Genomic DNA, 72,089 nt, shown 5'->3' with positions numbered 1-72,089 from the left:
CCCACTGCTGCACTAACAGTAGGCTACAAGCCCAGCTCTGTGTCATCTCTATAGAATGGCAGAGAACTTCCAAGGTAGGCCTTTTCAGCCACAATTTGAAATAAAAGAAAGTGTGCAATGAACCATCCTTATCAGCTTCTTCTAAGACGGCGGTTATATCAGTATATATATTATACCTTCCAACATGACCATCTCCAGGAGGGACACAATGCTCTTGTCCTGGGCTTCCCTGGTAAGAGGTGGGGCTGCAGTACAGTCCAAAATTCAAATAGGGGAGCCACACCAACTGCTGCCAAACATCACTGGCTGGGACACACTGGCAGTTGGTGTGACTCTCCTATTTGAATTTTGGACTGTACTGCAGCCCCAACTCTGTAGCTGCCACCAATCATAAATTACCAGGGAAGTCCAGGACCAGAGCATTGTGTCCCTTCCGGAGAGGGTCATGTTGGGAGGTATGTATATATGCATGAGAAAGGGCACACAGCTGGCAGAAACATCGCTGTATGCTGTGCATTATATGGATTTTTAATAAACATTCTGGTGTTTGAATCTAATTAGGGTTGCCTCTTTCTCTGCGTATATATATATATATATATATATATATACATACATATATGGATGGGATGTAGTTATATTGCCAGCATAATGCCGATGCCAATATCCCGAAGGAAATCAGGATACTAGCATTGGCATCCCGAATCGTCCACACTCGGGTAAGTATACTAGTTTCCCCAGAGATGGAGGGGGTTAGGTTTAGGCATCCCCGGGAGGGAAGATTAGGGTTAGGCACCACCCTGTGAGAGTTAGGGTTAGGCTACGGGGACGGGAGAGTTAGGGTTAGGCACCACTGGGGAGAGATTAGGGTTAGGTGCCCCACCAGGAGGGTCAGGTTTAGGGTGCGGGAAGGGGGGTTTAGGGTCATGTACCACCAGGGGGAGGTTAGGGTTAGGCACCACTCGGGAGTTTTAGGGTTAGGCACCACCAAGGGAGGGTTAAGGTTAGGGGTGGACAGGGGAGGGTTAGCCTACTTACGAGCCCCAGTCGAGATGTTAAACCATCGGGCTTCCGGCATCGGTATGAGAACCGACAGCTATCACACTCCTACTTCAGCTCTCTGCCAACACGGATTCAGAGATTTGGGCATCATTACTAACTTGCATCACTGAGGTCTTCGGTTGGATTCCCACTATGGCCCTAACTGTGTGGTTTGTATATTCTCCCTGTGCTTGCATCTGTTTCCTCTGGGTACTCCTATTTAATCCAACAATGCAAATATATATTAGTAGATTAATTGGCTTTCGCCAAAAAATTAACACTAGTGTATATGTGTGCGTGTATATGTGGTAAGGAATATAGATATTAAGATCTACCTAGAGCAGGGATTGATGTGAATGGTCAAGTATTCTCTATAAATCGCTGCAGTATATGTGTGCGCTATATAATTAACTGCTAATAAATAAATAAGTCAAATGCTTTTTCCATCATCTCCTACTTGCTTCTGCACAGACTGACTGTCTGCTCCAAAGCCTCATGGGAGTTGTAGCATCAACAAACAGGTTACCATGGCAACCACAGCTTTGATCAGTGACCCCTCATGGAATGCGGGGTATTACAAGAGTACACCATCACAACAAAGAAAGGCCACCCAGTAACAACTTTAGATGCAGCACCACCAACTGGCCACCCAGAATAGCTTCTTAAGTCATACTTAGCCTGGCTGTAAGTTTTTATTAATCTCAACTCGTCTTTCTCAATAGTGGAGGCTAAATCCATTAAACTCAGTTTTATGTTCTGTTTAACCATGTAATCTGTGTAAGAATTTGAAGTAATGCGCTATGTATGGGTATGACAGAAGTCACAGAACCCAAGCATTAAGGAAATGCTTAATTCTCAAAAATTCTCCGATTTTTTTTTAAATCCATTAATGATTTAAAATATTACTTTAGCATGCACATCTACTAAGACTAAGTGGCCCAGCGAAGTGTTAAGCTAAAGGCAGGTATCCACTACCCGATTAAAAAGAGCGATTGAATGATAATGACATCGTTACTGTTCAATTGCTCGTTAATCGGCCATAAATCAGGCATGCAAATGTCGGAAACGACCAGCGACGCGCGTTTCCGACATCAATCATCGCCCGAACATGCTGGCCAATCTGCCAATAACACAGATTGACCATTTTCAGGGATGATGGAGGATGCCTACATTGAACGACTGATCGTTCAGTGTAGGCACTGCAGGGGATGGGGAATAATGGTACGATTACGATGTCGTAATCGTACTGTCTTCCTTGGGTTGGGTAGTGGTTGTGCGGCATAACTCTTATTAAGGGGCAGAACTGTGCATCACCGGGCAAAATTTGGGTAACGGCTCAACGATGCTGGATCACCCTCACTCCCCCAGCTCAGTTCTGAAATGTGCTGCCCTCATATACTCTAGGCCCATAGGCCTCTTTTCCACTTTTCAGGGCAGAAGTGAGGGGCTTAGAGGAGAGAGACCCTGCATTCCCAAGTTCCCATCACCTCCAGCAGCCAAACCCTATGCATCCGTTGTAGTTCCCCCACTGCTATTACCCCTACAATATTGTTTTATTAAATTGTGATTATAACTTTTTTTTTTTATTACTGCATTAAGAAATAAAACTTATTCCTTTGACCATGGTTCTAATTGTTATAACTAGCCTGCTAAGGGACTTAAAGAACATTTTCCAGTGATCTTATGATGATGGTAACAATTTAAAATGATTTTTGTTAAGGTTTCTAAATATCTAAACAAAAATTATCTATTTTGAAACTTTTTTTTCTTTTTTTTGTTAAAGAAAGAAGTAGAAATGTGGATTCCACTCTGTATGCAGTAGCCAGCTAAGAAACTGGCCCAGTTAAGCAGTAAGTTAACATTTATTGCTCTTTGTCTGTATCGTACGGGCAACCGAGTATCACACAGCTGCCTTGGCAAGATGTTTTTATGATAAATTGCATTGATGAGAATATTTTTATTTCTGCAATTGCCATGAAAAGACTTCCTTAGCACCAGCTTTTTCATAAATAGGCCTGTAAGTCTCTTACACAGACATTGCTGAGACAAGAAGCAAATGAACAGATGCTCAAAGTCCAATAAACACCAAACAAAATAAACTTTTTAAAAAGTGTAAAATTAACTTCAAAAACTATTTTAATAAAAATAAATTCTGTAACATTTCAAGTAGATAGCATACTTTTTTTTTTTTACTAAAAAATTATTTTGTTAATGATTTCAATCCTGACAGCTGATGCTACTGGGGAATGTGAAAAGTCACTTCAGTAGGACTCAGAACTTGACACGATAATCTGTTCATTTTCACCACCCAGCTATGTCAAAATTGCAGCCACTTCAAAGCAGATATGTGATCGCCTTGGGCTCATTTTTAATTAAAAATTAAAAAGCACATATGAAGAAGCATCAATTTGTAGCTGCATTTTGCAGGAGTAATTTTTCACCCCCAGGTGCATAGGCCATTACATTGTGACGATTTCTCTGCAGAATCAAGACACCTTCATGTGTTAATCAGCTGTGCATGAGTGCCTGCTGCCTACACACATACAACATAACATGCATGTAATTGTAAACAAATTCATGTTGCTCAGTGTGTCAAAAGAAAATATCCAAATATATCTTCCAGTGGCATCGTACACTGAAAAAATTATTTGTTTCCAAATGTCTCGCTGATTAAGTGTAAAACAAGGGTATTCCCATGATTGAGGATTGTTCTTTCAGAATTAGCTTTCTATTAAATTAGGAATGTATAATTTGTATGCAATCCCTGTAAATTAGGTATATTCTTTTCCCCCTTCTCTTCCTCAGAATTTATCCTTGGGGATCCCTCCTACCTATCGGTGAACACCACCATTAATACATTGCAACCACACTCTGGAAGCTGTAGAGTTGGGTAAAATTGTGTAAAAGTGGTTTGATGAACTGGCTATAGATTAATGGTATTCAATTAGCCACGATAATTTTTCGGCCTTTGAGCAATTCAATTAGATCCCATTTTATTCGCCAAAAAAAGATCAGTTTTTGGGCGAATATACAAAGCATCTGTGATAAGGTCACAGACCTTTGTGTTTTCACGGCCGCGATTGCTAAAAAGCCAGCAGTCATTTAAGGTTTTTGTAAATGGCCGCAGCTAATTGAATTCCCCAATAATACCCCTTTTACATCAGAGCTAAAACCCGGGTTATTGCAGGGTTAACCCGGGTAGTTACTTGGTGTAAAAGGGGACAGGGTTGGATTTCCAGGTCGAGTGACCCAGCAATCCAACTCAACCTTGCAGTGTAAACGGCACGATCCGGGTCACGATGACGTGGAGCGCACGATTGGCCGGCTTCAGTGGCGCTTGGAGATGATGTCATCTCCAAGCATCCACTTCCACGCCAGAAGAACAGCGCCAACTCGGAACTTTCCTGGGTTGGGGCCGGCTAAATTTCGGGTCTGATCCGGTTTGAAACCCTGTCCCAACCTCCGGAATTTAGGTACAAAAGCAGTATGTGTCTCTGCAGGTGGATGCCCATATAAATACACTTGGTTTGATACCCAGCATCATCATTAGTGAACACTTGCACCAGCACTACCCTACAGTAGGTGCAAAGATCCGTATGAAAACTGTGCGTAGCCCACAATTGTCTTCAACATGCCCTCAATAAACTTTGCATACTTTAGAATGCTCTGTTATAACCCAGTTATGCCCCTTCAGTCACAAGTGGAGTTGTGTCTGAATTGCATACGACCCTGCATTGCCCGTATTATGCATATTCTTTCCCACAGGAGCATGCACGGTATGAAAACGCATCTGGCAAACCGACTTGCATCAGATTCATAAAGTTTAAAACAATGGACTCAAAAAATAGAACTACAATAGAGCAAGGTGAGCAGGTTTGACTATGTTCATGTTGGTTCCATTATGTTGCAGCTTGTTTGAGCTTAGTGACTGAATTGTAATTTTTAAGCTGCATACAAACACAATGATTTTGTTACCAAAGATTTTATGAACGATTTTATGAACGATTATCTGTCAGATTATCTGTCAGATTTTTTAAAGTGTAATGAATGATTTTTTGACCTACAAATGATTTTTGTAACTTCCCTTAATGAAAATCATTCAGTTGGTCAGTCAGAATGAACCTCAAACAACAAACTACAAACGGGAAGGCGCATGAACGATAATCGTTCATCGTTATAACTCAGAAACTGAACGATTTTTTCAATGATTGAACGATAACGACGTCGTTATAGTTAAAACGTTCAAAAAATCGTTACGTGTGTATGCATCTTTAGCGTTTTCCATGCAAATTCAAAGTTAAACTCTTACCATAGCAAGATTCACTGATGTGAAATAAGGTAGAGACTATAAAATGTAGCAATTTTGGCTGTAGCATGCAGAAATATCAACTTTAATTTATTAGAACAGTGGTACTCAAGTTTTCTCAACAGGTCATGTTTTGAGAATTTTCGTCTGTGGAAGGAGGTTGGATAATTACTTACCTATCAAAGTAGATCAACTCACCTGTGCATGCATGTTTAACCACTTAGGGCCATATTCAATAAGTTTCGCGTATGCGATAAAGTTTCGCCTGCCGGACTTTTGCCTACATTGCGTATTTTAGCAGCGGAAACTTATCATGAGCGTACCCGCGATTCGCCCTATTCAATTCCAAAAGACGTGAAAATGGAGACACGCGGAGTCAGAACAGGCAAAAAGTGGTGTCAGACTCGGGGAAATCAGCCTGAACCCCCAAAAAAGATGCTGAAATATAGGGGATCAATGTAGTAGTGCCCGATTAGCCCTAATTAAACTGTTAGGTGTACTTAAGTTGGTATAATTGACTCTAATTAGCGACTTTGCACAAGTGGTGACGAATAGCATTAAGCAGTTTTTTTTTGAGAAAATAAGTAGTCCTGTCAAATTTGGGGTACTTGAAATTGGGTGCTAGCATATTTAAAAATCGCTAAAGTGAAGTTATAAAAAACTTAAAAACTGCACTTTAAGCAAACACTTGCAATTAAAAAACACCTCACCCACTTGCAGACCCCCAAAAAGTCTATTTCGCTACTTTTTATGCTTGTACCCCCACTTTGTACTTTTTTGCTCCCAAATTCAAACTACTTTTTAGGGGTGTTCCTTACTTTTTTTTTAGGGATTTTTTGACGCAGTTATCCTTTGGGCGACTTTTCCAAGGGTTCTGAGTGGTTTCCCCACCTTTGAAACCCCTAAAAAAAATTTTTTTTCCTTTTCTCCTGCTATTCAGAGGCAAATCTTTTCGCATATTGCATTGCGTTTCCACGTACTCGAAAAGCGGATGGAATTGAATACGGAGATAAGTTTCCGCCTGGCGAAAAGTGGCAATCAGTGATACTTTTTCGTGGATCTCAGCTTTTCGCTTCTAATTGAATACAGGCCTTACTTGGCTAATATTTTTCCCGAAAATGTCCCCAAATTAGTCTTTCTTTTTTCTCTAATCAAATTATGTAAATAAGAGCTATTTCGCCACTTGCCTGATGCGACCACACCAGGCTGAGCTTTCTCTGACATGGTCGCAATTGATGCGACCAGTCATAAACAGTGGCAGACCTAGACTTTACTTTTAGGGGGGGCGGTTTAAAAATTAACACTGACTCTAAAAGGAGAGGTCATAATCATGGGAGACTTTAATTTACCTGAAGTAAACTGCTGCTGCAAGTTCCTCCAGGGTGCATCTCTCAAACAATTGGTGAGGGAGCCCACTCACAAAAATGCTATTCTGGACTTGATACTCACAAATTGTGACAGAATATCGGAAGTAAATGTGGGTGAGAACCTACGATCCAGTGATCACCAAGCAGTATGGTTTAGTATAAAGACAGGGTCCAATTTTGGCCGTACAAAAACAAAAGTGTTAGATTTTAGGAAGGCTGTCTTTGCAGAGATGGAGAGATGTGTTAAGATGCCTATCCACTAGAAGACAAAAGACTGCACGATTACGACATTGTAATCGTGCAGTCGTTTGTCAGTCTGTGATGTGCCTACACTGAACAAGCAATCGTTCATTGTAGGCACAATCAATCATCTGCAAACATGCTGAACCTGACGTTATCGACTCGTCAGGTTGACCAGCATGTTTGCACGATGATAGATGTCTAAAAGACCAATTTTTTAAACAATCTGCAAACGATTTCAAACGATTATCGAACGATATCGGTATCGTTATCATCGTTATCGTTCAATCACTCATTTTAATCATCTAGTTGATAGGCACCTATACTGAGTCAGTGGCAGATTGGAGGAACTTGGAAGGAGTGCAGGAGAAGTGTGAAAAAAAAAAAAATGCAATACTAAAGGCTACAGACCTTTGTATTAAAAAAAAGATTATGAAAAGCACCAGGAAAAGGAAGCCAGTGTGGTTTATAAAAGATCAACTAGTGTGAAAACTAAAAATGGCTTTTAGAAAATATAAGCAGACTCAAAATAATAATGACAAAGAGATGTATCTTACCAGAAGGAAGGAGGCGAAGAAGGTGATTAGGCGTGCAAATGCAGAAGCTGAGGAGAAAATGGCCCAGTTAGTAGATAAAGGGAGCAAAACTTTTTTTAAGTATATAAGTGAAAGGAGGAAGTCACATGGAGGAATAAGAAGACTTAAGACAGAGAGTGAGTGCATGATCGAGGGAGACAAAGAAATAGCAGATCATCTAAATAATTAATACAATTGGAAACTCACCACTGCTCAAAAAACAGACAGCTTACTTCAAAATGAACCTGAATGTCACCCCACACCCTAATATATAGAATACAAAAAAGTAAAATATGGTTCCTGGAGGTGAGCGCTGGGAATTTTCGACCAATTGGTCCTCTCCGTTTCCTTTTTTTCTTGGATAACCCCTCAAGACGGTGGTTTCGAGAGGAAACAAAAAAAAGGAAAATAATGTGTAGAATCCTTTTTAAAAAATCTAAATAATTATTTTTGTTCAGTATTCACTATAGAAAAGGAGGGGAAGGGGCCACATTTAAGTTGCAGAGGCATTCATAAAAATGAGGTACATGAAATTTCATTTACAGAGGAGAGGGTCCTAACAGAACTCTCAAAACTGAAGGTGGATAAATCAATGAGGCCGGATGGAATACATCCAAGGATTCTAAAGAGCTTAAAGGGTCTTGGTAACACCATTAACAGAATTATTCAACCAGTCGCTAGTATCAGGAGTGATGCCAGAGGACTGGAAAAGAGAAATGTAATACCACTGTACAAAAGTGGCAGCAAAGAAGAAGCAAGTAACTACAGACCTGTAAGCCTTACATCAGTAGTGGGAAAAATAATGGAAACCCTATTAAAAGAAAGAGTGGTGGAATATCTCAAATCCAACAATTTACAGGATCCCAAACAGCATTGATTTACTCAGGGGAGATCATGCCAAACAAATCTTATTGGCTTTGGGTGACAAAAGTAATAGATCAAGGGGGGGGGGCATAGTTGCAGCTTATCTAGACTTTACTAAGGCTTTCGACAGGGTCCCGCATCGCAGAATGATAAACAAAGTAGAAAGCTTGGGATTGGATTCTGTGACTGTTGAATGGATAAGATTTTGGTTGCAGGATAGGAAACAGAGAGTTGTAGTAAATGGAGTGTATTCACAGGAAGGAAAGGTTACCAGTGGAGTACCCCATGGATCTGTGCTTGGGACAGTGCTTTTTAAGATCTATGCTGGTGATATTGCAAATGGTATTGAAGGGAAACTATGCCTTTTTGCAGATGACACAAAAGTATGTAACAGGGTAGACACACCAAATGACTGATGATCTGGGCAGACTAGAGGAATGGGCAAGAACATGGCAACTACAGTTTAATGTAAAAAAATGCTAAATCATGCACTTGGGTCTCAATAACCCAAAGGCTAAATATAGTTTCAAGGACACTATGGCCCTCATTCAGAGCCACTCGCTAGCGGCAGTACGCTCGTTCCGAGCGATGTTCGCACATCTGCGCATGCGTACGGTTTTTAGTACGCATGCGCGAACCGGTCAGTGCGGCCGAAAATCATTTGTACGCAATATAGCGAATGCCTGCTATTTTGAGTGACAGAAGGAGGCGTATGTGGGTGGTAACAGGGGAAGGTGCTTGAAAACGGGGAGTGGAAATCCGATCGCAGGCGTGCTTAAAGGTCAAAACGGGCGTTTTATGGGTGTGCATAATTAATACAGCAGCGTCAATGACCACGTCACTTGGTTTTTTTTAACTCAGAACTGCTCGCAAAATAGCGGTTGAAAAAACCAACCACAAGAATAGCGAGCAGTTCTTATCCTGTTCGATGTACTCGATTAATCTAATAAATAGCGGACATGACGTATGGTGCGAGCGGCCAGGGGGCGTTTTTATCAAATAAACGAGCGTATGTTTTGCTCGCTCGTTCAGACTTAGAGGTGTGAACAGACTGCAATGTGCGAACGGATCATTTGCATAGCCACCCCTTGTTTTTGAACGAACGAACGCAAATAGCGAACGGCTCTGAATGAGGGCCTATAATGGAAAATACAGAGGAGGAAAGGGATCCAGCAGTCAGCATTTCAGATGACTTGAAGGCAGGCAAGCAATGCACCAAAGCATTGAGGAAGGCAAGTCAGATGCTTGGTTGCATAGGGAGAGGAATCAGTAGCAGGAAAAAAGAAGTGATAATGCCACTGTATAGGTCCTTGGTACGGCCTCATCTAGAATACTGTGTTCAGTTCTGGAGGCCATATCTCCAGAAGGATATAGACACATTAGAGATGGTACAAACAGTGGCAGAACTCCCAGAGACAATGGAGTCATTTGCCGCCGGACGCCAGCCCTGAAGGGGGCACCTTGGTCCATTGTCACCCGGAGCTGCATGGAGATGGAGCACCGCTGACTGGCGGGCCACCTCCAGTGGAGTAACTACCGAGGGTGCAGGGGGTGTGCACCCTCCATTTCCCGGGCGCCCGCTGAGTGTGTTACCAGCGGGCACCCGGCTCCTTCACTCCCCCCAGCGGTAGCCGGAGGATGGAGCTCACTCCTGAGCTCCAGCATCTGGGTCCCGCAGTGCACTATGGGAGTGACATTATGACGTCACTCCCATAGTTCCGAGGAGCGGGCGCCAGGGACGGACGGCAGCAGGCACTGGAGCGGGGTTTAAGGTAAGTATTTTTATTTTTTTTGTATGTGTGTGTGCGTGTGTGCGGGGGGGGGGGGCACTACAGGGGGCATTACAGGGGCTTTCTACTGGGGGCACTGCAGGGGGCTTATTACAGGGGGCTTACTACTGGGGGCATTACAGGGGGCTTACTAATGGGGGCACTACAGGGGGCTTACTACTGGGGACTTATTACAGGGGGCGTACTACTGGGGGTACTGCAGGGGGCTTACTACTGGGGGCTTACTACTGGGGGCACTACAGGGGGCTTACTACTGGGCTGGGGGCATTACAGAGGGCTTACTACTGGAGGCACTACAGGGGGCTTACTACTGGGGGCACTAAAGGGGGCTTACTACTGAGGGCACTACAGGGGGCATTACAGGGGCCTTACTACTGAGGGCACTACAGGGGGCATTACAGGGGCCTTACTACTGGGGGCATCATATGGGGCACTACAGCAGCATTACTACTGGGGGCATCATATGGGGGCACTACAGGGGCCTTACTATTGGGGGCACTACAGGGGCCTTACTATTGGGAGCACTGCATAGGGGGACCACTACTGGAGGTACTGCATAGGGGGACCACTACTGGAGGCACTGCATAGGGGGACCATTACTGGGGGGGCACTACATAGGCAGGCACTGCTTAGGGGTCCACTACTGGGTGCATTGTATATAAGGAACTGCATAGGGGGGTGGCGGCAGCTGGGGCTGGCATAGGTGCTGGGGGGGTGGTATGTTGTAATTTTGGGAGGTGGGGAGGGAAACATTTATCTTGCCTCTGGGCATCTGGGATGAAGTTATGCCACTGGGTACAAAGAAGAGCAACTAAAATGGTACATGGCCTATAGCCCAGAATTTACCCAGAAAGACTAAAAGAGTTTAATATGTATAGTTTGGAACAGAGAAGGGAAAGGGGGGACAGAAACTTTCAAATACATGAAGGGTTTTTTAACAAGGTACAGGAGGGAAGGATTCTTCAAAGGAAGAAATGCACAAGAATACGAGGACATGCACTGAAACTGGAGGGAGGTAGGCTCAGAGGAAATTTGAGGAAAAATTACTTCACAGAAAGGGTAGTGGATAAGTGGAATAGCCTCCCATCAGAGGTGGGTGAAGCTAAGATGATAAATAAGCTTGGGATAGGCAGAAGAATATCCTTAAGAATATCCTTAAGAGAGACGTAAGGAGCAAATAGGGTTGCCAAAAGGATAAATGAAAAGGGGCAGACTAGATGGGCCCAGTGGTCCTTATCTGCCGTCAAATTCTGTGTTTCTATGACTCCTCCCCTCTCTATTTATTACACCTCCCACTTACAGTTCGGCTCCTCCCGTTTTCAACAAATATTGAAAAAATGAAATAAACTGAATATTGATTAACAGGAAATAGATCATAATAAATAACAATTAGCCTACCTTTTACAACACAAACTAGATGGCCCTTTGTGCCTGGAGGGACCTGGTAATATGTTCCAGAGACAGAAATCCAGACCTCCCCACATACAAGATGCACCAGACCCCAACCCCCATAATATTATGCTCCACTCACAGTCTGCAAAAGGGACAATCAGGACCCACGAAAGTCTGCACTGCAACCCAGCCACCGCACCCAGAGCTGCTCCACTGCTGCTGAAAATAGTGCTTAGAGGGACCTAATAATATGTTCCAGAGACAGAGAGTCAGACATCTCCACATACAATGTGTACTAGACTCCCCAATAATAATAATATGCTCCACAGAGGCTCCCCACAGCCCCACTTGTGCACCAGACCCGCCAATAGTATATGCTCCGCAAAGCAGGTTCCCCCAGCCCCACGTGCACCAGACCCCCCCACAATAATAATATGCTCCACAGAGCAGGCTACCCCCAGCACCACATGTGCACCAGACCCCCCCCCCGAACCCCCCATAATAATAATATGCTCCACAAGCAGGCTCCGTATGTGCACCAGCCCCCCCACAATAACAATATGCTCCACTTCACAAGCAGGCTCCTCCCCGCCTCACATGTGCACCCGACCCCTAATGATATGCTCATTGCATAATGACTCACAGCAAAAGAAACATGACAGGCAGGACAGGAGAAGATTCTGCAATTATCCGCCTTCCAGTCCATCACTTCCCAGTTTGCTCCGCTGCTCAAGATGGTGCTGCGGGGGGGGGGGTATGGGGCACCGCAGAAGTGACCGTACTACTACTAACTCAGCGGGCCCACTGCCACCCAGGACCAGCCCGATTTGAATGTGACAGTCACGTGGACATCGCGTTGGTGCTGTGCCCTGGGCCTACGTGGCTGCACTGCTGATGCTAAGCCTCTAGTGAGTCACTGTCAATAAGTAGGCGGGGTTTTCAGGAACTGGGGCATGTGCGGGGGGCGATCGCCCTCATCGCTCCCCCCCCTAGATCCGCCATTGATCAGAAATGCTTGCTGGGCAGCTGCTAGAACATAATCTTCCAGCAGCCGCCAATATTAGAGGGACCTACCGGCCTCTCTGCATTCTTGATTTCTTGTATCCTCCCCAGTGTCTGCAATACAGCCCAATCAGCAGTGAAATGTAAATCAAGCAGCTGTCAGCTCTCCAGTGTATACCCGGCAGCTGCAGAGAGGAGTAGCAGCCACCGGGAAATTTAAAGTTGCAAACCTGCGATGTTGCATTTATAAATATTTCAATATATAGCAAAATCAATGTTTGAAATATATGATGTAATGTGTTTCCAAGAAAAAAAATATTTATTTTTATAAAATAGTGTTGGATATATTTTAAATAGATGTTCTTGACCTAATTCAATCATAAAAACACAATTTCTGAACAGTTTTTGGAAAAAAATAATAGCCAGTTTAGTGGTTAAACCTGATTCAGTATAAGTGTATTAACAAATATGCAGATTTGTCAATAAATTCATACTAAATAAGGGTTAAATAGTTCTTATTTACATTCATCTGACTCACATTATTTGATCATTTGAAAAAAAATCAACAATTGTAGGGACATTTTTGGAACAAATAATTTTAATACAGTAAATAAAAACTTTACGGAGATATATATACTCATAAATCAGATGCGACCATGTCAGGCAAAGCCCAGCTTGGTGTGATCACATGAGATGTAATCATGCAAGGCAAGTGGTTAAAGAAATCAACCATTCAAGACTTTTTGGGGGTGTTTGAGGACTGGAGTTGAGAATCACTGTATTATAACATAATTTATTGTGACTGTGAACTTGGAACTCTAACTTTGAATTCCAACTTTGAATTTGAGCTAGCAGTTTGGCAGTTATATACTACATGCCATAGGGGTTGAATCTAAAACCATTTTTGATATGTTCAATCATAATTTGAATTGACTCTCAGCAGGGACGGACTGGGGACTGCCCTGCGCGCGCGGACTGGTAGTCCTCCTGAGCACGCGCCCGCAAAAGGGGCATGGCCTCGCCTTACGGGGGATGCCACGAGGCATGGGGGCCTAGCCTCAAGGCATGCCCCCTTCTTTCAGTATCCCTAGCCAAGCAGAACACAGGGAGGCGGAGCTGCACGGCCAGGGTTTGACGCCGGACCGGCCCATCTGACCATCGGCCCTTCTGGCATTTGCCAGAAGTGCCAGATTGGTCAGTCCGGCCCTGACTCTCACTAAATCTCAGTAGACATGTTAGCCCTGACAGCGAGAAATACAGTATATACTGTAGGACAGGGGTCTTCAAACTTGACCCTCCAGATGCTGTGGAACTACACATCCCAGCATGCACTGCATAGTTTTAGCATGCTGTTATATCAAAAAGGTGGCAGTGCATGCTGGGATGTGTAGTTCCACAGCAGCTGGAGGGCCAAGTTTGAAGACCCCTGCTGTAGGAGATTTAGGGGGCTGTGAATTAAAATTCACAAATATGGGCATAAAGTAAAGAACTGTATTTTCAGCAGAATGTACTGTAACAAGGTCATAACAGCACAGAAGAGATTGTCCTGGCAAAGCAGTTCATTTTCACAATTGCCTTATCAAACAAGTCTCTGAAGTGAAGACACATCCTGAGGCAAGTAATAAGTTGGTCGTATCTCATCTTTTGGGGAAGTTATTGTGAACAGTGGGAAGAAAGTACTGGGAACAGGAGTAGCAGGGAAGATGGGCAGTCAGCTGAGGGAGGACGGAGTTGGGAGAGAGAAGACCTATCAGACTGAACAAGGGTTAAACACTGATGCAGAGCTTAGGCTTGTAGGTTGGAATAAAACTCCCTGTGATTACACTTTTGTGCCTATTGTGGCTAGCCAATCACTCAGCTAGAGGGAGGTGGAACTTGGCGGTATTATTAAAGCATGTCAACACCCCTTGTTGTGGTTGAACGTCTTCAGACCGAATTATCAGGCAGAATTATCAACCCGTTGTTCCGCTCAAATTTCATGGCTTAAACTTCAGTGATTGTTTCCACACAAAATTTGTACAAAGACAGTTCTCTTCCTTGAAACGCTACTTTAAAAACCCCACCCTTTCTCCTCTTCCTCCTCCTCTTACACCACCTCCTCCCTCCTCCTCCTTCTCTCTCTCTCCTCCTGCTTTCTCCCCTCTGCCCCTTGCTTTCTACTGAACTGTAACTTCTAACAGCATCTGAACATGGCATTATCAAGCTCCAATGTGTTTGGTACATTTTTAAAAACATCACCATTACCATAAGGTTATATGGCTCCAGCGATGTAATGCAATATTCTCTGGTTTGTTTACTAATATTTGCAGTTTGTCCTTTCATTATGCCTTTCTTACATCTTACGGAAAACATGTGAAAAGTGCTGTTTCCCCATGTTTTTAATCAAAATAAGCTTGATACATGTAGATAGTGATCACAACTCAAGAATCATGTTTACTACACATCCCCGTCCCACCTGTTGGACTAGCTACGATGTGTTGAATTTAGCAACACTGACAGCATTCTCATCTTTCAACTGTCAGGACTGGGAGGCTGCATTCCAGTAACAGTGGGTCTGGGGTCATGGGAGCCAACACCAAAGGAGTGTATGTCAACAGGTGTTCCTAACAAGCAATTCTTGTGAAAAGGTTTAGTTTGATGCTCCCAACCTTCACCTTTAAGGATAACTTGGCCAATGTGTGGTATCGTTCCAAGCTTATGTTTGATCTAATAAGATAATATATTGGTTTATTGCTTCAAACCCTTAACAACCTTGTATAGCTTACTTAATTAAACTGATAAATAACGACACAGACAACAAGAGCTTGGCTAAAAGGTCACAGCTTTTATTTATAATTAATTCACCTAACCAGGGTGGCAAGAGACGCTTCAGACTCAGTTCCTGCTTTCTTTCACTCAAATACTCGGGGAACAACTGACACGTCCCCCCTCAAGACGCACTAATTATGTGAGGGTCCCACTTCCACTCTGGGTCAATCCGAGGCGCTTACGCACTAAAGGCGCACAGGTCCCCCCGCACGGAGAAGGACAAATTCACCAGGTTCAGTCGAGGGCAGGTGCCCCCACAAAGTTATCTTACGCCACATAAAGCCACTGACCTGCAGCGTACTCCCGCCATGCTGCGTCTCCCCTATTTGGGAAAGAAAAGGTTAGTGTGACACAGCAAAATTCATTAACGGGTGGGATGGTGGGTTTCAAATATCCATCACCAAAGAGGCTGTCATCAAGCAAATGAGCCAATATGTACTGATGAACTGACCACTCCTTCAAGCAATGTCATTGACTCTACCAAACCTCTGACCAGCCAGCACTATAAACTGCCCAGCTGTCATAAACAGCCATACAGCAAAAACACCAGTAATCTTACATATTATCATGCTTAATCAGCCTTCGCATACTATAATCATAAGGATGCAGTATAATAATCCACTACTAAATCATACTTACCTACTCTCACGGAAGGTCCCGGAGATTCACGGATCCCTGGAAGAGTAGGTGGATCTACCCCATTCCACCCACTTGCTAGTGAAGTGGGCAGGATTAGGAGAATAATGCCTGGAATCTCAGGTCTGTAGAGAAAGGATGGGGCCAATATGATGTATTTATATAAAAATTGCATGATTTTAGTACCACCCTTCTCCACAGACCCGCGATTTGCAGCATTTTGTCGCAACTGCGGCATGGCCTAATGACATGAAGAGCTTGGCCCCTGCATCTCCTCTCCGGATTTTCCTGTAGAGGAGAAATGAAAAGTCGGTAAGTATGTACTAAATCGAGACCATTAAAAAACTTATGTTCAAGAGATTAACAGCATTTTGTCCATATTTTGCTCATGTGATTTAAAAATTCAGAACAAAGGGGAATAATTATCAAAGGACAAAAATCCCTAAGGCTTGTGAAAATGGGTACTTGTCCTGCTGCAACTTTCATTTCTGCTACTAATATTTTCACTAAATTTAAAATGGCACCCGCATTCAGTGTGCAGTCCAGTATGCTTTTCACTGACTGTGGCTGGCGTTTTACATTTTCACCTGCAACCTGCCAGGAAGCAGCGGCTTACAAAAGCTGCTGCTTCATAAGAAAAGCCAGGGGCGTATCTATAATGGGTGCAGGGTGTGCTGGGCCCGCACCGCACACCCTGCACCCATACTTCCTAATACTTGCCACTCCAAAGTCCCACGTCAGCTGGAGAGGCGCTACACAGAATGCCTTGGAAAAGGTCGCAGCAGCCACTTTCCCGATGTTCTATGCAGTTGGGAAATCGCCGGGAAAATGGCTGCTGTGCCATTTTCCTGGTGTCCTGCGCATGCAGACTAGTCCCCGGAGTCTACTGAACCTATCAGTACGCTGTGGCCACCGGAGAGAGAGGAGGGGGCCCTGGATGGTGAGTGAACACGGGCCCCTTCCTCTCTAAATACGCCCCTGAATGAAAGCCCGATGTATTTGTAATTTTAGCTCAAGTGTATTAACAAAAGATTTAATTTAAGAACAGGTGAATGCTGTATTACCACTGTTTCCAATATTTCCTGCAAACAAGTACCAGGTCAAGATGACATTTTCATATCTTATCAATGGGGTCCAGCGCTAAATGGAGAGGCTTAGGGGTAAATTTACTAAGAATCGAGCCTGGGAGAATTTGCAAACTCGGGAGAGTTTGGGCATTTTTTCCCACTCTCAAATTTACTAATGTCAAACTCGGGAGAGAGATCTCCTTTGCTACGGGAAAATACTGGAGAGTTAGCAAACTCTCTTCAATTCACCATCGGCAAAACTCGAGAACCTTTTCACTGGTGAAGATAGGATTCTGGAGTTTACCAAGCAGAGAGTTTCTAAACTCTCATGAGATGGGAAAACTCTCCTGTAAAAACTATTGAAAAAAATACACCTGCCTGTGATCTGAGAGTTTGGCAGAAACATACACAGATCGCTGTGATCCATGTATGTTTCTGACTGTAAATATAGGAACAAAATTTAAATACCAGAAAAATAATGACATGGGGTCCTCTCCAAAAGCCTAACCAGCCCCAGGCTTGCCAGCTTGTCCTGGTTTCTAAAATTATGGGGAACAATATGTGTAGGGTTCCACCGTAATTTAGAAACCAACATCAGGCTGCAGGGCCAGTCCTGGTTTTAAATACAGGGGGGAAAAATTTGCGTAGGGTCCCCCCTATATTTTAAACCAGCACCAGACCCAAAACGGCCGGGCTGTAATGCCACAGAATGGAGACCCTTTCACTGGGGCTCCGGGACCAAAGCATTATCAGCCCAAGCCGGACAGGCCAAGCCGAGGATCTCAGGGGAGGTGGCGACCCCCCAAAAAAGGGGTCCTCTCTTTCCCTTAAACCCAGGCTTGATCTGAAGCCCGGGGCTCTTCCCCGCATTGGGTACGGGGGTAATAAAGTGGGGAAATATAAGTAAACTATTGTATTTTACAGTGGGACTACAGGTGCCAGCATGCCTGCCATTTGGCACTTGTGGAACTACAAGTGCCAGCAGACGGGCGGCACCTGTACCCCCACTGTATAATAAATAGTTAAAGAAGATAAAACACACACACCGTGCCAAGTATAACTTTATTACATACATCTACCCATTCACACATACTTATCTATCTGTCCTCTTCTCCAGTAGAATCTTTGCTGCTTGCTCGGGAGAGTTTTGCAGAGAGAAGACACTGCAATCTCGGGTGAGTAATCTGCACATCCTGCTACTTGGGGGAGAAATATCCTGCAAAACCTGCTACTCGGGGGAGAAATATCCTGCAAACCCTGCTACTCGGGAGAGAAATCTCGTTCTGCTTCACCATCGGCCATCTCACTCTCAGCTAAACTCACTTCTTTGTAAATTTGCGAGTTTCAGGAGCTTCAAATCACCCGAGTTTAGGTGAAGCTAATAGAGTTGAAAAAAAAGCAAACTCTCCCAGATTCGATTCTTAGTAAATTTATCCCTAATTGTTTAAACTCCATTTGCTGCTATATAAAGAAAAATTGGCATTGTTGAAGAGGGGGCTTCCTCGGGGCTCACATACTAAACCAATCATGGTCAGTAGCGGTGGTACATCTTTATGGATCAGTGTGATATGCAGTGATACATAATTATAGTTACCTCAGCCACTTAGCGACCAATTGCACAGAAATCCAGAGCTCACTGATATACGTTACTATTTAAAGCATGTACAGTATGTTACAGTGCAATCTCCATGGTAACTGATATACAACTATGCTTTATCATTTCAACTTTTTGTCTTATGGCAGTAGCTTTCCAAATATTTGCTGGAAGCTGTAGAGCCTTTTTGTTGTTCATGATGGATGTGAAAACAATCAAGGCCTGCTGTTTTGTGAAGCATTGGATCTGGTGCCAGTGGTGTGTGGGCATGTTCAGTGCGGCAAATGCCATAGAGGGCATAGATCACGTCTCCCACCCAGAAGTGTAGCTAGGAGCCATGGTGCCCGGAGCAGGGGCCCCCCTGTGTTCAGCGCCCCCCACACCTGTACTGAATTGGGGGAGGGCCAACATGTGGACGCACGTGACCATAAGAAAGGAAAAAAAATGCTAAATTACAACAGAGCCTGACGAAGTCCCCAGGACGAAACGTGTCGGGAGTGACCAGACCTTGCCTCTTGAATTTATTAAATAATCTACCTCTACTTTCTCCACTCAGATAAGCTGCTATTTATTTAATTATTACCTATTTTTTATGAAAGGAATGTTTCCTTTTTAAGTGGCATGTAATACTTTTTAATTGGATCCCTCCTCTTTTTAATTCTGGCATTAAGAGAGTTGTTTTTACAATTATCTGTATCTGTAACTCTGTGTACCCCGTTTTCTCTACTCCCAGTCCCTCCCCCTCCCCCATTTTATATAATCTATCTATACACATACATGCACTTGCACTTTATGTCTATGAATTTTATTATGGGTTTATATATTGAATAAAGTATATGTTTTGTGTTGTACCCATATCACCAGTACACTTTAGCAACATAGTCGCTCTATAGCCAATCTATTTTATATATATATATATATAGAGAGAGAGAGAGAGAGAGAGAGAGAGAGAGAGAGAGAGAACCAAAATAAAGCAGCACTCAGGAGACTTGAACATATGTAAAAAAGACATGAAAACTTTATACTCTAATCATCAATGTTTCGGGGATGTGCTCCCCTTCTTCTGGACAGTAACAAACATGTGCATAGTGAACAGACAAAAGATATAGGCAAGGCCACCAAGCGCTGATAACTACAATGCTTCTCTTTTGTGGAAGAGAAAAATTGAGAAAAATATATAACCAGTAGACAAGAAATATTTATATATAAAGTCACTGTTCCAGAAAGAATGGGATCTTTTATGTTCAGAGTATTTCTCACCTTAAATAGGTGAAACGTGTGCACGTAAAGGTACAGTATCTTTCAAAATTCTCAGTTGTTTCTCAGGTTACACTTTATCCCATGCTATAGGGTCTCTGGATTCACATCAGGATAAGGGAATACCTCCAAAAAAGCAATCACAGACAAGAATGGCCTCTCATCATGTAAATAGTTTTGCAATTTATTACCACAAACAAAATATCATGTTAAAAAGCAGATAAGCATAGAAAAAGTTCCCTTCAGGGAATGTCCGCGTACCAGAGAGGGCCTAAAAAGTAGGCACTATAAACAGCTAAAGAGAGTAGTTGTTATACCCGGGTATGTCACCTCCGGCTGTCAGATAGTGGTTATCCCCTTCAGCTCCAAAAAGGCAGCGTTCCTCTCCACACCAACGTGCTTTGGAAAAGTCTTCCTTTTTCAAGATGAAAAGCATGGGATAAAGTGTAACCTGACAAACGAATGAGAATTTTGAAAGATACCTTTACGTGCACATGTTTCATCTATTTTTCTCCATTTTTCTCTTCCACAATAGAGAAACATTGTACTTCATTAGCGTTTGGTGGCCTTCCCTATATCTTTTGTCTGTACATTGTTATAAGGTGTGGTGTCCCTTTGGGTTGGACCCTAGCAGCTGAGACGGAAAGCGCAAGTTACACAACATATCTTTTTTTGATATCATGTGCATAGTGAAGAAAGCATATTTATACACTTACCCATAAGAATTCACCCATCAGCGTTGTCCACGGCCCCGACGCCTGCGGCGTCCGTCTAGGCACTTCCAGGAGCGTATGTCACATCCAGCCAGAGTGACGCAATGGGCCCTGGCGTCGTGACCATGGAAACCCTGTATACACAACAACATACATGTTAAATTTAACAAAACATAAACAACCAATGCATAAACATAAAGTGATATGATAAAAAAAAGTGTTAAAAAACTTTTAATATACAGAATATTACTGTAATAAAGTGCTTATTAAGATATGGAATATCACTGTAATAAAGTGCTACTGATGTAGTATCCAACCTGTGCAAAAGATACCCAAACAATCTGTTATAAAATATAAATATATATAAGAAAAAATAAATGAACCAACCAACTAAAAATCATATTTATATATCTGTGTAATAAAATATCAGAAAAAATATATTAAAAAATGAAATGAAATTTATAATAGTGTATAAAACATATCAGGACTCAGCCAAAAAATTACTCCTAAGCTGCCAAAAAGGAAGTAGGGAAGGATGATAATCATATAATAAATATCTAAACCGACTCAAGTTGTACAGCATGAATAATCAACCCCCTCTACTATGAGAAGGATCCCATCTTTCCCTTTACACATTACCTGCCTTAAATTGTTGAATAAACAAAACCAAGATAAAAAACAATGGACAAAAAAAGAGGAAATCATGTATAGTGTAAACCTATATGATCTTATTTAAAATGATAATAGAAAAATATCCGCACAGACTAATTATTATAATTGTCCTTCCCAGATCATAAATTAGATATCTGACATCCTTATCTTTATATTTATTGGGAGGTGCTCCCAGGAATAAAACATCACAATAGATAAGCAGAAGAAGAGCAAAGTATTCCTATAACGGGGCACGCACGGACTATTCTAACTGAAAGAACAGTAATAAATGACCCATCAAGAAAAATTATATGAATAAATTAAAATATAACTTTTATTGATACTTATAAAATATATAGGCGAAAATATAATATATATATATATAAAATTATGTGTTGTTTACCACTAAACCTAAATGTGTCAAAATGATTGACCTTAATTTGCACACATGTCACTATCCCTTATTATATAGGGGTCGATCTACACCCTATCCACTATGATACTGAATTGTATCGGTATGGTATACATAGAACATCATAACAATCAATCAAGTGTGAACCACCCTATAGTTCGTGGTACCTTGGTCTCATTTAGACTAAGTGATTAGATATATGTACCATGTCACTGTATACATGTCATATGTTATTCATCTGGATACAGATTGCCACTAAGCAGTATCAAGATTGAGCTTGATGGATTATCCACATTATTGCAAGATTAAGTATTGGGATGTATATTGAACTAGTTAACAATGTTACAATTAACAGTCTGACCCCAAATAACGCTCAGAGTGACTATTAAAGCTATAATTATAGCTAGTTTGCAATGTCACAAATGATGTTCTGATGCCACATAGCACTCAGAGTAAATAATAAAGCTGTGTAAGTTATTAGCAAACAATGTAAATGTTATAACTGTATATGTATCTCGCTGACAATGTTACTGTTATCACTCTAACGCTGAACAGCGCTTAGAGTGTATAATAACACATTTGATTGTGAAATCGCCTATTCTTAATAAGAGACATAACAGTATCTCTCATATTTTAACACATGCAGTAGTTATCAAATATCAAATCCCTTTCAGGTTATTAAATCACCTAAATAGTTACTTCATAGGCAGTGTAACTCTGCCCAACCAATTCCTTTATTATCAAGGGATATTCTCTCCCATTCCACTGCCCTTATATTCAATTATGACTTCCTTATTAGTCTCTGCTGCTAATATTCACAGCCTTATTCTGCCAGGTTCACTATCTCTTTAATAAGCAATCACCTCTGTCAACTATACTAATAAATCTTATCCGTGATTCACATTTTTAATCTGATGTTCACACAAATTTATCACTTTAAGTAGATTAGTGTAGGGACAGCTGTATTGCTGAATAGTATTAAGCGTTTGCCATCTCTTAGGTAATTAATAAGTCCCATACATAATTACCACGTCTACTCTTATAGGCAGTATAATTCTGCCCAAACTATACACTATCCTGATGAGAATAATCTCTTTTATGTAATTCGTTCTATGTAGTGAAGTGTGATCACCCTGCTAACCTCCACTGTTATAACCGCCGGAGTTGCTCTGCTGGGACCGGCATTCCTCTATTATGCAATCACTCATTTAGCTATGCGCCTCGCAGTTAGCACAACACATCGGCGGTTAATGTCACAGTTAATTTCACAGAGGTTCTGTTTGCGTTTAACGAGGAAACATACACATTGATTTAAAATTAACAGAGCACGCTATGCATCGCGTGTCTGTACATTCCTAACGCGCGTTTCGCCCATCGGCTTAGTCATAGGAGCAACCTGTTCTCAGGGCTGCCTGGGGCTATATCCTGATCTCCCCCCAATCACCATAGAGTTCTCTGATTGACATCCCTTGTAACCAATGGGTACCTCCTATAAGTATTCTCCTCAGTTATTTAGTACTTAATATCAAACTTAAGATATAAACAAAGTATTGTAATGTAAATATACTGTCTGGTTGTATCTTAATTTAATTGGGATGCAAACACTCAATTTGATATGTAGATAAATTAACTGGATCAAGTAACTATAATATAATCACTTATATTAATAATTAATAATAAATAGATGGCAATAATATCTAAAACCACCAGTACATAAATTCATTTATAAAATCATTATCTTAATTCTAAATCCAAATTGAAACTAATTATTATTTCTACATCTTATATTAATAAAAAATAATAATGAATAGATGGCAATAATATCTAAATCCACCAGTACATAAATTAATTTATAAAATCATTATCTTAATTCTAAATCCAAATTGAAACTAATAAGGTGCTAATTATTATTTCTACATCTTGTGAGCAAGATGTAATAAGTTATGGACCTATCCATAAATAAAATTGATAAAATCTAATATAATATATTATATAGTGTGATTAATTTGTGTGACATAAAAAATCAAAAAAAGTGAAATAAATGTGAAATAAATTATTAATCCCAAAACTAGACTATAAATTCTCCAAGCATCTATGCCCAGTACCATATATATAGTGTCATATAAATAATTATATAAATAATTATATAACATAAAAGACATAAAAAACCTCAAAAATGTATTACCCTCAAGTGAGACAAAATTAATAATCCAAAATCAAAGTTATTATCTATATACTACCAAAATATTTATTATATATAAAAATATTGCCATAAACTTAAACATAATAAATAAATAAATAGAAATACATCCAGATCCATTATAGGTTTTCAAAGAGTGTTATGCTGTTTGTTGATTTTATTTAAGGAACACCCCATAATTGATATTATCATTTAAACCTATTGGTTGCAGTCCTCCTAGTAGAAAAATCCAGTGGCTTTCTCTTTTTAGCAATTCTTGTATGATGTCCCCACCTCTTATTCCAAGATGTACTCGCTCCACACCGAATACATTCATGTATCTTGGATCACTTTGATGTCGATCATAGAAGTGTTTTGCTACTGTAGTTAGTTGTTTAAACTTCGCTAGATCTGAACCAGAGTTCCTAATATTTCCTGCATGTTCGAGTACCCTCTGTTTCAGGGGTCTTGATGTCATACCTACGTATCGTTTCTCACATGGACATGTGATACAGTAGATTACCCCAACGGTGTTACAATTTATATAGTCTCGTATTTTATGCATTCTGTTATATTTATCCTTAAACTCTGTTGTTCGTTTCATGTAGTTGCAGGATTTGCAACCCCCACACTGAAAAGATCCTTCAGCCACTGCTCTCCTCTCTCTTCTACTACTGAAATGGCTCCTAACCAATTTATCTTTTAAGTTGGCTGATCGTCTCCAACTTATTGAGGCTTTAGGTCGCAGGGCATGAGCAAGATCATCATCCAACCTGAGTATTGACCAATGTTTCTGTATTATCTGTTGGATGTGTTGCCACTCCATACAGAAATCTCCCACAAACCGAATAACTTCTGGTTCATTCTTTTAAACCCGGTTAGAGTACAGTAAAGAATTTCTATCCTGCTGAGTGGCCTCATATCTTGCTTTCTTAATAGCCCTGTTACTGTATCCCCTCTTAAGTAAACGCAATCGCAATTCCTCAGATCTGATAGCAAATGATTGGGGGTCCGAACAGTTCCTCCTCAGACGTAAAAATTCTCCTTTTGGTATACCTTTAAGGACCGGTGGAAAGTGTGCACTAGTGTTATGTAGCACACTGTTTGTCGCTGTTGGTTTCCTGTATAGATCTGTCACAATTTTTCCATCTTCCATCCTACGTATTTTAAGATCCAAGAAATTCACCTCTACCTCACTCACTTCATAGGTGAGTTTAAGATTCAAGTTGTTCTCATTTAAAAGGCTAATGAATGTTCTAAATTTCTCTTGAGGACCATCCCACACTATGAGGAGATCATCGATGTATCTCATCCAAATTAATATATGGTTTGTGTATTCCTCATGAACATCGGTAAAAACAATCGTCTCCTCCCACCAACCTAAATAGATATTCGCATAGGTGGGGGCACAGGCCGCCCCCATAGCTGTTCCTCTGACCTGTATATAAAACCGATCATCAAATACAAAGAAATTTTTTGTCAATACAAAAATTAATAATTTAATCAAGAAGGCACCAAAATCTGTTCTTTCCTCTTTATCAAGAAAGTATTTTACTGATTCAACCCCTCTATCATGTGATATACTGGTATACAGTGACTCAACGTCACATGTAGCCATCAAGACCCCTTCCTCTATATGGACTTCATCTAATTTCCTCAGTACATCCATTGTGTCTTTAGTATATGATGGTAAATCTATCACATATTTTCTAAGGTGAGTGTCTAGGAATTTACTGGCCTGTTCCGTAAGACTCTTAATCCCCGACACTATAGGGCGGCCCGGTGGTTTACTTTCATTTTTGTGTATTTTAGGCAACATATAAAATGTCGCCACCACTGGGTCTTCAACTTTCAAGAATTGGTATTCAGTCTTGATTATCACCCCTTCTTGATATGCCTGTTCAATAATATCATTGTATTGTCTCTTAAAATTCTCAAGTGGGTTAAACATTAGGTTTTTATAGCATGTATTGTCGTTTAGTTGTTTTCTTGCTTCTATTATATATTGATCCTTAGCACACAATACATTTCCCCCTTTGTCAGAGGGTTTCACCACTATGTCTTCCCATTTTTGAATCTCAAAAAGGGCTTGTTGCTCTTCCCTTGTCATGTTGGTAATAAAAGGATGATATTGGTTTTTGTCCTCATACAATTTATCTAGGTCCCTTGATACTAGGTTGATAAATGTGCCCACCTCTGGACACACAGTTGGTTGTGGGAAAAATGTCCCCTTCCTTTTACATATGGATCTTGATGTATGTTCTGAAATTCCGGTTTCATCCGCAAGATTATGTAATATAGATAAAGCTTCATTCTCTTCATGTGACCAATCCATGTTCGAAATTCCTGTCAATTCATTGACATCAGTTTGAGATTGATTCCTTATGTTTGATGAAGTAGTGGAATAAAATTTAGTAAGGAGAAGTCTCCTACCAAATAAATGAAGATCTCTTTCCCATTTCCATCTATCAAAATGGACCTCTGGGGAAAAGGTCAAACCTCTGCTTAGAACATCCAAATGTACATCACTCAAAATCCTACTGGACAAGTTAATGATTTTAAGCCTGTCATCATTATTCCCCACCAATTTTATTTTCTCCTCTGCGTACGTCTCTGGTACCTGGGAGTGTCCTGAACATCCCATCTGCCTTGATTTCAGATGTTTCTTACCCCGCCTAACCTTCCTTTTGGGGGTCTTTGGTCCAGTCCTGTATCTTGGGCTAGATCTAAAAAATCTTTAGAAGAGTGAGAAGGTAAATTGTCTCTTAAATTGAACGAATGTTCAGACTCTTCCGTCCCTGAAGAATCTTGATCAGTAGATACATAGCCTTGCAAAGGTTTCCTCTTTAGATCCCTCGTCCTCTTATCAGCCATGAAACGCCATTTAAAAACTTGTTTTTGGGCGTAGTCTCTCTTGTCCCGGGCAAACTTATGTCTTTTTCGATCTATAATTAAAGATTCATATTCTGCCAGTTCTTTCTTATATTTCTCAAAGGTACGCTGGAATGTGATATTCTGTTCATGAATCTTTAAATTGTTAGTCAGTTGTTCTATCTCGTTTGTATGTGTATCCAACATCAAATTATCGTGTTTGATCAGTATTAACATAAGATCCTGGGCACATTTTTTCAAAACTTCTTCCCATTCCACTTTTAAATTATCAGTCGCCAATTCAAATGTGGGGAATACCTTAGGTCTAAGACCACGGGGACTAATCCTTTGTTTTATATAATTCTCAAACATAGTCATCTCCCACCATGTTCTTGTCTGCTTAAAAAGGCTTTTCTTTAATTGGATAAGTTCTTCATGCCAGTCATAGCTGTGTTCCACATCCACATCTATATTATCAGGAAAAATGGTACTTAGTTCACTATTCCACCGCTCTCTCCTGTTTTCCAATTCGGCTGATAAGCTGAAGGTAGCCATAATATTATCAGAAACAAATGGGTCACTAAATGTTTAAAAATTAATATAATATTTCTACTAGTCGTGCAGGATATTCAAGAAATCTGAGAAAAGATCTCAGCAAAACAGTATAAATGGTAATAGAAAAATATCCGCACAGACTAATTATTATAATTGTCCTTCCCAGATCATAAATTAGATATCTGACATCCTTATCTTTATATTTATTGGGAGGTGCTCCCAGGAATAAAACATCACAATAGATAAGCAGAAGAAGAGCAAAGTATTCCTATAACGGGGCACACACGGACTATTCTAACTGAAAGAACAGTAATAAATGACCCATCAAGAAAAATTATATGAAAAAATTAAAATATAACTTTTATTGATAATTATAAAATATATAGGCGAAAATATAATATATATATATATAAAATTATGTGTTGTTTACCACTAAACCTAAATGTGTCAAAATGATTGACCTTAATTTGCACACATGTCACTATCCCTTATTATATAGGGGTCGATCTACACCCTATCCACTATGATACTGAATTGTATCGGTATGGTATACATAGAACATCATAACAATCAATCAAGTGTGAACCACCCTATAGTTCGTGGTACCTTGGTCTCATTTAGACTAAGTGAATAGATATATGTACCATGTCACTGTATACATGTCATATGTTATTCATCTGGATACAGATTGCCACTAAGCAGCATCAAGATTGAGCTTGATGGATTATCCACATTATTGCAAGATTAAGTATTGGGATGTATATTGAACTAGTTAACAATGTTACAATTAACAGTCTGACCCCAAATAACGCTCAGAGTGACTATTAAAGCTATAATTATAGCTAGTTTGCAATGTCACAAATGATGTTCTGATGCCACATAGCACTCAGAGTAAATAATAAAGCTGTGTAAGTTATTAGCAAACAATGTAAATGTTATAACTGTATATGTATCTCGCTGACAATGTTACTGTTATCACTCTAACGCTGAACAGCGCTTAGTGTGTATAATAACACATTTGATTGTGAAATCCCCTATTCTTAATAAGAGACATAACAGTATCTCTCATATTTTAACACATGCAGTAGTTATCAAATATCAAATCCCTTTCAGGTTATTAAATCACCTAAATAGTTACTTCATAGGCAGTGTAACTCTGCCCAACCAATTCCTTTATTATCAAGGGATATTCTCTCCCATTCCACTGCCCTTATATTCAATTATGACTTCCTTATTAGTCTCTGCTGCTAATATTCACAGCCTTATTCTGCCAGGTTCACTATCTCTTTAATAAGCAATCACCTCTGTCAACTATACTAATAAATCTTATCCGTGATTCACATTTTTAATCTGATGTTCACACAAATTTATCACTTTAAGTAGATTAGTGTAGGGACAGCTGTATTGCTGAATAGTATTAAGCGTTTGCCATCTCTTAGGTAATTAATAAGTCCCATACATAATTACCACGTCTACTCTTATAGGCAGTATAATTCTGCCCAAACTATACACTATCCTGATGAGAATAATCTCTCTTATGTAATTCGTTCTATGTAGTGAAGTGTGATCACCCTGCTAACCTCCACTGTTATAACCGCCGGAGTTGCTCTACTGGGACCGGCATTCCTCTATTATGCAATCACTCATTTAGCTATGCGCCTCGCAGTTAGCACAACACATCGGCGGTTAATGTCACAGTTAATTTCACAGAGGTTCTGTTTGCGTTTAACGAGGAAACATACACATTGATTTAAAATTAACAGAGCACGCTATGCATCGCGTGTCTGTACATTCCTAACGCGCGTTTCGCCCATCGGCTTAGTCATAGGAGCAACCCGTTCTCAGGGCTGCCTGGGGCTATATCCTGATCTCCCCCCAATCACCATAGAGTTCTCTGATTGACATCCCTTGTAACCAATGGGTACCTCCTATAAGTATTCTCCTCAGTTATTTAGTACTTAATATCAAACTTAAGATATAAACAAAGTATTGTAATGTAAATATACTGTCTGGTTGTATCTTAATTTAATTGGGATGCAAACACTCAATTTGATATGTAGATAAATTAACTGGATCAAGTAACTATAATATAATCACTTATATTAATAATTAATAATAAATAGATGGCAATAATATCTAAAACCACCAGTACATAAATTCATTTATAAAATCATTATCTTAATTCTAAATCCAAATTGAAACTAATTATTATTTCTACATCTTATATTAATAAAAAATAATAATGAATAGATGGCAATAATATCTAAATCCACCAGTACATAAATTAATTTATAAAATCATTATCTTAATTCTAAATCCAAATTGAAACTAATAAGGTGCTAATTATTATTTCTACATCTTGTGAGCAAGATGTAATAAGTTATGGACCTATCCATAAATAAAATTGATAAAATCTAATATAATATATTATATAGTGTGATTAATTTGTGTGACATAAAAAATCAAAAAAAGTGAAATAAATGTGAAATAAATTATTAATCCCAAAACTAGACTATAAATTCTCCAAGCATCTATGCCCAGTACCATATATATAGTGTCATATAAATAATTATATAAATAATTATATAACATAAAAGACATAAAAAACCTCAAAAATGTATTACCCTCAAGTGAGACAAAATTAATAATCCAAAATCAAAGTTATTATCTATATACTACCAAAATATTTATTATATATAAAAATATTGCCATAAACTTAAACATAATAAATAAATAAATAGAAATACATCCAGATCCATTATAGGTTTTCAAAGAGTGTTATGCTGTTTGTTGATTTTATTTAAGGAACACCCCATAATTGATATTATCATTTAAACCTATTGGTTGCAGTCCTCCTAGTAGAAAAATCCAGTGGCTTTCTCTTTTTAGCAATTCTTGTATGATGTCCCCACCTCTTATTCCAAGATGTACTCGCTCCACACCGAATACATTCATGTATCTTGGATCACTTTGATGTCGATCATAGAAGTGTTTTGCTACTGTAGTTAGTTGTTTAAACTTCGCTAGATCTGAACCAGAGTTCCTAATATTTCCTGCATGTTCGAGTACCCTCTGTTTCAGGGGTCTTGATGTCATACCTACGTATCGTTTCTCACATGGACATGTGATACAGTAGATTACCCCAACGGTGTTACAATTTATATAGTCTCGTATTTTATGCATTCTGTTATATTTATCCTTAAACTCTGTTGTTTGTTTCATGTAGTTGCAGGATTTGCAACCCCCACACTGAAAAGATCCTTCAGTCACTGCTCTCCTCTCTCTTCTACTACTGAAATGGCTCCTAACCAATTTATCTTTTAAGTTGGCTGATCGTCTCCAACTTATTGAGGCTTTAGGTCGCAGGGCATGAGCAAGATCATCATCCAACCTGAGTATTGACCAATGTTTCTGTATTATCTGTTGGATGTGTTGCCACTCCATACAGAAATCTCCCACAAACCGAATAACTTCTGGTTCATTCTTTTGAACCCGGTTAGAGTACAGTAAAGAATTTCTATCCTGCTGAGTGGCCTCATATCTTGCTTTCTTAATAGCCCTGTTACTGTATCCCCTCTTAAGTAAACGCAATCGCAATTCCTCAGATCTGATAGCGAATGATTGGGGGTCCGAAAAGTTCCTCCGCAGACGTAAAAATTCTCCTTTTGGTATACCTTTAAGGACCGGTGGAAAGTGTGCACTAGTGTTATGTAGCACACTGTTTGTCGCTGTTGGTTTCCTGTATAGATCTGTCACAATTTTTCCATCTTCCATCCTACGTATTTTAAGATCCAAGAAATTCACCTCTACCTCACTCACTTCATAGGTGAGTTTAAGATTCAAGTTGTTCTCATTTAAAAGGCTAATGAATGTTCTAAATTTCTCTTGAGGACCATCCCACACTATGAGGAGATCATCGATGTATCTCATCCAAATTAATATATAATTGATATTAAGTACTAAATAACTGAGGAGAATACTTATAGGAGGTACCCATTGGTTACAAGGGATGTCAATCAGAGAACTCTATGGTGATTGGGGGGAGATCAGGATATAGCCCCAGGCAGCCCTGAGAACGGGTTGCTCCTATGACTAAGCCGATGGGCGAGACGCGCGTTAGGAATGTACAGACACGCGATGCATAGCGTGCTCTGTTAATTTTAAATCAATGTGTATGTTTCCTCATTAAACACAAACAGAACCTCTGTGAAATTAACTGTGACATTAACCGCCGATGTGTTGTGCTAACTGCGAGGCGCATAGCTAAATGAGTGATTGCATAATAGAGGAATGCCGGTCCCAGCAGAGCAACTCCGGCGGTTATAACAGTGGAGGTTAGCAGGGTGATCACACTTCACTACATAGAACGAATTACATAAGAGAGATTATTCTCATCAGGATAGTGTATAGTTTGGGCAGAATTATACTGCCTATAAGAGTAGACGTGGTAATTATGTATGGGACTTATTAATTACCTAAGAGATGGCAAACGCTTAATACTATTCAGCAATACAGCTGTCCCTACACTAATCTACTTAAAGTGATAAATTTGTGTGAACATCAGATTAAAAATGTGAATCACGGATAAGATTTATTAGTATAGTTGACAGAGGTGATTGCTTATTAAAGAGATAGTGAACCTGGCAGAATAAGGCTGTGAATATTAGCAGCAGAGACTAATAAGGAAGTCATAATTGAATATAAGGGCAGTGGAATGGGAGAGAATATCCCTTGATAATAAAGGAATTGGTTGGGCAGAGTTACACTGCCTATGAAGTAACTATTTAGGTGATTTAATAACCTGAAAGGGATTTGATATTTGATAACTACTGCATGTGTTAAAATATGAGAGATACTGTTATGTCTCTTATTAAGAATAGGGGATTTCACAATCAAATGTGTTATTATACACTCTAAGCGCTGTTCAGCGTTAGAGTGATAACAGTAACATTGTCAGCGAGATACATATACAGTTATAACATTTACATTGTTTGCTAATAACTTACACAGCTTTATTATTTACTCTGAGTGCTATGTGGCATCAGAACATCATTTGTGACATTGCAAACTAGCTATAATTATAGCTTTAATAGTCACTCTGAGCGTTATTTGGGGTCAGACTGTTAATTGTAACATTGTTAACTAGTTCAATATACATCCCAATACTTAATCTTGCAATAATGTGGATAATCCATCAAGCTCAATCTTGATGCTGCTTAGTGGCAATCTGTATCCAGATGAATAACATATGACATGTATACAGTGACATGGTACATATATCTATTCACTTAGTCTAAATGAGACCAAGGTACCACGAACTATAGGGTGGTTCACACTTGATTGATTGTTATGATGTTCTATGTATACCATACCGATACAATTCAGTATCATAGTGGATAGGGTGTAGATCGACCCCTATATAATAAGGGATAGTGACATGTGTGCAAATTAAGGTCAATCATTTTGACACATTTAGGTTTAGTGGTAAACAACACATAATTTTATATATATATATATATATATATATATTATATTTTCGCCTATATATTTTATAAGTATCAATAAAAGTTATATTTTAATTTATTCATATAATTTTTCTTGATGGGTCATTTATTACTGTTCTTTCAGTTAGAATAGTCCGTGTGTGCCCCGTTATAGGAATACTTTGCTCTTCTTCTGCTTATCTATTGTGATGTTTTATTCCTGGGAGCACCTCCCAATAAATATAAAGATAAGGATGTCAGATATCTAATTTATGATCTGGGAAGGACAATTATAATAATTAGTCTGTGCGGATATTTTTCTATTACCATTTATACTGTTTTGCTGAGATCTTTTCTCAGATTTCTTGAATATCCTGCACGACTAGTAGAAATATTATATTAATTTTTAAACATTTAGTGACCCATTTGTTTCTGATAATATTATGGCTACCTTCAGCTTATCAGCCGAATTGGAAAACAGGAGAGAGCGGTGGAATAGTGAACTAAGTACCATTTTTCCTGATAATATAGATGTGGATGTGGAACACAGCTATGACTGGCATGAAGAACTTATCCAATTAAAGAAAAGCCTTTTTAAGCAGACAAGAACATGGTGGGAGATGACTATGTTTGAGAATTATATAAAACAAAGGATTAGTCCCCGAGGTCTTAGACCTAAGGTATTCCCCACATTTGAATTGGCGACTGATAATTTAAAAGTGGAATGGGAAGAAGTTTTGAAAAAATGTGCCCAGGATCTTATGTTAATACTGATCAAACACGATAATTTGATGTTGGATACACATACAAAAGAGATAGAACAACTGACTAACAATTTAAAGATTCATGAACAGAATATCACATTCCAGCGTACCTTTGAGAAATATAAGAAAGAACTGGCAGAATATGAATCTTTAATTATAGATCGAAAAAGACATAAGTTTGCCCGGGACAAGAGAGACTACGCCCAAAAACAAGTTTTTAAATGGCGGTTCATGGCTGATAAGAGGACGAGGGATCTAAAGAGGAAACCTTTGCAAGGCTATGTATCTACTGATCAAGATTCTTCAGGGACGGAAGAGTCTGAACATTCGTTCAATTTAAGAGACAATTTACCTTCTCACTCTTCTAAAGATTTTTTAGATCTAGCCCAAGATACAGGACTGGACCAAAGACCCCCAAAAGGAAGGTTAGGCGGGGTAAGAAACATCCGAAATCAAGGCAGATGGGATGTTCAGGACACTCCCAGGTACCAGAGACGTACGCAGAGGAGAAAATAAAATTGGTGGGGAATAATGATGACAGGCTTAAAATCATTAACTTGTCCAGTAGGATTTTGAGTGATGTACATTTGGATGTTCTAAGCAGAGGTTTGACCTTTTCCCCAGAGGTCCATTTTGATAGATGGAAATGGGAAAGAGATCTTCATTTATTTGGTAGGAGACTTCTCCTTACTAAATTTTATTCCACTACTTCATCAAACATAAGGAATCAATCTCAAACTGATGTCAATGAATTGACAGGATTTCGAACATGGATTGGTCACATGAAGAGAATGAAGCTTTATCTATATTACATAATCTTGCGGATGAAACCGGAATTTCAGAACATACATCAAGATCCATATGTAAAAGGAAGGGGACATTTTTCCCACAACCAACTGTGTGTCCAGAGGTGGGCACATTTATCAACCTAGTATCAAGGGACCTAGATAAATTGTATGAGGACAAAAACCAATATCATCCTTTTATTACCAACATGACAAGGGAAGAGCAACAAGCCCTTTGTGACATTCAAAAATGGGAAGACATAGTGGTGAAACCCTCTGACAAAGGGGGAAATGTATTGTGGGCTAAGGATCAATATATAATAGAAGCAAGAAAACAACTAAACGACAATACATGCTATAAAAACCTAATGTTTAACCCACTTGAGAATTTTAAGAGACAATACAATGATATTATTGAACAGGCATATCAAGAAGGGGTGATAATCAAGACTGAATACCAATTCTTGAAAGTTGAAGACCCAGTGGTGGCAACATTTTATATGTTGCCTAAAATACACAAAAATGAAAGTAAACCACCGGGCCGCCCTATAGTGTCGGGGATTAAGAGTCTTACGGAACAGGCCAGTAAATTCCTAGACACTCACCTTAGAAAATATGTGATAGATTTACCATCATATACTAAAGACACAATGGACGTACTGAGGAAATTAGATGAAGTCCATATAGAGGAAGGGGTCTTGATGGCTACATGTGACGTTGAGTCACTGTATACCAGTATATCACATGATAGAGGGGTTGAATCAGTAAAATACTTTCTTGATAAAGAGGAAAGAACAGATTTTGGTGCCTTCTTGATTAAATTATTAATTTTTGTATTGACAAAAAATTTCTTTGTATTTGATGATCGGTTTTATATACAGGTCAGAGGAACAGCTATGGGGGCGGCCTGTGCCCCCACCTATGCGAATATCTATTTAGGTTGGTGGGTGGAGACGATTGTTTTTACCGATGTTCATGAGGAATACACAAACCATATATTAATTTGGATGAGATACATCGATGATCTCCTCATAGTGTGGGATGGTCCTCAAGAGAAATTTAGAACATTCATTAGCCTTTTAAATGAGAACAACTTGAATCTTAAACTCACCTATGAAGTGAGTGAGGTAGAGGTGAATTTCTTGGATCTTAAAATACGTAGGATGGAAGATGGAAAAATTGTGACAGATCTATACAGGAAACCAACAGCGACAAACAGTGTGCTACATAACACTAGTGCACACTTTCCACCGGTCCTTAAAGGTATACCAAAAGGAGAATTTTTACGTCTGAGGAGGAACTGTTCGGACCCCCAATCATTCGCTATCAGATCTGAGGAATTGCGATTGCGTTTACTTAAGAGGGGATACAGTAACAGGGCTATTAAGAAAGCAAGATATGAGGCCACTCAGCAGGATAGAAATTCTTTACTGTACTCTAACCGGGTTTAAAAGAATGAACCAGAAGTTATTCGGTTTGTGGGAGATTTCTGTATGGAGTGGCAACACATCCAACAGATAATACAGAAACATTGGTCAATACTCAGGTTGGATGATGATCTTGCTCATGCCCTGCGACCTAAAGCCTCAATAAGTTGGAGACGATCAGCCAACTTAAAAGATAAATTGGTTAGGAGCCATTTCAGTAGTAGAAGAGAGAGGAGAGCAGTGGCTGAAGGATCTTTTCAGCGTGGGGGTTGCAAATCCTGCAACTACATGAAACAAACAACAGAGTTTAAGGATAAATATAACAGAATGCATAAAATACGAGACTATATAAATTGTAACACCGTTGGGGTAATCTACTGTATCACATGTCCATGTGAGAAACGATACGTAGGTATGACATCAAGACCCCTGAAACAGAGGGTACTCGAACATGCAGGAAATATTAGGAACTCTGGTTCAGATCTAGCGAAGTTTAAACAACTAACTACAGTAGCAAAACACTTCTATGATCGACATCAAAGTGATCCAAGATACATGAATGTATTCGGTGTGGAGCGAGTACATCTTGGAATAAGAGGTGGGGACATCATACAAGAATTGCTAAAAAGAGAAAGCCACTGGATTTTTCTACTAGGAGGACTGCAACCAATAGGTTTAAATGATAATATCAATTATGGGGTGTTCCTTAAATAAAATCAACAAACAGCATAACACTCTTTGAAAACCTATAATGGATCTGGATGTATTTCTATTTATTTATTTATTATGTTTAAGTTTATGGCAATATTTTTATATATAATAAATATTTTGGTAGTATATAGATAATAACTTTGATTTTGGATTATTAATTTTGTCTCACTTGAGGGTAATACATTTTTGAGGTTTTTTATGTCTTTTATGTTATATAATTATTTATATAATTATTTATATGACACTATATATATGGTACTGGGCATAGATGCTTGGAGAATTTATAGTCTAGTTTTGGGATTAATAATTTATTTCACATTTATTTCACTTTTTTTGATTTTTTATGTCACACAAATTAATCACACTATATAATATATTATATTAGATTTTATCAATTTTATTTATGGATAGGTCCATAACTTATTACATCTTGCTCACAAGATGTAGAAATAATAATTAGCACCTTATTAGTTTCAATTTGGATTTAGAATTAAGATAATGATTTTATAAATTAATTTATGTACTGGTGGATTTAGATATTATTGCCATCTATTCATTATTATTTTTTATTAATATAAGATGTAGAAATAATAATTAGTTTCAATTTGGATTTAGAATTAAGATAATGATTTTATAAATGAATTTATGTACTGGTGGTTTTAGATATTATTGCCATCTATTTATTATTAATTATTAATATAAGTGATTATATTATAGTTACTTGATCCAGTTAATTTATCTACATATCAAATTGAGTGTTTGCATCCCAATTAAATTAAGATACAACCAGACAGTATATTTACATTACAATACTTTGTTTATATCTTAAGTTTGATATTAAGTACTAAATAACTGAGGAGAATACTTATAGGAGGTACCCATTGGTTACAAGGGATGTCAATCAGAGAACTCTATGGTGATTGGGGGGAGATCAGGATATAGCCCCAGGCAGCCCTGAGAACGGGTTGCTCCTATGACTAAGCCGATGGGCGAGACGCGCGTTAGGAATGTACAGACACGCGATGCATAGCGTGCTCTGTTAATTTTAAATCAATGTGTATGTTTCCTCGTTAAACGCAAACAGAACCTCTGTGAAATTAACTGTGACATTAACCGCCGATGTGTTGTGCTAACTGCGAGGCGCATAGCTAAATGAGTGATTGCATAATAGAGGAATGCCGGTCCCAGCAGAGCAACTCCGGCGGTTATAACAGTGGAGGTTAGCAGGGTGATCACACTTCACTACATAGAACGAATTACATAAGAGAGATTATTCTCATCAGGATAGTGTATAGTTTGGGCAGAATTATACTGCCTATAAGAGTAGACGTGGTAATTATGTATGGGACTTATTAATTACCTAAGAGATGGCAAACGCTTAATACTATTCAGCAATACAGCTGTCCCTACACTAATCTACTTAAAGTGATAAATTTGTGTGAACATCAGATTAAAAATGTGAATCACGGATAAGATTTATTAGTATAGTTGACAGAGGTGATTGCTTATTAAAGAGATAGTGAACCTGGCAGAATAAGGCTGTGAATATTAGCAGCAGAGACTAATAAGGAAGTCATAATTGAATATAAGGGCAGTGGAATGGGAGAGAATATCCCTTGATAATAAAGGAATTGGTTGGGCAGAGTTACACTGCCTATGAAGTAACTATTTAGGTGATTTAATAACCTGAAAGGGATTTGATATTTGATAACTACTGCATGTGTTAAAATATGAGAGATACTGTTATGTCTCTTATTAAGAATAGGGGATTTCACAATCAAATGTGTTATTATACACACTAAGCGCTGTTCAGCGTTAGAGTGATAACAGTAACATTGTCAGCGAGATACATATACAGTTATAACATTTACATTGTTTGCTAATAACTTACACAGCTTTATTATTTACTCTGAGTGCTATGTGGCATCAGAACATCATTTGTGACATTGCAAACTAGCTATAATTATAGCTTTAATAGTCACTCTGAGCGTTATTTGGGGTCAGACTGTTAATTGTAACATTGTTAACTAGTTCAATATACATCCCAATACTTAATCTTGCAATAATGTGGATAATCCATCAAGCTCAATCTTGATGCTGCTTAGTGGCAATCTGTATCCAGATGAATAACATATGACATGTATACAGTGACATGGTACATATATCTATTCACTTAGTCTAAATGAGACCAAGGTACCACGAACTATAGGGTGGTTCACACTTGATTGATTGTTATGATGTTCTATGTATACCATACCGATACAATTCAGTATCATAGTGGATAGGGTGTAGATCGACCCCTATATAATAAGGGATAGTGACATGTGTGCAAATTAAGGTCAATCATTTTGACACATTTAGGTTTAGTGGTAAACAACACATAATTTTATATATATATATATTATATTTTCGCCTATATATTTTATAAGTATCAATAAAAGTTATATTTTAATTTATTCATATAATTTTTCTTGATGGGTCATTTATTACTGTTCTTTCAGTTAGAATAGTCCGTGTGTGCCCCGTTATAGGAATACTTTGCTCTTCTTCTGCTTACTTATTTAAAATGAATCAACCCTAGGGATTCATTTAGACCTCTAGGATGTAATGTGTCCAAATGGAAAATCCAACTGGGCTCTAATTGAAGCAATATTTTAGATCTATTGCCCCCCTCTGGGATTCAGGGACATGGTCCAAGATGTCATATCTCAGTGTAGCCATGCTGTGTTTGAATAAAGCAAAATGGCAGGCCACTGGTTGATCTCCAGTTCCTGATTGTAGGGCTATGCGAATAGCTAGTCTGTGTTGGGCCATTCTGACCTTAAATTAGCATTCGGTCTCTTTCACATAATATAACCCACAGGGGCATATGAAGACATAAACAATTAATTTTGAGCTGCATGTTAGTGGCCACTTAATCTTGTATTTTTTGCCTGAAAAGGGGTGCGATATTTCATCACCTATAACAAGATAGTTACAAGTAGTGCAGCCTAAACATTTGAAGCATCCGTTTCTGCGACTTAAAAAATTAGTGGGGATCTTTTTAAACCTTCCACAATCTGTCTTCATGACAATATCTCTGATGTTTTTTTCCCCGTGTATAACTGGACAAAATTCTAGAATTACGTAAAGACCATAAATCCTGGTCAGAAGAGATCATAGGCCACAGCCTTTTGGCCTCTTTTCTAGTTTGAGAACTAATGTAAATGTATTAATTCACCCAAGGGATGACATTTTTCATGTCCTTCTCTTTGGGTTTCAATAAATCCATTCTTCTTGTGGACAGGGCTTTATCTGTTGCTTTTAATAAATCCTTCATGTGATAACCTCTTGACAAAAAATTTTCCACCATCTGATTGAGTTGTTTATCTGTTTCTGCTTTTATATTGGATACCCTGCAGACCCTCAAAAACTGCGAGTGTGGTAAGTTGTGGTAACCCTTCCATGGTAGACCCTGGATGAAAGCTATCATGCCTTAACAGTGTATTGCGGTCTGTTGGTTTGGTGTATAAACTAGTGTCGATATTTCCCTTCAATGTTTTAATCAAGATGTCTAAAAAGCAGATTTCAGTATAACTGGTAGTGACAGTTAGTTTAATGGGGCTACCAGACTGATTCTGCATAAGGACCAAACTTTCCAAATGCTATACCTCTCCTAGCCAAAACAACAGCAAATCATCTATACAGTGGTAATACAAAAATATCAAACTGCTGATGTTACCGTCTACAAAAAATAAATGACGCTCTATCTCCAATATATATATATCCTCACCGGCCAGGGAGAGGTAAATTGTAGGGCACCGGACGCATGTTACTTTATATTAGGGGTGAGCGGGTTCGGATTTCTGAAATCCAAACCCCCCCGAGCCCCCCCGATCCGAGGCAGATCCGAGTCAGGCTCGACTTTTCCCGCCTGACTTGGATCTGAAATCGAGGCAAAACATCATCCCGCCTTCCGAGTCTCGCGGGTTTTGGAACCTATATAAGGTACCCGCGTCGGCGCCATTTTCTCACTCGGCTGTGGACAGTGAAGAGGGAGGGTGGGAGTTAGGGCTGGCTGGGCTGTGTAGTGTAGTGTAGTGCAGAGTAGTGTTGTGCTGTGCTGTGCTGCGCTGTGCTGCTGTTGTCCACTACTTTAAAGTCCATAGGGGCTGGCTGTGTTGTGCTGTGCTGCTGTTGTTAATAGGGGCTGTGTCCACTACTTCAAAGTCCATAGGGGCTGGCTGGACTGTGTTGTGCAGTCAGTTCTCCATAGGGGCTGTGTCCACTCCAAAGTCCTGTGCAGTGTCCCAGTCCTAAAGGGGTGCTGTAGTGTTGTCCAGGGGGTGCTCTGTCCATCAGGGGTGCTCCCCCCAAGTGCTAAAAAAATAATATTTTTTGTGTGTTTGTGAATTGTGTGCGCAGTAGCCGCACGTGCATCAACAAAGTAGTGCCAAGCGTGCGCCTGTGTCATAAGTAAAGGGCCAGCTGGCTTGACCGTTAAAGGGTGCTGTAACCCCCAAAGTACACTCCAGTCCAAACCAAAAAAAAAATTATTTTCTGTGTTTGTGAATTGTGTGCGCAGTAGCCGCACGTGCATCAACAAAGTAGTGCCAAGCGTGCGCCTGTGTCATAAGTAAAGGGCCGGCTGGCTTGACCATTAAAGGGTGCTGTAACCCCCAAAGTACACTCCAGTCCAAACCAAAAAAAATTATATTTTCTGTGTTTGTGAATTGTGTGCGCAGTAGCCGCACGTGCATCAACAAAGTAGTGCCAAGCGTGCGCCTGTGTCATAAGTAAAGGGCCGGCTGGCTTGACCGTTAAAAGGTGCTGTAACTCCCAAAGTACACTCCAGTCCAAACCAAAAAAAAAATTATTTTCAGTGTTTGTGAATTGTTTGCGCAGTAGCCGCACGTGCATCAACAAAGTAGTGCCAAGCGTGCGCCTGTGTCATAAGTAAAGGGCCGGCTGGCTTGACCGTTAAAGGGTGCTGTAACCCCCAAAGTACACTCCAGTCCAAACCAAAAAAAAAATTATTTTCTGTGTTTGTGAATTGTGTGCGCAGTAGCCGCACGTGCATCAACAAAGTAGTGCCAAGCGTGCGCCTGTGTCATAAGTAAAGGGCCGGCTGGCTTGACCGTTAAAGGGTGCTGTAACCCCCAAAGTACACTCCAGTCCAAACCAAAAAAATATATATTTTCTGTGTTTGTGAATTGTGTGCGCAGTAGCCACTCGTGCATCAACAAAGTAGTGCCAAGCGTGCGCCTGTGTCATAAGTAAAAGGCCGGCTGGCTTGACCGTTACAGGGTGCTGTAACCCCCAAAGTATACTCCAGTCCAAACCAAAAAAATATATATTTTCTGTGTTTGTGAATTGTGTGCGCAGTAGCTGCACATGCATCAACAAAGTAGTGCCAAGCGTGCGCCTGTGTCATAAGTAAAGGGCCGGCTGGCTTGACCATTAAAGGTTGCTGTAACCCCCAAAGTACTCTCCAGTCCAATCCAAAAAAAAAATTATTTTCTGTGTTTGTGAATTGTGTGCGCAGTAGCCGCACGTGCATCAACAAAGTAGTGCCAAGCGTGCGCCTGTGTCATAAGTAAAGGGCCGGCTGGCTTGACCGTTGAAGGGTGCTGTAACCTCCAAAGTACACTCCAAACCAAAAAAATATATATTTTCTGTGTTTGTGACTTGTGTGCACTGTGGCTGCACGTGCATCAACAAAGGAGCAGTGCCAAGCGTGCGCCTGTGTCCCCTAAGTAAAGAGACGGCTGGCTCATTTCTTAAAGGGTGGTGTAACCCACAAAGTGCACTTCTCTCCAGCAAAAATAAAAAAATATTTTCTGTGTTTGTGTGCGCTTTAGCCGCACGTATATATCAATATAACATAAATGGAGGACCAAACTTTCTCCGATAAAAATAAAATAGGGAAAGATCAAGAACCACTTCATCCTAGTGCTATTGCTGCTGCTGGGAGTTGTTCATCATCCCAAAGAGGAAGTAGGAACATCACTACTTTTACTAAACAATTGACCCTCCAACAGTCCCTAGCGATGAGGATGAAGTACGACAGCAGTCATCCTGAAGCAAAACATATAACTGAGGCCTTGACTGCTATGTTGGTGTTAGACGTGCGTCCGGTATCCACCATTAGTGCAGTGGGATTTAGACAATTGATAGAGGTAGTGTGTCCCCGGTTCCAAATCCCGTCTAGATTCCACCTGCATCCTCAAAGCAGCAGCGACAAGCGTGCGTCTGTCTGTTAAAGGGTGGTGACACCCTCAAAGTGTGCTACACAAACAATACAAATATTGTTCTTTTTTTTTTGGTCTTTGTGAAATGTGTGGGCTGTAGCCGCACCTGCATCCTTAAAGCAGCAGCGACAAGCGTGCATCTGTCTGTTAAAGGGTGGTGACACCCTCAAAGTGTGCTACACAAACAATTAAAATATTGTTCTTTTTTTTTCTGTCTTTGTGAATTGTGTGGGCTGTAGCCGCACCTGCATCCTCAAAGCAGCAGCGACAAGCGTGCGTCTGTCTGTTAAAGGATGGTGACACCCTCAAAGTGTGCTACACAAACAATAAAAATATTGTTCTTTTTTTTTCTGTCTTTGTGAATTGTGTGGGCTGTAGCCGCACTTGCATCCTCAAAGCAGCAGCGACAAGCGTGTGTCTGTCTGTTAAAGGGTGGTGTAACCCTCAAAGTGTGCTACACACTCAATAAAAATATTGTTCTTTTTTTTCTGTCTTTGTGAATTGTGTGGGCTGTAGCCGCGCTTGCATCCTCAAAGCAGCAGCGACAAGCGTGCGTCTGTCTGTTAAAGGGTGGTGTAACCCTCAAAGTGCGCTCCACAAACAATAAAAATATTGTTTTGTTTTTTTCTGTCTTTGTGAATTGTGTGGGCTGTAGCCGCACTTGCATCCTCAAAGCAGCAGCGACAAGCGTGCGTCTGTCTGTTAAAGGATTACATCGGTGACAGCATCCAAGTAGGCATGTCAGACAGTCCGTACCTGTACTGGCAGGAAAAAGAAGCAATTTGGAGGTCCCTGTACAAACTGGCTCTATTTTACCTGAGTTGCCCCCCCTCCAGTGTGTACTCCGAAAGAGTGTTTAGTGCAGCCAGGAACCTTGTCAGCGAAAGGCGTAGGAGGTTGCTTCCACAAAATGTGGAGAAGATGATGTTCATAAAATGAATTATCAACTCTTCCAGGGAGACCAGCCTCCAGAACGTACAGAGGGACCTGTGGTTCCAGCGGGGACGAATTAATACTCCGTGAGGATGAGGATGTACACACTGAAGAGCGTGAGGAATCGGTGGATGAGGAGGATGAGGATGACATCTTGCCTCCGTAGAGCCAGTTTGTGCAGGGACAGATTAATTGCCAGCTTGTATTGTGGGGGCCCAAACGAACCAATCATTTCAGCCACAGTTGTGTGGCAGACCCTGGCGCTGAAATGATTGGTTTGTTAAAGTGTGCATGTCCTGTTTATACAACATAAGGGTGGGTGGGAGGGCCCAAGGACAATTCCATCTTGCACCTCTTTTTTTTCTTTGCATTATGTACAGTTTGGGGCCTAGTTTTTCAAACTGCCATCCTGTCTGCCACTGCAGTTTCACGCCTAGATGGGTCACGTGTTTGTGCCGCCCTCTCGTGTCGCTTAGCATAGTCATCCAGCTACCTCGGTGCACCCTTTTGGACATAAAAACACTATTGTGAGGTGTGAGGTGTTCAGAATAGACTGGAAATTAGTGGAAATTAAGGTTATTGAGGTTAATAATAGCATAGGAGCAGAAAAACCTACAAATTCTGTGATTTTAGCTGTTTTTATGCTTTTTTAAAAAAAAATACAGATCCAAAACACAAAACCCAGAACCCAAAACACGGAAGGGTGGTTTTGGCAAAACCAATCCAGATCCAAAACACGAAGAAAGATCCAGATCCAAAACCAAAACACAAAACACGAAAAGTGGCCGGTGCACACCCCTACTTTATATATATATATATATATATATATATATATATATATATATATTAGGGATGAGCGGGTTCGGTTCCCTGAGAACCGAACCCACCCGAACTTCGGGGATCCGGGGCGATCCGAGCCCAAGCTCGGATCTCCCTGTCTGCCCCGGATCCCTCTCCCGAGGCAAAACCTCGAGATCTGCTGTCGGATCTCGAGGTTTTGCCTCGAGCGGCCATTTAAAAAAAAATGCCTTTGCCTTTAATGGGCAAAGTGCTGATTGGCTGACAGAGCCGTCTGTCACGGCTCTCAGCCAATCAGCATTATGGTGCTCATTTGCATGTAGCACGGACTCGTGAGATCCGTGCTACATGCATCTGTGTGATTGACAGTGACACAGAGCACAGATGGGTCAGTGAGACCCGTCTGTGCTGCTGTGTATTTCAATGACACAGATGCACGCACGGACCAGGAGATCCGTGCTACTTGCATCTGTGTCATTGACACAGAGCACTAACGGGTCCGTGAGACCCGTCTGTGCTGCTGTGGTAAAAAAAAAAAAAAAAAACCTGTGTAAAAAGAGAAAAAAATGGCGTGCCCCCCCCCAAAAAAAGAGCAACCAGCCCCGGGCATTAGTGACCCAGTGCTGGGTGTGCTTAAATACAGGGGACAAACGACATAGGGGTCCCCTGTACTTAAACACAACCAGCACCGGGCTAGTCAGAACCAGAGCTGGTTGCCAAAATACGGGGGACAAACGACGTAGGGGTCCCCCGTATTCTGCGCAACCAGCTCTGGGCTCTGATCCGGTCCTGGTTCTGGAAATACAGGGGAAAAAAATGAGTAGGGTTCCCCTGTATGTTCCAGAACCAGCACTGGACTTTTTCTAGCGGGGGGCTGATGCCACAGCCAGGGGAGCCCTTTCACCGGGCCCCCCAGCCGCAGCATCAGCCCTGACCGCTAGTCAGCCCAGGCCGGGGATCCCTGGAGAGCTGGGGACCCCCCCAATAAAGGGGTCACCCTCTCCAGGGCTCCCCAGGCCCATGCTGATAGCCCGGGGCTATCCCCGCCACCCCTGGTGGCGGTGGGTGGCGGGTTGATTGTGTGGTGTGGTGTAAATAAAGAATATCAAACATTGTCTTTACAAGTAGAACTGCAAGTCCCAGCAAGCCTGCCCCGCATGCTGGTACTTGGAGAACCACAAGTACCAGCATGCAGGGCATTAAGGGCCCACTAGTACCTGTAGTTCACCTGTAAAAAAATGTTTAAAAAAAACACAGGACACACACACCGTGACAGTATAAGTTTATTAAACATACATACACACACACACATGTACACATACTCACCTATGTAACCCTGTAGCATCGGTCCACTTGTCCGGTAAAGTATCCATAGGGGACCTGTGAAAAAAAACATACTCACCATCTCCTATGCGAGGTTCTGTCCTCTTCGTTCCAAAGTAGGCATCCCCGGACTTGGCAAAAAAAAAAAACGAAAACGCGATCCACGAACTTAGTACCGTTCTATAGAACGGTACTTCCCGAATGAGAGCTTAGCGGCGGGGTATCACCATGGAAACCCCGCTGCTAAGCGTTCATTGGCTGAGAGAGGCCATCTCCCGTCTCTCTCAGCCAATGAACGGCTCCCTCCATTGTAGTCAATGCTGGGAGCCGCAAGGTTATTAAAGTTTACCCTGCGGTTCCCACCATTGACTACAATGGAGGGAGCCGTTCATTGGCTGAGAGACGGGAGATGACCTCTCTCAGCCAATGAACGCTTAGCAGCGGGGTTTCCATGGTGATACCCCGCCGCTAAGCTCTCATTCGGGAAGTACCGTTCTATAGAACGGTACTAAGTTCGTGGATCGCGTTTTCGTTTTTTTTTTTTGCCAAGTCCGGGGATGCCTACTTTGGAACGAAGAGGACAGAACCTCGCATAGGAGATGGTGAGTATGTTTTTTTTCACAGGTCCCCTAGGGATACTTTACCGGACAAGTGGACCGATGCTACCGGTTACATAGGTGAGTATGTGTACATGTGTGTGTGTGTGTGTGTATGTATGTTTAATAAACTTATACTGTCACGGTGTGTGTCCTGTGTTTTTTTAAACATTTTTTTTACAGGTGAACTACAGGTACTAGTGGGCCCTTAATGCCCTGCATGCTGGTACTTGTGGTTCTCCAAGTACCAGCATGCGGGGCAGGCTAGCTGGGACTTGCAGTTCTACTTGTAAAGACAATGTTTGATATTCTTTATTTACACCACACCACACAATCAACCCGCCACCCACCGCCACCAGGGGTGGCGGGGATAGCCCCGGGCTATCAGCCTGGGCCTGGGGTGCCCTGGAGAGGGTGACCCCTTTATTGGGGGGGTCCCCAGCTCTCCAGGGATCCCCGGCCTGGGCTGACTAGCGGTCAGGGTTGATGCTGCGGCTGGGGGGCCCGGTGAAAGGGCTCCCCTGGCTGTGGCATCAGCCCCCCGCTAGAAAAAGTCCAGTGCTGGTTCTGGAACATACAGGGGAACCCTACTCATTTTTTGTCCCCTATATTTCGAGAACCAGGACCGGATCAGAGCCCAGAGCTGGTTGCGCAGAATACAGGGGACCCCTACGTCGTTTGTCCCCCGTATTTTGGCAACCAGCGCTGGTTCTGACTAGCCCGGTGCTGGTTGTGCTTAAGTACAGGGGACCCCTACGTCGTTTGTCCCCTGTATTTAAGCACACCCAGCACTGGGTTACTAATGCCCGGGGCTGGTTGCTCTTTTTTGGGGGGGTGCACGCCATTTTTTTCTTTTTTTACACAGGTTTTTTTTTTTTTTTTTACCACAGCAGCACAGACGGGTCTCACGGACCTGTCATTGCTCTGTGCCAATCACACAGATGCATGTAGCACGGATCTCCCGGGTTCGTGCTACATGCAAATGGGCACCATAACGCTGATTGGCTTCCTGTCTGCCACTGCAGTGCCACTCCTAGATGGGCCACGTGTTTGTGCCGCCCCCTTGTGTCGCTTAGCATAGTCATCCAGCTTCCTCGGTACAACCTTTTGGCCTAAAAACAATATTGTGAGGTGTGAGGTGTTCAGAATAGAGTGGAAATGAGTGGAAATTAATGTTATTGGGGTTATTAATAGCGTAGGAACAAAAAAAGGCCCATTTATGTGATTTTAGCGTTTTTTTTTTATTTTTTAAGAAAAAATCCAGATCCAAAACACAAAACCCAGAACCCAAAACACGGAAGGGTGGTTTTGGCAAAACCAATCCAGATCCAAAACACGAAGAAAGATCCAGATCCAAAACCAAAACACAAAACACGAAAAGTGTCCGGTGCACACCCCTAATATATATATAGAATACAGCAAGGTCTGGCACTCCCTATAAGAAAGGCAACTTGGCCGGGTGCCCGCAGGTAAATTTAAACAATCTTACTTGGGAAGCAGCACTCCTGGCACATATGAGGCTTGAGACAGCGTATAATAGGTCAACGTTTCAAAGCTCTTTAATACCGCTTTTTCATCAGGACAATGTCTCAAGCCTCATATGTGCCAGGAGTGCTGCTTCCCACGTAAGATTATATATATATATATATATATATATATATATATATATATAAGCAAACAAAGTGCGGCACTCAGTGGTCTAGTAAAAACAACTCACAAGTTCCTTAAACAAGCAACGTTTCGGGCTTTATTGGCCCATCGTAAGGTGAAATATATCAAACATAATACATACAAAAATTACCTTAAATACCCACTGGACCTCCATTACCACGCCGGGCACCCTCGGTCACCTCCCCCACTGCACGAGGAGCTTCCGGTAAAACCGGAACTCACTTCACTGCTGTCAGGCTGTAACCATGGCAACTCGGCGCCTGTATAGGAGAACCAGAAAAATACAAAAAACAGACACAAATCAATAACCAATATCACAAAGGACTATGTTATAATAAACATATTAAAAAAACACGTACCCTTCACTAACTAATTGCAGGATATAATACTCGATTAAGCAAGGACGTGAGGTTCTAATCATCATAAAGTACCATATCCCATATTTATTTAATTCACAATATAAAGATCCAGTTCACCAAAAATTACATTAGATTAAATCTGTCCAAACACTAGATCTTAAATTAAGACACCATCATTTAATACATCATTAAGGCCCCTTGGTTTGATAGTATCTAAATGATGTATCCATTTAGCCTCTAATCTTAAAAGTTTTTTATTTCTATCTCCTCCCATTCCATCATCTGGTATATGGTCTATTATCATGTGTCTAAAACTTGACAGATTATGCTTAGATTCAGCAAAATGATGAGCGATGGGTTGTTCAGACCCCTTTCCACTCAATGCTGATCTAATAGCTGATCTGTGTAGGGCCATGCGCTAACGCATGGTCTTACCCACATACCACAGTCCACAGGGACATTTCACTAAATAGACAACATGAGTGCTGGTACAAGACAATCTAAATCTGATTTCATATTTCTGTCCTGAATGTGGATGTAAGAAGTACTTTCCCACAATCATATGGCTACATGTTAAACAGCCAGTACATTTGTAGCATCCATTTGTTGGTCTGCAAGTGATTCCAAGTATTTTAGAATGTCCCGTAACATCTGAATGTACTACCCAATCTCGCAAGTTTTCCCTCTTTTGTAGCAATATCTAATGTTAGTTTTCTTTAGACTCTGAAGTTCACGGTCATTTCGTATTACTGGCCATAAGTTCTTACTAGTCTGACGTATCCTGTTATGAGCTGTATTGTAGGTATGTACCCAATTTAGAATATTATTCTGTATTGGTTTCTTCTTCTGTATCATAGTTGTTTCCCTCGGGATCAAATCCACCTTTTGACGAGCCTCAATGAGAGATTTCTATGTATACCCTCTCTGTCTGAACTTGTGCATCATTTTTTCAAGTCCTTCATCAAGGATTTCTGGTTCACTTGTTATCCTCTTAAGGTAAGCTATTGATCATAGGTTGTGGGTGAAAACTATCAGCTCGTAGGAGGGTATTTCTGTCCGTAGGCTTTGTATACACCTTAGTGGACAACTTGTTCTCTATCACTCTGATGTGAACGTCCAAAAAAGAAATCTCTTCCTTGCTGGTCTGATAGGTGAACTTAATGGGATGATCCAATTTATTGATACCCTCCACAAGCTCAATTAATTCTTCATATCTACCACTCCAGAAAAGGATTACATCATCAATATATCTCTTATAAAAGAGAATATTTTCTCTAAATTCTCTATTAAAGAAAAATTCTCTCTCAACTTTTGCCATATAGGCATTGACATATGTAGGTGCCACATGTGAGCCCATAGCACATCCAATTTGCTGGGCATAATAATGACCATCAAAATAAAAATAATTTCTCCTGAGGGTCAGCTCAAGTAGCCAAACAAAAAATTCTACCGACGGACCAACATATAAATCATTATTGGTGATCAGCTCTCGAACTGTCTGTATGTCCCCTTCATGGGGAATGTTAGTATACAAGCTAGATATATCCAGCGTACATAGCCAAATGTTAGAGGGAATATCTCCCAACTCCATCAAACATCTCAACAGATCCGTCGTGTCTTTCAGATATGTATTTCCAGACTGTACACACGGCTGGAGAAAATGATCTAAATATTTGGAGCTGTTACTATATAGAGATTCCCTTGCTGAGACTATAGGGTGACCAGGGGGGTGGATGAGGCTCTTGTGGATTTTCGGTAAAGTGTAAAGCAGCGGGACCCTTGGATAATCAGTTTTGAGATAATTGAAAATTTCTTCATCTATAGTGCCTCCATTGGGGAGCCGTCACAAGAAAATTATCCAACTCTACTTTGAATTTATTGGTAGGGTCACTCTTTAATTTCTCATATACTGATGTATCAGATAGTTGATTGTATACTTCACCGCAATATTTCTACACATCAAGAACAACAATCCCACCCCCCTTGTCCGCTGGTCTAATAACGATATCCTTGTATGAGCTTAAATTCTTTAAGCCCTCCATTCATCTTTTGAAAGATTGTTATGATGTGGACTATCATTTTTCATTTGTTCAATTACACTAACATCCAACGATCTCATGAAGCTATGAATAGCCATATTAGTTGATGGTGGGTCGAAATTAGATCTACGTTTAAATGGATTAATTGTATCTGGACATAATTCCATCTTCTTTTTATCAAAAAAATCTCTTAATTTGAGTTGTCTGTTAAGGAAATACTAATCGATTTTCCATTCAAGGGGGTTAAAGTCATTTGTTGGTAAATAGCCAAGTCCTTTATTGAGGATCTTATTCTCTGTTGTTGTCAAAATTATATTGGAGAGATAAACAATGTTTACCTGCTCCGGCTTCTGCCCTTGCCTCCTTTTGTGACACCTCTGTCCTGCCCTTCTAGTATGTCTCCTGTGACTCCGCGTCCTGCGCGGGTTCTGACCCCTAAAGGGGGTCTTTGTGTTGTTATGAAATTAGTCTGACTAATGTTGGATTCATCTCCAGAAGTAGAGGGTAATTCACTAGAGGAATAATATTGTTTGGAGTTTTTAGGTCTACGCTGATATTGGCGGCTTGTTTTACGATCAACTGCATCAACACCCCCCGACAACCACCTGTATACCTTGCATTCCTCATAATCCCTATTGACAACTTCAAATTTATGTTTTTTAAATAGAACCAGATCCTTTTTGTATGTTTCCACCTGTAATGGTTTCAAAGCTAGTGATTTTCTGTTTAATCAAAGTCAGTTCTCTTGCTGATTCTTCAACTACTAAGGTCATGAGGTCCAGAGAGCATTTGTTGAGAACGGCTATCCACCGTCTCACAAATTCTTAGTTGAATCTTCCTATAGTAGGAGTATTACGCACTCTGAAACCCCTTGGTATTTTTCTCTCTCTTAGATACTCAGATAAGGTCACTCCATGGAGTAAAAAATCTACTTCCTTTTTCTTATATCTCAATAATATATCCAAAGCTTCTTCCATGGTAGTTTCCCCTACTGTGTCCAATAGTCTTTCCTTAAACAAGACTGACTCCATTTCAGCTTCAGAGAAACTTAAGGTTTCACCAATCGGGACCTCTGTCCAGGTAAATCCACTAGCTTCATCCATATTTCCAAGTAAATGAATAAGTAAATCCTACTACTATATGTCAATTCCAGGTACTGTAATATAAAAACACTGTGTGTGCTGTGTCCAGTGCTGTATGTTCCAAATGAAAAAAACACTGTATTGACGTAAATGGATAGATGTCCAGATAAAGGTACTGCTTAATTCAATCTTGTCCTTCAGGGACCTTATATAGCAGCCTGTTCACAATACACAAGAAGAGGGTATCCAAAAAGTTATGCGGGAGGTGCTGTGAACCAATAAGATGCGCTATCAGTGTATCCACAACAGCGCAATCCACTTATGCAATTTTCTTTGTAAACGCACACTCCTTCCAAAATGCAATGTGCCGCGGTGCCCGCTACCGAAATAGATAAAAAGCAAAGAAAGTTTGGCACTCGGCGGTCTAGTAAACACAACTCATAAGTTCCTTAAACAAGCAACGTTTCGGGCTTTATTGGCCCGTCCTCAGGCGACATATATCAAACATAATACATACAAAAATTACCTTAAATACCCACTGGATCTCCATTGCCCGTGCCGGGCACTCTCGGTCACCTCCCCCACTGCATGAGGAGCTTCCGGTAAAACCGGAACTCACTTCACTGCTGTCAGGCTGTAACCATGGCAACCCGACGCCTGTATAGGAGAACCAGAAAAATACAAATAACAGACACAAATCAATAACCAATATTACAAAATGTAAAGGACTATGTTATAATATTATAGATTTTTTTTTTTCTTTTTGCCTGCATCCTACTATCATCTCCCAGGATTCCACAACAGGTGTCACCTAGGTGAGTGACGCCACTGGTTGTGAGCGTGCAGTTGGAATAGCGGGCTATTCAGAGTTGTGTTTGTATGCAGAGATCTGTCCAATCCAGTCAGATCTCTTGCATCAAGGTTAGGCACAATGCAAATGTGCAATGTATATGTGTAATGATAGTGATATCGGCTACTTTTACAAGCGGATGGTTGGGGGCAGTGCGGTCACACAGATATGGCTGGCTCTGAATACAGGTGGTTATGTTCACACTTGTGAGCACGGAAAGCACCCGCTATTACAGCCACATTAAGTACAACTTTGAATTAGGCCCACAATGTTCATAAAATGAAAACATTATAATAATACGCTACTCAAAAAATGATAACCTTTGCTTATGTAGACTAAGTAATAAATACCCTTCATGATGAAACAGGGAGATTATGACAACATAGAAATTGGTCTTGTCATGAAGGGACAACTAAGCAGGTATGAAGGGGTTAAGTAGCATTGGTGACAAAATTATTCTCTCAACTTTTATTATACAGAAATTCCACTGGACTTTTGTGAAATGTTCTCCCCATGGGATCAGAACAGCATTGAGTTTCAGAATGTAAAGGACAAAAGCTTGAGATCTAAATAGAAAACATATCAGGAAACGACTTCAAAAGCAGAGATTGTCCTTATCAAGATGGGGATGAGTTTGGTCAGAGCTCACACTCAAAGGTTGAACCTCATCGAATTATTAACAGATTGTAAAATGGTTGGGAAGGTTTAGAGTTACTTTGTATGCTATGTTTGATGTGCTGCAGAGTGTAGACTGGGGCCACATGAGATACGCTGCAGTCCATGGACAGGGCTCTTGCGTAATGTGCTGCAGAGTGTTTGCAGAGGTCACTACAGAGTCTGTTGTTCAGCTTTAGGGCCTGATTCTGTGTTACACACAATCCGCTCGCATTGCTGATCACGTAGCTGAAGGATTTTTTACAACTGCGCATACGCAAGGATTTCTGAAAACTCAGATAGCGCATTTGTTACGCAGATTGTACGCACAAAGGTGTTGTTGCAATCTGAACAGATGGTATCAGAAATGTGGCGGCAATGTGATGGGAGTTCCTGAGCGGTGACTGGGAGGTGGCTGCATGCAAATATGGTCTGTTCAGTGGGCGTGTTATGGGAGTGTGGCAGGCGTATCAATGCAAGCAGCTGTGTTCTCAGACACACAGCCACAGACCATGGTCACATGAAAAAACTGCAACTTCCATAGGACTAGTGTAAGTTACAATGGTGTGACCAGTGGTGGCATCTAAGGATGCACCATTCGGTATTACATCGGGCACAAATGCTAAAAGAGGATACATCATACCTTGCAATTTTGGCCAATCAGATGTCCACAAGGGAAGGACTCTGTAGTGACAGTTGATGCCAATAGATGCTGCTGTGTTTGCTTTTGCGTGCAACTCAGAGTTAGGACCTTAGACAGGAACTATATATACTGTACATTGCAGTTAGATATTCTGTGTATAACACTGTTATATAATGAGGTGGGCATTTGGAAATATGAGCTTCTGACATATTTGGTTGAACAGAGGTAGCAGGGGATCCTGGAACAGACTAAGTAGTTAATTGTTTTATTGTAATTAAACTTTGTAACACAACCTTAAGCTAACTTATATAATGAAAATAACCACACAGACACTAGTGCATTGGTTTAAGGTCATGGTATTTATTAATTGAATGACCATATTTGAATTCCTAAAAAGGATAGCAAAGAAGGAGCTACCAAACCCAGCTCCAGCCAATTAAAACCATAAACATAAGGGGGGGGCACAAATAATACGGTTCCCCCCCTGTATATAGGTGTAACCCATGCAGCAAAGGTCTCACCACCCTTTAATATGGCACAGTCCGGACGCTCCCGCAAGGCAGCGCCCATTATCCCGCCCGCATGAGTGGGACATACCTGCCTTCCTTCAAAAAGGCAAGTGCCCCACAATGACCACTTACACCAGATGTGGCCGCTGGTTAGCAGCGACTTCCCGGTAACGGCATGTTCTAGGAACCGCAGCCCACCACCCAACAGAATGAACAAAACAAAAACAAGCCAACCAAAGCAATCACTTTAATCGAAAACTGAAAAAAGAGCCTTAAGAAAAATCCCCATACCTAAAGGAGAAAGGTTCACACCATCTGCCCTATAATACAGAGGACTTAAGCAGGATGCTTCACTATCACACCTCCAGAAGATGTCACAAAGTTGGAAATGGCTGAGTTAATTTTCTTTCTAGCTTTCTCCAAAGCACCTGGATCCCTAGAACCTCTCCAAACGTATCTGGGCACGATCTCTGACCAGACTACTCTCACCAGAGGCCATCGAGAACAAATTTCAGTCATATCAGCCTTAACTTTGGATATAAGGTCAATTCCCTTTATCTGACCGACATCATTCCCCCCTAGGTGCACTATCAACCAATCTGGCTTCACCCAAAGCTGCTCCTGCTTGAAAAGTAAATCCAACAAAGCCGACCACTTCAAGCCCCTTACGCCTAACCATCTAACCCTACGCACCTTCAATAAAAGAGCAGCCTTTCTAGCCAAATGGTGCCTTTCACCCTAATATATATATGAGTGGCCGACCAGCCACACTTGCTCCGATGATGTGATAGATACTGCAAAAGAAAAATTCTAACCGTCAGAAAAAACCTCACTCAAAACCAGGCAGTGGCAAACAAGCAATATGTTATAACGATAACAACCCAAGTGGATGAGAAATATTAAAAAACCTCCCGTAGACCTCTTAATAAGCCAATTGAAATTAGGCCCCTTGGAGGAAAAATTAAAAAATCCCTTCACACCCCCAGTTTTTCAATGTTAATCATTCAAAAACTGACAGGTAAACTACTTTTTTAGGTTAGCGCAACAGGCGCAACTTAAACCTTATCACAATGAACATAACTCTTAAACGCTGCAGACTTCCATCAACCTATGCGCAGAATCTCTGACTCTGAGCAACTGCTAGCCGCAACGCAAATAGCTGCTCCAATGCAAAAAGAGTGAGTACCGTAATCCTCACTCTTTAGGTCCAACTTGGTCAAACAGCGCTTGAATATGGCAGAAAACTGAAATTTTGTGAGGGGCAAAGAGTTTAAATGAACAAAGAACTGAGCGCCCCCTACTGGGCGCAACCGAATGAATAGGGACGCTAGGCGGAATGGGCAAATTTCCTCTTTAGGATGGCTTTTAATCGATATCCAACGTCCCCGACCTAATTGGTCTGTTTTAGAACGGGGTATTTTGCAAAGCACCGACTCTTCTTTAACTAAAACATGTTTAAACAATAAACCTGTGTGCAAAGAACTCTTATTCGCAGCCACCAATTCACTTATTCTAAAGGCACCAAAAAACTCAAACGAAATAGCCGCTCGAAAATGGGTTACCTCGAACTCAGAGTCCGCTACTGATGAAAGCACTGACAACAGGTCCTGTAACAAATTTAAATCGATAGGTCAATGGGCATCGCCAGGTGTCGGGTTCTCTCTGGCCCAGCCTTTGAGGGCCTTGTTAAGGACGAACGACCTAGTGGGGTCATGCACCTGGTGCAATTTGGAGTGGAAAGAGATACCAGCCAATGCCATGGCCATAGCTGACCTTGACCTGCCCTGCTGATAGTGACCCCATACAAAAGACAGCAAACATTGGTCCGCTGACTCACCCTCTTGTTCATGCCTAAGTTGGTAAGCTTCACATGCTGCTGTATACGCGCGCAGGGTGGAAGGCGCCAAGGATTTTCGCGCAAGTCCAGTTATGCCTGATCGATAATCTGCCAGACATAAGAAGAACATGTTAAGCCAAGGTGGTTAGCCCCCGGCACCAAAACGCTAAATCTATCAAAGTTGAAACGAGAAAGCGCATCCGCTATTTCATTGTTAACACCGGGCACATGCTTTGCCCTAAAATTTATATTAAAACAAAAACATGTCAAAACTAAATGCCTCAATAACCGCATGGCTTGAGGTAACGAAGACCGCTGGTTATTAACCACATACACGCGAAAAACTATGGTTTGGTTCGACAAACTCTTAACCCATAATTCCACCGCCACAATTATCGGAAATAGTTCCAACAAAAGTAAACTGGCTGTGAAACCGCAGGAAATCCACGAAGGAGGCCAAGGGGCAGCACACCATTCCCCTTGGAAAAAACCCCAAAACCGAAAGAGCCAGCCACATCAGTAAAAAGCTGCAGCACATGATTAGATACTGGCCTTGAAGGCCAAATTAATTCAAAATTAAAATTAACCAGGAAATCTACCCATACTCGCAAATCTTCCTTAATCTCTCTAGATAATCGTATGGTATGGTGTGGCTTGGTGACTCCTGCAGTTGAGCTCTCCAGCTTTCGGCAAAAAACCCTCCCCATAGGGATGACCCTGCAAGCAAAATTAATAGAGCCTAATAGCGATTGTACTTGGCGCAACCTCACCTTGTCTGCGCTTAAGCACTCTTCAGTTTGGCCCAAAAGCTTATGAACCTTATCGACAGGTATGCGGCAGCACCCTGCCCCTGTACCTACCTCAATACCCAGAGACAAGAAGTGGGACCCTCTGTCTTATCCCTGACAACTGGAACCCCAAGAACCTGAAATAGAGCACTGGCAGAGAACAAAAGCTCCTGGCAGATGTTACTATCAGTTGGACCTATAAAGAGAAAATCATCCAAATAATGGGCGATGCCCTGATACTCGGTGCCTGCTTGGATGCACCAATGCAAGAAAGAGCTGAATTTCTCAAAATAGGATCAAGAGACAGAACAACCCATGGGCATGCATTTATCAACATAGAATTGCCCCTCTATTTTAAACCAGATAAACTGCAGGGAATCGGGGTGTAATAGCAAAAGCCTGAAGGCTGATTCAATGTCTAACTTCGCTAATAATGCCCCAGGGCCAAAACTCTGAATCAAATCGAGTGCCTCCTCAAATAACTGATAACGAACCTTACAACATTCCCCTGGAATAGCGACGTCCACGGAGCCGCCATGAGGATGAGACAAATGCTGGGTTAACCGGAATTAGCTTGGAGCGTTTTTGGGCACCACCCCAAGGGGAGAAATGCACAAGCCAGGCAAAGGGGGTTTGGGAAAAGGGCCGCACATGCGCTCTAATTTAATTTCCGCATCCACCCTCTGCCTCACCACTCGGGGCCACTCCCCGGCCGAACGCAGATTCCTATGAGACACAACTTGGACTGCACTATTGATGGGTAAACGGAAACCTGAAGTAAAACAATCTAACAAGAACTGGGAGTCACCTATACAACTCTGCCAGCACCACCAGTGATGAGGCCTTATTTTGCATCACCGCTGGTGTGCTGCCTGTCTGTGTGTTCACTGCCCGCTGAGGACTTGCAGTCCTTGGCTGGGTGGGATGCAAGAGTGTTGAAAACAACAATTGGAGCCACTGGTACACTTTCCATCATTAAATGCGAAGCATTTGCCTTTAGCCACATACCCTGATCCTCCCTTAGCCCCTGCCGCAGGTTTCTTGCCCTGTACCTCATAAGCGTTCCAGGTCTGCTGGGTGACCTCTAGCCAAACCTCTACATCTTTAAAACCCAGGGGCAAGGTCAAGTTCCCGTCTTGCTTTCTGCAGAATTTCTCATCGTAGTCCCTACAAACATATCCCCTGGATTTCATGAACATCTCATGCATCAAGAAAATGTACTTGATCACATTGGGATGCTCATTTGGCCTGGTCTCTAGGTAGCAGGCAGCAACCACCAAAAAAACCCTTAACTACTGATGGTAACTCCTGAAGGTGTTCTCTCCCATACCCCCCGACTTTTTTGCTTTCTCGATACCTTGTCTCATGTCCTCCATAAGAGTAAAAACATTAACATACTTCCCCTTTTTAATCTTTTCCTGCATCCTCTTTCTCAAACCCCTGGTTACTGCAGTGTTAGAACAATGAACCATTTCTGAGTACAATGTCAGTTCCACTTGAGCGGTAGAAGAATTAGAACCTTTACGCTTTGCACTCTTCTGATGCGCTATCAATTTGGCTAGTTTACGCAGGCGCTTAGGTGATCCTGATGACTCACTGGTAACACTAGAAACAGATGAAGAACTGGAAGACATATCATGCATATCTTCATGCTTGCTGTATCCAGATGGACCTGGAAGCTCGAACCCTTCCTCTGCAGCTCCCGCCACCGGGCCGGATAAGTCCCCCGCTATCTCCGACTGCACAACATCGGGCTGCCTCCTCTTCTGTGTTCTCGCCAACTGAACCGCTTGTCCAGATAAACTGCCAGTCTGAACCTCGGGAACCAAAGCAGAAACTGTTAAGGGAGGGAGAGGTGGGGGTTCCACGGATGGAGGGGGTGGTGGGGGAGGGGGTAAAACTACGTCTGTTGGATTGGACTGAGATACAAGCAGCTAAGCCATTTATTGAGTAGAATTGCCTGACATATGAATCGTAGCACCAGAAAATTGTGGCATATTTGAGGCCAAGTAACCCTGTAACCAAGGACCCTGGGGACCATATGCAGCCTGCCAAGGGGACATATACATGTTAGATGGTTGTGGCGAAGGGGAATAAGGAGGCTGCCAATAGGGAAAATGCACGACCACCGAAGTGGGTGGAGTGAAAGCCGGATATGAACCCAGCTAAGTACCACTACTCTGGGGAAGGGACACTGCCTGCCTAACTGGCGAGGACCATGTGTGTTGAACCTGTGCGGAAGTAGAAAAACTTGGCGATGTTAGGCCACTAAAAGGGGGGTTAGCCGATACAGGAAAATAAGGCAGTGATGAGGTGACAGAGGAAGGAGAAGCTGAGTAGGAGAAACCCGCTACAGCCCTAGAAGTGACAAACGGAGCTGGCTGCGTAGGTAAATTAAAAGTAGGTGCCAAATGGGACGGTGAGACTGCTCCAGAGACTTACCATCTTAAACGGTTACATGCTGTTTTTTTATGTGAAATTTGTGAGTGAATATTAAACCATACTTTTTCTTTGTTGTGTGAAACACGTCTGCACTATTATTTGTTCCATTGCTTTTTTGGGTAAACCGGACATCTAAGAAATTCAGAAAGGAGTCCCAAAGGTTCACCAACTACCAAATGGTTACATGCCTAATTTACTATGGACAATGTGAGTGCATTGAACAAGTACAAATAATCAGTTTATAAAACAGTCTATACTATTTTATGTGTTTTTCGTTTTTTGGGAAATCAACTATTGTAAAGAATATCACATAAATGAAAATATCATACAGAGGATAAGAATTTTATCCGTTCTTAAGAGTAAGTCTATGTGTTTCTTTTTGGTTTGGGTTTATTCACAACTGTTTTTTTTCCACACTGATGTATATTCCCTAATTTGTATTATTATTAATAAGCACCAATTAGACAAATCTCTTGATCATTTGTATTTATGTTTTTGATTGTGGTGTCAACTCATTTGATTTGACTTTAGGCTGCTTATTTTGTTGCGCAAAGAGTTGGGTCCATTTGTCTATTTTTCTCTATGGATTGATGTGACACAGTGGAATAATGTTTGATTGTGAAACAAACACAGGAGCCCCTGTAACCGATACAATCAATCCTAAAGGCGGAACAGCCGCAGAGGGCACTGCAAGCTCCCCCCCAACGGCCTATACTGACCCACGCTGCGAAACAGCCACAGGCCCTGCAGAAAGCGCACACTCAGCTGCCAGCATGGACCCTGCCTGCTGCACAGCCATGGGAGCTGCTGTAAGCACTCCCCTAGCTGGCATTATGTTCTCCTGCTGAGACACCACTGCAGGGACTGCATAGGAAGTCCCTGCTAGTGGAATGCTGCTGTCTTTACTTTCACTGGCGAGGGTGAGTCCCGCGACCTCCGCATGGAGGTCCAGGAAACCCGGGCCCAGCCTCATGGCAGTGCTGTGGTGTGATGTGGCCGGGGATGCCCAGTCCCCGGCACCCACGTCATCCACAACAAATTCCCCAGCCCGAGAGTAAGTCTCATGGGAATCTCGGGGCGGTGGCGGGTCCCGTGACCTCCGCATGGAGGTTCAGGAAAAGCCACGCCCAGCCTGATGGAGCCATCGGGTTGCGCTGCGGATGGGGGCACATGGTCCCCGGCGCCACCCGCAGCCACGCCCCTGGCCCAAGCGGGAGACCCGCAAGTGTCAGAGGGGGATGCCGGAGCAGGAGACCGGTAAGTAGTCTCCCTCCTTGGTGACACAGCCACCGGTGCCCGCACTCCCACACTCCCGCACTGTGACGTCCCGAACCCGCAGTAGACAGCGGGCGACGTTCTCCGTCAGCCGACGTGGGGGGGACAGACCTCTTAGGACGGGGCATACTGATGGAGGTGCAGGGAAAAGGAGCACTTGAAGAAAATTGGTAAAAGGGAAAAAGCAAAGACACTGGGACTAAAAGGTAAAGATAAAGGGGGTTAAATGAATAAGAAAAAAGGAAAGTAATAGCTAGAAATAATGTATGTTTTAACAAGAGAAAATTACAGGAAGGTTATTCTGCGGTAACAAAGACACAATACAGATTCTACTCAGCCTGACTTGCAACTGAAAAGAGGCTGGACTAAATTCAAACTGGCCCGTAAATACCCCTGTAAAGTATACACCCCCTTGCTAACTTCTAATTGGCTACCCAACACCCAAGCAAAACCTACTACCCTGCCTAGCAACAACTTACTTACACTATACAATTACAAAAAATGACTCTTAAATAGGCTCATGCCTAATCAGCCCTCATCTAGTCTTGCACTGGCATTTTCTGACATAATCATTTCCCATAAAAGAATTCATACTCTGACTTTTGTATAAAGCCTTCCTGGGAGCAGCCCTGTTCAAGGGGTGGAGCCAGACAGTTGACACAATTAGGCCCCGCCCTTTGTCCAGTAAAGTGTGCAAGGAGCAGACGGGGCTAAATGACACAAATTGTGCCATTTAGCCCCGCCATCTTCTTCCCCATTAGATCTCCCCAGCCTTCCCGCTTCACTTGGAAGTGTGCAGGATGCGGGAGATCTGCCTACATTTCCGGGGGTGCGGGGGGTTAGCCTAAATATTGGGATCCTCCCGCGACTTCAGTTCTACTGAGTATAATTCTCCAGAGGTTCCAGTAAAATTTGCACTAAAAAGACAAGGGATATTTCGTAGCATGTGCTTGTAATATTAATATTAATTATTAAGAAACATTTCAGACATGCCAATCCAATTCCCTGTTTTTATGTGATCTATGTTTAGCATTATACCATCTTACATTTTTTTGTGCTTTTGTGACCAAATAAAGTACTTTTAGCACATATGTTATGTCCCCATAGAAAGAATACTGTGTCAGAAGACTATTTTTGTGGAATATTTTCGTTCGTATCAAATGAAATTTAGCCTGAACCTGCATAGGTTGGTAAAAATGCATATTGATAGTAATGACAAATAATAGCCCAATTTCATTTATGAATAGTGGTGAGGGTGCTTAGATGTGTAAAGATATTCAGGTATTTCTGAGAACACAATGTGGTCTCACAACTCTGAAACAAGCCCTATAGGAGGAAAACCCACAGTACAGGATCACGGATAGGGCTGAAGCCTCTATTGGCATGGGGAAGGGTAAAGAAAACAGCATGCTCCCTCTCCCAGAGACTACCAGTCTTGCACTGTAAATAACAGACTCTCTATGGCCCCCTATAGTTTGAAGTGGTCACTGCAATGACAAAGTTTGGGATCCTTGGGGGCATATTCAATTGGCCGCAAATTTTTTTAAAATCTCGCACCGCAGGGTTTTTTGCAGAGGCGCAAGGTTTTTGATATTCAATTGGGTACAAGAATTTCATCCTCAGTAATTTCAATTAGAATTAATGCAGTTTATTTATTTCTGCCCCAGACAAGTCAGGGAAAATTTTTATTTTAAGTTAAAAATGTCGGGACTTGCTTCAGAACCCTTTTGACACCTCCCCCTAATGACTAATTAGGCAATTGGAAGTTTCCAATTAACTTAATTAGTCCAATAATTACATGTCATTATTGGGGTGAAAAAAATTGCCTCAAATAATCCCAAAATCAACTTTTTTTTTTATGCACACCAAATTTAATTCAAGTATTTATTTAGACAGAAAATGTTTGCTTTATATTATTTTTTTTCCATTATTTTACATTTAAATTGGCCTCAGCGTACCCTAAAATCTTTTTTTTAACTTTTCATTTTATTAATTTGTATTCAAATGAAATAGATTTGCTTTTTATAATTTTTTTACTTAAAAAAAAAGAAAACTGCACATAATCAGCCATTTACAGTATTTTACAGTGCAAAATATGTAATAGACATCAATACTGTTTCCCAATATTTATTTAAATGTTTTAGTGTACAGGTTGTTCCACAATTTTTTTTTTTATTTCAATTTGATAGCGTGGGAAACTGGAGATTGCATACCCGCATAAATTAAAAAAATGGTAGCGATGGCCGCTGTAATTTTTGCTGCAAAAATCTCTTGCCTTAATGGATATGTCCCTTGGAGGGGTAACTTTGCCACCCCAGTGAATATATATAATGGATCTGAAATTAATCTTTAATGCTCCAGGTAGTGTTTTACTTCCCAGAGCTAATTGCCCTGCTCCCTAGGCGTGACATCATGACATCACAGGTTATGGCACTAGGAGTATCTCATTAAATTTCAATTAAGTTAGCCCAATAGGCTAAATTGAAGAGATAAATATTGTTGTGAGCATTCAAGAGAGAAATATAGTCAAGTCCCTGGACTGTGCACTGCACCGCCTGAATGGTGATTTGTCCCTGTGGACCTCCCAGCAGTCCTGTGCCTCAGTGGTCACATTGCCCTATAGCCTACGGCTATGCTCCCGGTCCTGTGACAGGTTGAGCAAGGGCTGCTGTGTCAAATTTCCAGGACAGAAGACCACCCTCTCAACATCCACCCCGGACTCCAGAGGTTCCAACAGCATTCGGGAGGTGTGGTCCCTAAATGTGCACATGTGCAGTTCTTCAAACTGTCGTGACCCCTTTCCTCCCCACGAGCACTTATCATGTATATGGTGGTGTGGCGTGGAGGGCGGGGGGACTTACGCCCTCCTCGTGCCGGCCCTGTGGCTATCGGCCTTCTAGCATTTGCCAGAAGTTCCTAATGGCCAGTCTGGCCCTGATAGTATTCTAATTAAAAAAAACAGAGCTGCTTCTTCCCCTTTAAGTGTCACAACCTTATTTTGCGCAAGTGACAAAATGGATAAAATATGTCAGCAATGAACTGAAATATTTTAATATTGTTGCAGTGGATGAAATATCCCTTTAACAATTTTTTATCATACTCATTAACAAAGCATAATGTCACATAAGTAAAACTTTCCCACATGGGATAGACTAGTTGACGGGTGTAATCACTCACATCCTGTTTGGCACTGATGTGCAAACTTCAGATGACAGGTACTGAGAAATAACCTTTCATGACTGCCACATCATTTAAAAAAAGGAAAACTTCCTACCTGACAACTGCTGTGTTTTTCCTTCTATTTGGATAATATATACAATACTGACATATGTACATACTATTTTCAGTCCACTGGCTGCAGGTATTGGCAGAACAAGAATGGCAAAGTTTAAAAAAAAAAAAAACCTCAAGACAGGTTTATTACTTGGTAAAGCACTCTTGAGTTATATCATGACAAGGAGGATTACATTTTGGGCCAATTATCAAAGCCAGCTAATTCTGGAACATGTTACAACTCTCCCACCAAGGCGAACATACAAAGGGTGTATCTGTAGCTGGGACAAGCAGGATTTGAGTGACTTCATCAGTTCCTCTGACAATTTACTAAAGTGAGAGTCTTTAGAAGTGAGTTTTAAAAGTGATGTTGCCCATAGCAACCAATGAGATTATAGCTATTATCTTCTAGAAGGTGCTAATTAAATGTTAAGTAGAATCTGATTGGTTGCTATGGGCAACATCACTTCTAAAACTCACTTCTAAACACTCTCACTTTAGTAAATTTACCCCTACAGGTCGTGTACATTCGGCAGGGCCCGTGCTACCATTAGGCAGCTGCCTAGGCCAGCCATTGGAGGGCGCTGCTGGGCTGCCTAACAAAGAAAATGAAGGATGCCTCTCAAAGAAACATCCTTTTTATCAACTGCCCAAATGATCTCTGTGCCATTGTCAGCAGAACGCTGGCTACAACAGCAGCACTGGCAGTCACATGACTGACGAGCACTGTAATGTATGCAACCAGCGAAGTGTGCTGCCTGTCCCCGCATTTCTCCTTTAGTCTAGTGCCTCCTTCATCTCTTTCTGGTCAGTTGCGGAGGGGGGCACCAAGTTTCTTAGGTCGCAGAGATTGTTTCCAGCTCAGCGCGGGAGTCCTCCCCTGAAATCAAAATTCAGAAGTGAGCAAGCCTGGGATCTGTAAGTCTGAGGATGTCAACCACCTGTGCCCATCCAGCAGTAATGATACTACAAGTCCCTGCACACATTGTCATCTGTATGTCCTGGGACTTGCAGTGCCACTGTCAGGTGACATGTCAGGGGTTGGAGATTTATATATCGCTATTGTTATACTTGTGCGTGAAAAGGGGACAGAGCATGCGCAAAAAGGGTGTGGAGCCACGTAGATCCCCCATCTATATCACTGCTGGGCTGCCCCCAGGCTCCCCCTAAACTGTGAAGAGATGCCGTGCTCATGCGCACGGCATCTATTCTCCTGCTGCTCACCCATGCTATTTGGGAACCGAGTAAACAGTGAATAGTTTAATAAACCAGCATTTGAATGTCTCCATAAATTGGTGATTGTAGTTACCCACAGGCTGTCACCATTTGTAATCCAGTTTGTCTCTCATATCCTGAACTCCAGATTGTGTATGTAGCTAGTTAGTGCAAGCAGACATAATTACGGGTTCCCAGTTTTTCTGCATGGGAGAAGAAGCAGGCTACAGATATCCGAGCCAGGGTGGCTCTTAACTGTGTTCTCTCCATTAATTGCCATGGCCGCTAGAATGTAAATTCTGCTGGCCAGGTTCCCGATATGAAGCAGGCAGCCTTTTTCTATCAGTAGCGGCATATAGCATATGGATCAGTGTGACAGCTCCAGTCCCATTAGTCGATAGTAGGAGCAGCAATTGCTGCAGCCGCTGAAGTGCAAATTCTGCTGGCTGAGTTCCCGATATGAAGCCAGGGGCAAACGCAGGATTATATATATATGTGTGTATATATATATATATATATATATATATACTGTATGTACTGTGTATATATATATATATATATTAGGGGTGTGCACCGGCCACTTTTTGTGTTTTGGTTTTGGATCTGGATCTTTCTTCGTGTTTTGGATCTGGATTGGTTTTGCCAAAACCACCCTTCCGTGTTTTGGGTTCTGGGTCTTGTGTTTTGGATCTGTATTTTTTTGAAAAAAAGCATAAAAAAAGCTAAAATCACAGAATTTGTAGATTTTTCTGCTCCTATGCTATTATTAACCTCAATAACCTTAATTTCCACTCATTTCCAGTCTATTCTGAACACCTCACACCTCACAATAGTGTTTTTATGTCCAAAAGGTTGCACCGAGGTAGCTGGATGACTATGCTAAGCGACACGAGTGGGCGGCACAAACACGTGACCCATCTAGGCGTGAAACTGCAGTGGCAGACAGGATGGCAGTTTGAAAAACTAGGCCCCAAACTGTACATAATGCAAAGAAAAAAAGAGGTGCAAGATGGAATTGTCCTTGGGCCCTCCCACCCACCCTTATGTTGTATAAACAGGACATGCACACTTTAACAAACCAATCATTTCAGCGCCAGGGTCTGCCACACAACTGTGGCTGAAATGATTGGTTCGTTTGGGCCCCCACAAAACAAGCTGGCAATTAATGTGTCCCTGCACAAACTGGCTTTACGGAGGCAAAATGTCATCCTCATCCTCCTCATCCACCGATTCCTCACCCTCTTCAGTGTGTACATCCTCATCCTCACAAAGTATTAACTCGTCCCCACTTGAATCCACCACCACAGGTCCCTCTGTACGTTCTGGAGGCTGGTCTCCCTGGAAGAGCTGATAATTCATTTTGATGAACATCATCTTCTCCACATTCTGTGGAAGCAACCTCCTACGCCTTTCGCTGACAAGGTTCCCGGCTGCACTAAACACTCTTTCGGAGTACACACTGGAGGGGGGGCAACTCAGGTAAAATAGAGCCAGTTTGTACAGGGGCCTCCAAATTGCCTCTTTTTCCTGCCAGTACAGGTATGGACTGTCTGACATGCCTACTTGGATGCTGTCACCGATGTAATCCTCCACCATTCTGTCAATGGTGACAGTATGATATGCAGTGACAGTAGACATGTCAGAAATTGTTGCCAGGTCCTTCAGTCCGGACCAGATGTCCAAACTTGGTCCTGCCTGCCCTGCATCACTGCCAGCGGGTTGCTTAGGATACCTAAGTTTTTTCCTGGCAGCCCCAGTTGCGGGAGAAAATGAAGAAGGAGCTGTTGATGTGTCACGTTCCGCTTCAGCTGACAGTGTGTTCACCAGCAGGTCTTTGCACCTCTGCAGGCTTGTGTCGGCCGGAAAGAGAGACACCACATAGGCTTTAAACCTAGGATCGAGCACGGTGGCCAAAATGTAGTGGTCTGATTTCAACAGATTGACCACCCTGGAATCCTGGCAAAGCGAATGAAGGGCTCTATCCACAAGTCCCACATGCCGAGCGGAATCGCTCCGTCTTAGCTCCTCCTTCACTTTCTCCAGCTGCTTCTGCAAAAGCCTGATGAGGGGAATGACCTGACTCAAGCTGGCAGTGTCTGAACTGACTTCACGTATGGCAAGTTCAAAGGGCTGGAGAACCTTGCACAACACGGAAATCATTCTCCACTGCGCTTGAGTCAGGTGCATACCCCCTCCTTTGCCTATGTCATAGGTGGATGTATAGGCTTGAATGGCCTTTTGCTGCTCCTCCATCCTCTGAAGCATATAGATGGTTGAGTTCCACCGCGTCACAACCTCTTGCTTCAGGTGATGGCGGGGCAGGTTCAAGAGTGTTTGCTGGCGCTCCAGTCTTCGGCACGCAGTCGCTGAATGGCGAAAGTGGCCTGAAATTTTTCGGGCCACCCAAAGCGTCTCCTGCACGCCCCTGTCGCTTTTCAGAAAATTCTGCACCACCAGGTTTATTGTGTGAGCAAAACATGGGATGTGCTGGAATTTGCCCAGATGTAATGCCCGCACAATATTGGTGGCGTTGTCAGATATCACAAATCCCCAGGAGAGTCTAAGTGGGGTAAGCAACTGGGCGATGATTTCCCTCAGTTTCTCTAAGAGGTTGTCGGCGGTGTGCCTCTTACTGAAACCGGTGATACACAGCGTAGCCTGCCTTGGAACGAGCTGGCGTTTCTGAGATGCTGCGACTGGTGACGCTGCTGCTGTTGCTGCGTAAGGTGATACATCTACCCAGTGGGCTGTCACAGTCATATAGTCTTTAGTCTGCCCTGTTCCACTTGTCCACATGTCCGTGGTTAAGTGGACATTGGGTACAACGGCATTTTTCAGGACACTGAGGACACTTTTTCTGACGTTTCTGTACAGTCTCGGTATCGCCTGCCTAGTGAAGTGGAATCTAGACGGGATTTGGAACCGGGGACACACTACCTCCAGCAATTGTCTAAATCCCACTGCACTAATGGTGGATACCGGACGCACGTCTAACACCAACATAGCAGTCAAGGCCTCAGTTATACGTTTTGCTTCAGGATGACTGCTGTCGTACTTCATCCTCCTCGCTAAGGACTGTTGGAGGGTCAATTGTTTAGTAAAAGTAGTGGTGTTCCTACTTCCTCTCTGGGATGATGAACGACTCCCAGCAGCAACAACAGCAGCAGCGGCAGCAGGAGGCGTAGCAATGCAGGATCCTCCGGAGGAATCCGGGATAGGAGAGTCAGTCATGCCAGTGACATGGCCTGCAGGACTACTTCCGATCCTGACTAAGGAGGAAATTGACGAGGAGGGAGTTGACAGTGTGGTTTGCAGGCGCTTGGATACAACAGGACAACGGGATTTAGGTGTCCCTGGACTGCTTACGGTCTTAGCCAAAGTTTGTGAACTTGACAGTAACTTATTATGAACGCGCTGCAGGTGCCGTATAAGGGAGGATGTTCCTAGGTGGTTAACGTCCCTACCCCTACTTATTCCACCTTTACATAAGGTACATATGGCAAGACAGTTGTTGTCCGGATTTGGATAGAAATATTGCCAGACCAAAGAGGTGGAATGTTTGGTCTTCTGCCCAGGCATGACCGTGATGGGCTTTTTCATCCCACGGACAACAACTGTCTCCCCCGGAGCCTGATTTAAACAAACCACATCACCATCAGAATCCTCCTCGCCAACTTCCTCCTCAGCGCCAGCTACACCAGTATCCTCATCCTGTTGTACTTCAACAGTGACATCTTCAATTTGCATATCAGCAAGTGGACTGTGGGTGCTCCTTTCAGCACTTGCAGGGGGCGTGCAAATGGTGGAAAGAGCCACCTCTTCCCGTCCAGTGCTGGGAAGGTCAGGCATCGCAACCACCACCACACTTGGACTCTCCTTGGGGATTTGTGATATCTTCTTAGAAAGCACATTTCTTCGCTGTGCTTTTGCCAGCTTAACTCTTTTGATTTTTTTAGTGGGAGGAGGGCTTCCATCGTCATGTGAAGCTGAACCACTAGTCATGAACATACTAGGGATCGACCTTAGCCGTTCCTTGCCACTCCGTGTCGTAAATGGCATATTGGCAAGTTTACTTTTCTCTTCAGCTGATTTAAATGTTTTTTTCAAGGTCATTTTCCTGAACTTTGTCATTTGGGATTGTATGTGCCCTCTATTATGACATTGGGCATCGGCCTTGGCAGACGACGTTGATGGCATGTTATCGTCTATGTCATGACTAGTGGCAGCAGCTTCAGCACGAGGAGGAAGTGGTTCTTGATCTTTCTCTATTTTATTTTTATCGGAGAAAGTTTGGTCCTCCATTTATGTTATATCGATTTGATATATACGTGCGGCTAAACACAGAAAATGTTTTTTTATTTTTGCTGGAGAGTAGTGCACTTTGTGGGTTACACCAGCCTTTAAGAAATGAGCCAGCCGGCTCTTTACTTATGGGACACAGGCGCACGCTTGGCGCTGCTCCTTTGTTGATGCACGTGCGGCTACTGCGCACACAATTCACAAACACAGAAAATCATTTTTTTTTTGGTTTGGACTGGAGTGTACTTTGGGGGTTACAGCACCCTTTAATGGTCAAGCCAGCTGGCCCTTTACTTATGACACAGGCGCACGCTTGGCACTACTTTGTTGATGCACGTGCGGCTACTGCGCACACAATTCACAAACACAGAAAATAATTTTTTTTTTGGTTTGGACTGGAGTGTACTTTGGGGGTTACAGCACCCTTTAACGGTCAAGCCAGCCGGCCCTTTACTTATGACACAGGCGCACGCTTGGCACTACTTTGTTGATGCACGTGCGGCTACTGCGCACACAATTCACAAACACAGAAAATATTTTTTTTTTTGGTTTGGACTGGAGTGTACTTTGGGGCTACAGCACCCTTTAACGGTCAAGCCAGCCGGCCCTTTACTTATGACACAGGCGCACGCTTGGCACTACTTTGTTGATGCACGTGCGGCTACTGCGCACACAATTCACAAACACAGAAAATAATTTTTTTTTTGGTTTGGAGTGTACTTTGGGGGTTACAGCACCCTTTAACGGTCAAGCCAGCCGGCCCTTTACTTATGACACAGGCGCACGCTTGGCACTACTTTGTTGATGCACGTGCGGCTACTGCGCACACAATTCACAAACACAGAAAATAATTTTTTTTTTGGTTTGGACTGGAGTGTACTTTCGGGGTTACAGCACCCTTTAACAGTCAAGCCAGCCGGCCCTTTACTTATGACACAGGCGCACGCTTGGCACTACTTTGTTGATGCACGTGCGGCTACTGCGCACACAATTCACAAACACAGAAAATATATTTTTTTTTGTTTGGACTGGAGTGTACTTTGGGGGTTACAGCACCCTTTAACGGTCAAGCCAGCCGGCCCTTTACTTATGACACAGGCGCACGCTTGGCACTACTTTGTTGATGCACGTGCGGCTACTGCGCACACAATTCACAAACACAGAAAATCATTTTTTTTTTGGTTTGGACTGGAGTGTACTTTGGGGGTTACAGCACCCTTTAATGGTCAAGCCAGCTGGCCCTTTACTTATGACACAGGCGCACGCTTGGCACTACTTTGTTGATGCACGTGCGGCTACTGCGCACACAATTCACAAACACAGAAAATAATTTTTTTTTTGGTTTGGACTGGAGTGTACTTTGGGGGTTACAGCACCCTTTAACGGTCAAGCCAGCCGGCCCTTTACTTATGACACAGGCGCACGCTTGGCACTACTTTGTTGATGCACGTGCGGCTACTGCGCACACAATTCACAAACACAGAAAATATTTTTTTTTTTGGTTTGGACTGGAGTGTACTTTGGGGCTACAGCACCCTTTAACGGTCAAGCCAGCCGGCCCTTTACTTATGACACAGGCGCACGCTTGGCACTACTTTGTTGATGCACGTGCGGCTACTGCGCACACAATTCACAAACACAGAAAATATTTTTTTTTTGGTTTGGACTGGAGTGTACTTTGGGGGTTACAGCACCCTTTAACGGTCAAGCCAGCCGGCCCTTTACTTATGACACAGGCGCACGCTTGGCACTATTTTGTTGATGCACGTGCGGCTACTGCACACACAATTCACAAACACAGAAAATATATATTTTTTGGTTTGGAGTGTACTTTGGGGGTTACAGCACCCTTTAACGGTCAAGCCAGCCGGCCCTTTACTTATGACACAGGCGCACGCTTGGCACTACTTTGTTGATGCACGTGCGGCTACTGCGCACACAATTCACAAACACAGAAAATAATTTTTTTTTTGGTTTGGACTGGAGTGTACTTTCGGGGTTACAGCACCCTTTAACAGTCAAGCCAGCCGGCCCTTTACTTATGACACAGGCGCACGCTTGGCACTACTTTGTTGATGCACGTGCGGCTACTGCGCACACAATTCACAAACACAGAAAATATATTTTTTTTTTGTTTGGACTGGAGTGTACTTTGGGGGTTACAGCACCCTTTAACGGTCAAGCCAGCCGGCCCTTTACTTATGACACAGGCGCACGCTAGGCACTACTTTGTGTATGCACGTGCGGCTACTGCGCACACAATTCACAAGTACAGAAAATATTTTTTTTTTGGTTTGGACTGGAGTGTACTTAGGGGGTTACAGCACCCTTTAACGGTCAAGCCAGCCGGCCCTTTACTTATGACACAGGCGCACGCTTTGCACTACTTTGTTGATGCACGTGCGGCTACTGCACACACAATTCACAAACACAGAAAATATTTTTTTTTTGGTTTGGAGTGTACTTTGGGGGTTACAGCACCCTTTAACGGTCAAGCCAGCCGGCCCTTTACTTATGACACAGGCTCATGCTTGGCACTACTTTGTTGATGCACGTGCGGCTACTGCGCACACAATTCACAAACACACAAAAAATATTATTTTTTTAGCGCTTTTGGGGAGCACCCCTGATGGACAGAGCACCCCCTGGACAACACTACAGCACCCCTTTAGGACTGGGACACTGCACAGGACTTTCGAGTGGACACAGCCCCTATGGAGAACTGACTGCACAACACAGTCCAGCCAGCCCCTATGGATTTTGAAGTAGTGGACACAGCCCCTATT

The sequence above is a fragment of the Taudactylus pleione genome, unplaced genomic scaffold (genome assembly GCF_031769625.1).
Source record: "Taudactylus pleione unplaced genomic scaffold, aTauple2 ptg000069l, whole genome shotgun sequence".
NCBI classification, from domain to species: Eukaryota; Metazoa; Chordata; class Amphibia; order Anura; family Myobatrachidae; genus Taudactylus; species Taudactylus pleione.
This window is presented reverse-complemented; position numbering follows the sequence as displayed.